The sequence below is a fragment of the Sprattus sprattus genome, assembly GCF_963457725.1.
Source record: "Sprattus sprattus genome assembly, chromosome: 3".
Classification (NCBI taxonomy): Eukaryota; Metazoa; Chordata; class Actinopteri; order Clupeiformes; family Clupeidae; genus Sprattus; species Sprattus sprattus.
In genome coordinates, this window is record NC_137922.1 from 6,605,676 (window position 1) to 6,677,764 (window position 72,089).

Genomic DNA, 72,089 nt, shown 5'->3' on the forward strand with positions numbered 1-72,089 from the left:
GAGTTCCGCTCACCCACACCTCTGCAAAGGTGAAGGCGGGAATCGAAATCAGTTCTTGCCCGCTACGCAGCCGCAAGCGCAGCAGCCAGCTCGCTCCACGCAGGGCGCTACCCACACGGGACGACAGCGCACTGCTGGTCGTGGCAAGGGCCACAACAAACACCCCGCCACCTGAAATTCGGTCGTTGACCACGAAGCGGGGTGAGGTGGATCCATGGCCACCAAGGAAAACTACACGTTGCTCACAGGCAGCGCTCATGTCAAGCACTGTAAAAGTATTCCACCAAGCACCACATTCCCACATGAGTGTCATAACCACTGCCCCTTTGGGCCAGACATAAGGCATGCTTGTGTAACTTCCCTCACGGTGTTCGTACACCCAATTGTATTCGTACACTATGCGGGGGACACCCCAGATCTAGCCACCCCAGAGCTCTCCCTAGGCAGAGCGGTGGCAGGTCCAGAACTTTTGAATAATGAGCGGGCCTAGGTCCCGACCAATTCTACTTGAAGCCCAGCTTGGCAAGCTGCGCGGACAGTTGGCGCACATTAACAGCGTCACTGTGGGTGTTTAATACAATAACAGTGGGTTACGTACAGCCGTTCACCCGCCCCCTCCGAGATTCGGCGGTGTGACCCGGTCAGTTCAGAGGTTTGCATATGCTCCACTCAGTCAGCGGTGGTGCAAGCCTGCCATCTAGTGGTAGCACACTTGCATCGACCCGACCTGTTAAGACAGAGGCAAGGGCGCTGGGTGCCTCTGAGCTATGCACGGACACTTCATCATCCCCAAGACGGATAGAAGTTGTCGTCCAGTACTAGATCGACGTAAAATGAACAGAGCACTTAATAAATTGAAGTTCAGGATACTGACCCCATGCGCGCTCGTTCAGTTCATACAACCAAACGATTGGTTTGTGTCGCTAAGATCTAAAGCAGGCATATTTTCATATACCGACTCGCCACAGACATCAGAGATTCTGAGGGTTGCATTCGGAGGAACTGCATGCCAATTTCGTGTTCCCCCGTTCGGCCTGTCTTGGCTGCGTATTCACGAAATGCGCAGAGGCAGCCATCGCTACGTAGAGAGAGGGAGGAATACGCTTTCTCCCTTGTCTCTATGGCTGGTTAACATGTGCCCACTCAAAGTCAGCGGTGGTGCAAGACTGCCACCTCTAGTGGTAGCACACTGGCATCGACTCGGCTCGTTAGAAAAAAACAGAGGCGAAAGCGCTCCGTACCTCGACATTGCGCTCCATTCCTAGGCATTGTACTAGACTCTACCTCAATGAAGGTCAGTCTGTCCCCAGCGGGAATAAAAGCCATCCAATCATGCACACACCGGTTCAAGCGAACACAGGCGGTAACGTCCCTCTGCCTTCAAAGGCTACTGTGGATGATGAGGGCTATTACGCATGCGGCCATGTCAAATATGGTACCTCTCCCTGAAGCTCAGCTCCACTGAGGACAGGTACGGTAAGCTGGTGGTGAAGCCAGATGCATGATAGAGGGTCATCATGCGCGTATAAGAACACCTCCGCTATGGCATATACGTATATAAACTGCAAAAGAGGGTTCGTTCTCAATTACTGTTTCAATGGGCGAATCGCCTACTCCGTGGACAGCGGCGTATTTCCCCCTGATCAGAGCAGTAACATGCCAGGCCTGCTCAACTACGGAGCAGACCTGTTATCAAGAGGCAACCCCCGGGCGGCAGACGGGTGACTGCACTCTCAGGTGATAGAACTGATATGGCAACGCTTTTACAAAGCAGAGGTGGACCTGTTTGCCAACAGGGAGAACATCTGTTGCCCACTGTGGTTCTGGCTAGGGGCGACAGCCCCCGATTAAGCATAGACGCGCTAAGCAATGGCTGAGCTTACGTCTAAATGCGTTTTTCCCCCAGAGCTGTGGCAGCTCAGAGTTGTCACCTGAAAGGCATAGGCTCCTAGCCCCAGGTTCATCTGACTCAGTGGTGGCAACGATACAGAGCACACGGACCGCTTCGACCCGGTCTCTATATACGTTAAAATGACGCAGTTTCGAGAGGTGGTGTGTTGCGCGTCAACATGATCCTATCAACTGCGCGCTGGGCGTCATTCTAGAATTTCGCCAGCAGTTATTTGAGGAGGGGAAGGCTGCTTCCACTCCCAAGGTTTACCTAGCAGCCATCTCCGCCGGCCACGCAGGTATTTATAATAAACCCCCGGGCTATCATCCACCAGCGCGGCTGGTGTGAGACGCATCAGAGTGCCGGGCAGGCACTGCAGAGTCAGAGTGCCGGGCAGGCCCGGTGCCGCCATGGGATTTACTGATGGTGTTACGTGCTCTGACAGGGCCTCCATTGTGCCCCTATAGACAGCGGACATAAAATGTGTTTCGTTGAATACGGCGCTGTTGCTAGCACTTGTGTCAGCAAAGCGCGTTGGTGACATGCACGCCCTGTCCGTCAGTCCATCGTGCCTTCAGTTCTCGATCGCTGGGGACAAGACAGGGATGATAGCCTACCTAATGCTGCATACACACCTAAGGTGGTAGCAGCACCGTCATGGGATTTACTGATGGTGTTACGTGCTCTGACAGGGCCTCTATTGTGCCCCTATGGACAGCGGACATAAAATGTGTTCGTTGAATACGGCGCTGTTGCTGGCACTTGTGTCAGCAAAGCGCGTTGGTGACAGGCACGCCCTGTCCGTCAGTCCATCGTGCCTTCAGTTCTCGATCGCTGGGGACAAGACAGGGATGATAGCCTACCTAATGCTGCATACACACCTAAGGTGGTAGCAGCACCGTTTCGTAATCAGGTAATTGAGTTGGCAGTGTTCTCGCCTCCTCCGTTTGCTTCGGCAGAGGAGGAGCGTTTGAATACGCTGTGTCCGGTGCGCGCTCTCCGTTGTTTGAGCGCACCAAGACGTTCCGACGATCAGATCAGCTGTTTTTGTGCTTCGGGGCACGGGAAAAAGGCAGACCTCTGTCTAAACCAAGCCTCTATCGTTGGATAGTATACAAGTCTTATAAAGTTTTGTCTCTGGACCCCGGCAAGGCGGCGTGCGCACTTCATGCACACTCGACGCGTCGGGTTGTCTTCTTCCTGAGCCTTGTTAAAAGGCGTCTCAGTGGAAGAGATATATGAGGCAGCAAGCTGGAGTTCTTGCCACACTTTCATTAGATTGTATATGTTAGATGGGGCTGAGACCAATTTTTTTGTTACAATGCGTTCTGCAGCCAAGCGATCTCCGAAACGCCAGAGCCTAGGAATAACTAAATAGTACAGGGGCTCATCAGCTCTTACGTTGTAAAAGGCAGTGAACAGAGCCCTAAACATTGACAGTTTAGTTGATGTTAGAAAGTGCTCTACAGGATGGCGATCTCCGAATCCCCAGACCCGGAGGAGAGTTACGAGTTTTATGTGTTCGTCAGCTTCTACGTGGTAGAATGCAGTGAACAAAGACCTATACGGTGACCGTTTAGTGGTGTATTAAAAATAACTCTAGTCTTACGATCTCCGAATCTCCAGAGCCTGAAGAGAGTTACGAGTTGTATGTGTTTGCCAGATTCTACGAGGTAGAATACAGTGAACAAAGCCCTAAACGTTGACAGTTTAGTGGTCTTTTAAGAAATAACTCTGAAGGCCGACGATCTCCATATCTCCAGAGCCTGCGGAGAGTTACGAGTTTTATGTGTTTGTCAGCTTCTACGTGGTAGAATGCAGTGAACAAAGCCCTAAATGTTGACAGTTTAGTGGTGTAGGCTATTAAAAATAACTCTGTAGGCTGACGATCTCCGAATCTCCAGAACCTGAGGAGAGTGTTTTGTGTTCATCGGCCCTATTGAAGGAGTGCCATGAACAAGATACTAAACGTGAGAAGGTTTAGTAAGATATGTGTTCATCAGCCTCGGCTTGGCTAACGCAATTAACTAATTAATGGGTAATCCTATGATCAGGGAGATCGGTGATCCCCTTGGCATATGTGCACATTGAGAACCTAGCGTTCACAAGCTCGGGTAAGGCCCTATGAACGTTCACCACCAGCTGCTGTATGGACCTCCGTGAGGGCAAAGCATAATAAAGTTGGGGTGATATGGCAATCACTGTATTTACACGCGCTAATGGAAACTGTCCCGTTGTTATATCGCAGATTCCTGCGATAAGCACGGAACAAGATATAACAATAGTTGCGTGATACAGTGATACAGTGTTTTTTCTTCTTTTGGGTGGGTGTTTCGACGCTCAGATTTTGATCCAAGGAAGCACTTCTCCCTGCCTAGCGGCGTGAATGAATAAGTTCTTCGAACAAGTCCATGACACTAGGTCAAGTCCCGTTGTTATATCTTGTTCCGTGCTTAAGGAACCGAGGTTACGTAAGTAACCGAGACGTTTTACTACTACATATTTATAATAGCAGAGTAACCTGTTTCTCTCCCAAATGTCTTTCCCTACAAATGCATATTGATGAGTTACCTGGGAGACCTCAGACACAGACAATGGCCATTGCATAATGGCCCTGGAATGTCTTTGTGGCTCACTTCCCCCAAAGGTTTTCACGCCACACCATGGCCCAATGGAGATCACTGAATCACCATTACTTATCATATGAATGGCTGTCATTTGCTAATGGGTGGGTCCTTAGGAGCAGAAAACTCACTGACAGACTGAAAAGTGCATCAGCTCAGCTATATTCTTCTTACAAAGTACTTATTCATATTTCATTTTACAAACTTTATATATTTGAAAAGAAAAGGGTCCAAGGTCCATATGGGTTTTCTTTATATGTCTGTAGGACAAAAACTTGCAGAGTTTTGACAACATGAAAAAAATATCCCACCGGTGGGTAACTGTCCCAGAATGATCAGTTCTCACCATTCTGATGAACCATGACGCTCTACAAGTGCCCTTCTAGTTAGAATATGCGATTAGTCCAATATATTAAATATTATTAATTTATACAGTGCCATGGGTGATGAAGGAAATGAAAAACTCACTTTTAACCAAAAAGAGCGGACCCATCTGCTTGAGGCCGGCCTTGTAGTGATAGAAAGGTGGGGTAGGAAGGTACCCTTACGGGTCAGTAGGTTGACCCACAGTTTATACATGTATGTGTGCGTGCCTGTCTATGTGTGTGTGTGTGTGTGTGTGTGAGTGAGTGTGTGTGATACATCATAAACAGAGAATGCTGGGAATAGGTGCATTACAGTAAGCATAGGGCTTCTGTTAGCAGATGAAGTGGACAGATTACAGCTGCGTCGCCCTGTGTAGAGTAGGACGGGAAGAGGAAAAGAGCGAGTGAGGAGACAGAACTCAGAATCCCAGTAGGTTTCCTTAGTATATGTAAGTTAAGGTCATGATGGTGAGGTACCATGTTATCAGTCATCGATGCATATATGCACGCTTCGACAGGGACAACCAGGAGGCTGCCATCAAGGCTGTGCTCACTTCTTTGATCACTCTCCTCCACTGACGTGTGTGCTGCACTGAGCAGGATTAATGCACGCAAGGCTGCTGGTCCTGATGGCATCCCTGGACGGGTGCTCAGGGCCAGTGCTGGGCAGCTAGCTGAGGTCTTGACTGACATATTCAACATCCCTCTGGCCCAAGCTACTGTCCACGCATGCTTTAAAACAACCTCCATCGTGGCGGTGCCAAAACACTCTGCTGCAGTGAGCCTTAACGACTTCCGCCCTGTTGCACTCACCCCCACCATCATGAAGTGCTTCGAGAGGATGGTCCTGGCTCACCTCAAAAGCTGCCTACCACCCACACTGGACCCCTTTCAATTCACCTACCGCAAGAACAGGAGTACGGAGGATGCCATCTCCACAGCATTACACTCCGCCCTTTCTCACCTGGACTGTAACAACAGCTATGTGAGGATGCTGTTTATTGACTTCAGTTCAGCCTTCAACACTGTCATTCCCTCCAAACTGATCACTAAACTCATTCACCTGGTATCAACACTTCCCTCTGTAATTGGATACTGGACTTTCTAACCAACAGACCCCAGTCTGTTCGGATAGAGAGCCACACCTCCTCACCCTGAACACAGGCGTGCCACAGGGCTGCGTGCTAAGTCCTCTTCTCTACTCCCTCTTCACCTACGACTGCACACCTGTACATGGTTGCAATACCATTGTTAAGTTTGCAGACGATACAACGGTGATTGGCCTCATCAGCGACAACGATGAGTCGGCCTACAGAGAAGAGGTTCAGCACCTGGCTGTGTGGTGCGCTGACAACAACCTGGCCCTCAACACCATGAAGACCAAAGAGCTAATTGTGGACTTCAGGAAGAAAGTTGGCACACACACCCCCATCCATATCAACGGGATGGAGGTTGAGTGTGTTGCCAACTTCAAGTTCCTGGGTGTCCACATCTCTGAGGACCTCTCTTGGACCCTTAACACCTCATCAATATGTAGCAGCTTGAAGCTACCTGGCTTACTCCTCCCAGCTATTTAGCTTGCTTCGCAGTGAGTGGCTCTGGGCAGTTAACTGCAAGCCAACCGCGATGTCTAAGCCCTTTTATAAACCGGGACTTTTCTTTTGGCGAGTGACGCCATCGGCACCCAACGCTTGTCTTGCGTACCTGTCCATTGATCCGACGTCTGACTTGGTGATCCGTTCCACCATAGCGCCACAGGTATGGCACCCTTTGTCTTTCTACACATTGATATCATAGCGTGGGATTATAGGAAATGTTTCATGTTGTAGAAACTCCCTGGCTACAGCAGCCCCGTCCTCGGCAGAGTGGGCTCTCGTGACTCAACGCCGTTAACCATAGGTATGTTGCATCATTGATCATTAGTTGAGTGGTTAATGTAGGACCGGGTTTTAAATGGATCTTTTGTGTATTTCAGGGAGTGCTATTTAGTTGGGGTGCGGCCGCCAGTCGGCTACATCGGCGCTGAACATCTGCTGCTTTGCTTACATCTTCTTTGTTATGGCCGTCTGATGCGTTTATGACCTAGCTTACGACTTGTGTCTAGCTCCCGTGAGCAGGTGGCTAGTTTGTGGCACAGTAGTTCGCTCAACTGTGTTCTCTTACGTCAGTCCCTGTTTGGGGATGTATGTGTGTGAATTCCGGTGTAATTGAGTTACCCTCACTCATTGTTTTCTCTGTATATTCATTTCTTTGTTTATTTCGTTACACCCTTGTCTGGAGGCCTTTTCCTATGCTGTGGAAAGCCAAGGGATTGGCCAAGTTATTTTGTGATTTTTTTTTTTTTTTTTTTTTTTTTTTTTTTTTTTTTTGTGAACCTTTTTGTTTGAACTCTTTTTGTTTTCCTTGGTTTGTCCACACTGACGGGGAATCTTAGAAGTAGCTGACCCCCAGTGGGACATGTTTGTTTCATTATTGTTTTGCATTAACATTGTTTGGTTGGTTTATTTGTGTTGCTCGTTTTGACTCACTGTGTGATTGTTAAACCCCTTTGCATCAGCCTAGTACTACCTCCGGCTCCAGATTAGGTGGTCTACAAGCCACCTTGCCATTACAATTGGGGTGCGAATAGACTACCTTTGTTTAACCCCCTCCTGTTCCCCCATCCTCAGGTGCTGGGAGCTGCCTGTGGGAGCAGTGGCCGCGTGGTGGTGGGTCCCCTTGAGTGTGCAGTGGGTGAACTCGGCACGTGTGATTGGGGTGATTCCTACGGACGCTCATTGCTCTAGCCACTAGCCTCCCACCGGTAAGCTTCAGCCCTCTCTCTCTGTGTGTGTGTGTGTGTGTGTGTGTGTGTGTGTGTGTGTGTGTGTGTGTGTGTGTGTGTGTGTGTGTGTGTGTGTGTGTGTGTGTGTGTGTGTGTGTGTGTGTGTGTGTGTGTGTGTGTGTGTGTGTGTGTGTGTGTGTCAGAGTTTCCGCTAGAGAAAAATGTAGCCGGTCAAAATGACCGGCAGAGTTTTCATTTGCCGGACATTTTAATGATACGCCGGCCAAATATCTATTTCTGCTTCTAAATTAGCCTATTGAAGAAAACTGGCGGCATGCGTAGCTTATATAATAACAAAATCAGGTAGTTTAGAATGCAACATGTTTATTTGCCTACGTTTACAATGAAAAAAAAAAAACGTTTGATGCGCGTCAATTAGTGGCCTTTAATCGCAACCGGCTGTGGCGTAAAATTGAGCGCTGCAACATGGTCATTGCTCTGACTATGTTTAATGAGAGCAGAGATTCTAAAATGATTCGACCCTCTTGTGAATCCGTTGCGTTGTCCTGCCTTTTCGCAGTGCTAAGAGACATTTTTACTGTGACTCTCAATTACCTTGCACCTGAACTTGTCACTCCATAACGACATAACCGCCCGACATTTCGTCTTTTTCTCTGGTGAAGCTGTTCGAACCTCTAGGGCTTCAGGTATTCAGTGTTTGGAAAGTTCACTTACATGAACTAGTTCAGTTCATAGTTCATAATTCAAAATTTTGAACTAAGTTCACAGCTCCAAAAAAATTACTTGTTCAGTTCGTTATTTCAATATGCCGCAAGCTATAATTTTTCAAAATCTCTAGCCTATCTGTCTGCAATACCGCCCTCGGCTCCTACGCAACTTCGGCGCGCTCACGCACGGACATAGACGATATAATGAAATGAAACGCGTTCAGCACAACACTGCAGGTATTACAGGTTGATCCTCATCAGACGGTTCACCCTCATTAGTTGCGTTTGAAATCTTTTAAGGCTAGTCTGCTAGTCTGCTTCTATCCTTCTCACTCAGCCGCTCCTTGTTTGTAACCGACGGTTTGCGCTCTATTTAAAATGCAGCATATGCATGTTGTTTAATAACTTTCTAACGGCAGATTAGCCTGTTCCTTTAAAACATAATAAGGGCAGTGCACGTTTGCTTTATAAGCCTAAATATTAGGATTGTTGTCAATTTCAGATTGTGTTTGCGAGACAATTTGACCGGTGGGATCTAATATTTTCGGACATTTCAATTTTTTTCCGGACAAAGACCGGCAATTACCGGACAACGGAAACGCTGGTGTGTGTGTGTGTGCGCTGTGACTTCCCGGCACTTTTTGCTGGTTGTGCTTTTGAAGTTTTACAAATAAAATCCTATTTTTTTTTTATACTGGACCACTGTCTCTGGCTAATCCATCCATGAACCTGAGTGCCTTATTAGAATAAAATAACTAATTCTTTGGGTGTAAGTCCCATCGTGGCGTAGTCTGCTCCTTCTCTGGGCCTAAGCCCTATTACCTGAATCTCCACCTGCCACAAATAGTTAAGAAGGCACACCAGCATCTCTTTTTCCTGAGGAGACTGAAGAAGGTCCATCTGTCTCCTCAGATTCTGGAGAATTTCTACCGCTGTACCATTGAGAGCATTCTTACAAACTGCATCAACATGGTACAGCAGCTGCTCTGTCGCCGACCGAAAAAGACTGAAGAGGGGGGTGAAAACTGCCCAACGCATCACCGGTTCCACTCTTCCCACCATTGAGGCTGTCCAGAGCAAGAGATGTCTGCGGAGGGCGCGCAGCATCGCCAAGGACGGCTCACACCCCAGCCACAGACTGTTTGCCCTCCCCCCTCTGGGAGGCGCTACAGGGTCCTCCGTTCCCGTACCAGCAGGTTCAAGAACAGCTTCATCCCTGTGGCTGTCACCCTACTGAACTCTGCTCCACGGGGATAGCCCCCACCCCCACCCCCCCCACACACACACCTCCCCCTTGAGACTGTATTTCCCACTTCCACACGATCATTTGCACTGTACCCCACCCTGGTTTGACTGCCACACACCTTCCAACCATTGAACATTTGCACAAGAATGTCTTTTTTTTTTTATCCCACTTACTGTTTATCCAACTTTTTACTGTTTTAACTGTTTAACTGTTTTGCTGTATTATTGTACTAACTGTAGTACTTACACCACTTACTAATCATTATTTTATTTTACTACTACCTCACTTACTACTTTTACTTACTACCACCACTAATACTTACACCTGCACTTTATATATTTTCATATCTATCTACACTTCCTACCTCAATTGCTGCTAGTCCCAATTCTGTTCATTTTTCATGCTTAACTCTCATATGCACATACTCTGCACTTGTATTGCTATTTTGCACTCCTGGTTAGATGCTAAACTGCATTTCGTTGTCTCAGTACTTGACAATAAAGTTGAATCTAATCTAATTTGCAGGCAATGGTCCTGCTGTTATGCCTATATGTAAGCTTTTATTCATAATCATAATACAAGTGTTCCTTTATTTTATAAAGGCTCAGGCCAAATCTAATTTAAATGCAAACTAATATTTTTTTTTATCAGTGACATTTTGAGACATTTTGAATGACTTTTTGGTAATTTCTAAATATTATTCTACTATTTTCTTAAAGGATACAGAAGCCAAGAAGATGATGGAATACCTGCCTAATGTTTAAGTTATATGTAGAGGCTGACATTTCTTGATTTTAATCAGATACAGTATGTCCTACCATTAGACCATGTAATGTATCTTTTTTTACTTTAATACTGGTGAACTGAGAGAAAGAATTCAAATCATGTCAAAATGACCAGGTGCCAGGACCAAAAAACGTCTTTATCAGTGTGTGAGTGTGATACAGTTGCGAGACCGAGAAATATGAACATGAACCAGCTATTAGTTCATCAAGCCTTGCCCTGTTGCTCAAAAATAATGGAAGCTGACTGTCACAGTGAATGAGGCAATCAGAAATGGCTAAGGTGCACTGTGTTTCTGCGTTTGACTTGCGTTACTATTTAGAAAAAGATGAGTGTTATCTCTTTTACACAAATGGGTGGAAGCGCTCAACCAGTAACTTAAGCTGATGAATGCAATCTTCAGCAGCAGAATAAAACATATAATAAAAACCGTGGTTTATTTCACAGAAATCTGCATTTTAAGGATGTAAGAGAATTTGTGTGCCTTGTGTCACGCTCTATGATTATTTTTCTTATGGAGATATTTGGATACTTTTGCCAATATATTTGCACATTTGTATTTAATAATGTTGATAATTTTCTAACTAATTTAGTCTTTTTTCCACTTTTACTTATTTTATCTTATTTTGCACCACACCTCTGTCACCACGGATGCCATAGTACAATATGATGCACACAGTGACCATGAAAGCTAATCATGCTCTTATCTCCAAAAACAGATTCTTGATGATAATCTGCAAAACTGTTGATGCACCCTAACATTTCGACAGGGTCTTGTAGAAATGGAAATGTTGTGTAATGGTGACTATGGATTTAAAACGTGATGTTGTTCTCTACTGTTCTTTGTTAGCAATGACAAACCGTGTTCTTTCAAAAGCACTGCACTGTGCAGAGCGATCAAGGGCAGGCTCACCAAAACAACAGAATACGCACTGTTAAACACATCATACTTTTATCTTCAAAAGTAAACACATAAAACAGCATAAAACAAACCCTGTTATCACAATATGAAATAAGCATTATGTAGTTTTGTCATTTAGAATTCAATTTGTGTAGGCATTTAATATGTTGTCACTGGCACTGGCAAGTTTCAAGTTGTGACACTGCCAAGCCATTGTCCTGTTTACTGTTTTAACCAGACCAAAGCCAAAGCAACTGTTAGTTTTGGTGTAAAACTAGTGCACTATCTACCTATAAAGCATACAAAAGTCTTGCAAACACCACCAACAGCCCAGTTGGCACTTATACAAGCTTGTCCACAAGCTAACTAGAGTCTTTTGGCAATGTGGTTGGAAATGATGTGACAGATTTTCCTGGATGGATAGTTGTTGGGGAAATGGTCAATTTAATCCAATTAAATGAAATTGTATTTAAATAGTGCCAAAACAATAACGTTGCCCAGGCCTGGACCCCCCCTAGAGCACAATGGTGACAAGTGTGTTTATCTGTCCTCCACATGACCATACACAACCAAATTAATTTGAAGATGATATCAAAACTAGTTGCCTATAAAAACATACCTCAAAAAGTGGCAAAGTACTGCATGGTGTTGCTTTAAGTGGAACTGCATTTCCAGCCAGTTGTGAAATAGGCTGGCCTAGGGGAGGTATAAAGCTCTGTGCTCTGGTCTACAGCTCCACATTGCCACGGAAGTTAGATGAGGCCATGAGTGGAACACAGGTGCTGCTAGTGGTTCTCCTCCTCTCCCCCTTCCTGCTCTACAACGCAAACAGCAGACACGGTGAGATAAATCAGTTCCCAAACACCTGTAGCTCTTTTGGATGACAGTAACTTAATGCAATATAATGCAAAGTGTATTTTGTGTCAGTTGCTCCTAGCGATGATGATGACCCTCCCAAATCCATCCGTGTGCTGCGGAGCCTGGAGAGTGTCATGGATAAATACAGAGAGATGATCGCCAGATTTAAAACTCAGGTAAGCTCGGCACAATACCTAATACCATCTATTACCAGTTTGTAGTTAGAGAATAGGAACCAGGAAACCTTAGAATGATGTTCTCTCTCTTTTTTTGAAGGGAGGAATTGATAATTCCACCGAGGTAGAGGTAAGGATTTTTTTTTCACATGAAATCAACCACCACCAATCAATGTTGTTGAACAAAACAAAAGTAACATTTTCCCTTTGTTTGGTTGCATGTTGATGCAGTCAACATTTATATATTCATGCCTGGGTGAGTGTGAATGCCATCATATATCATTCAATGTTTAGAGAAATTCGGCATATCTACTACTTTATGTTATCATTGGTCATACTCATACGGCATTATAAAATATACCATCATGCTACTCATGTGTATTTCCTGAATTGAATCTTGACATTGGTGTCATGATCAGACGCTGTTTGAAAATGGCTAAACTAACAAAATGCTGCGTTAATTGCTATAACACTGACAATGACATACCAGATACAATAGTCCAGTTTTGTTGCTGTTAGATGCAGCGTTACAATACCTATTGTTCTGACCAATGCCTCACTTGACTATAAGGTTTGGATGATAAGGCAAAGACCATGGGAATTACCATCCAGACGCAGACAACCAAAATCAAAGAATTGGGTATGTGTCATCGATCCACCATTATACCATCATGAGTTTCTGCACAGATTTACCATGTAACTACAATATTGTCTTTTCCTCAGAAAAAAACGTTTTTGACACGAAGAGGGAACTCAGGAATGAGATTGTGAATAATAGGCGAGTTGAAGGGCTGCTTGCCCTTCGAATTGTTGGTGAGTCAGACACGAGGAGACAAAATGTAAACAAACACAAAACCAAAGCACATATGACAACACATGGATAACGAACTAGGAGACAGGACAGGGCTTAAAATGTATGTACTTTTAAAGTTATGACATGTTGTTTGTACATGAATGACAGGGTGAGCTTTAAGCCCATTTCTTAACTTTAGAGTTAGGGTTAATAAAATGTAGACTTATATGTAGTACATTGACTATTGTTCATCAAGTTACCGACAGAAGTAGGCTACACTGTAAAAGAACATTTAATATTTAAGTTGGACTTTAGTTGGACTGGTGTAATTGTGTAGAAAATGTTTTTTATGAATCTGTGAAGCCAGTTGAACGATGCTGGAGGTTAAAGTTTAGGATAAACGAAAGCCGTTGTGACCTCTCATGTAATCTCATGTGTTGCCTGGCAGTACAGTCCAACACTACTGGAAGTCACCACCCCCATATGGGAGGCGGTCATTTTTTAGATTAGATTGGATTCAACTTTATTGTCATTGCACAGAGTACAAGTACTGAGACAACGAAATGCAGTGGCGCAAAAAGTGGGTATGCGCTGTATGCGGCGCATAGGGGCGCCGCACCATGGGGGCGCAAAAGCGATGGTAAAAATAAATAAAAATAAAAATGTTTGGGGTATTTTCTATATGTAGCTGCTGTTGTGCGTTTCTTAATCATTTCTGCATTTCCTTAATGTTATATAACATTTCAGAGGACTTAAGCCAAACCGGCTAGAGTAGGCACCTTATCTCTTAAGATTCCATAATAGAATTTTGATATAGAAGAGGGAGCGTGAGCGCCGTGACCGCTGAACACACAAGCAGTTACAACTAGGCTACGAGTAGTGAGTTGGTTGGATGGGGGGGGGGGCGCCAAAATTGTTGCTGCATACCCCCCTGGCACTGGGCAGTTGCACCCCTGACGAAATGCAGTTTAGCATCCAACCAGAAGTGCAAAATAGCAATAAAGGTGCAGAGTTTGTGCATATGTAAAGTGGAATAAGTGAAAAAATAAGGTATACAGAGATAGGTATAAAATATGAACAGAATCGGGACCAGCAGCAATTGAGGTAGGAAGTGTAGATATGATATATTTAAAGTGCAGGTGTAAGTATTAGTGGTGGTAATAAGTGAAGAGAAGTGAATGAGGTAGTAGTAATATAATGATTAGTAAGTATTGTAAGGTGTAAGTACAGTTAATACAGTAATACAGTAAACAGTGGGATTGTAAGTACAGTTAATAAAGTAAAAAAGTGGTATACAGTAAAAAGTGGGATAAAAAAGACATACTTGTGCAAATGTTCAGTGGTTGGAGGAGAGTGTGTGGCAATCAAGGCAAGATGGGGGGGGGGGGGGGGGAGTATAGTGCAAATGTTCAGTGGCTGGAGAAGGGTGTGTGGCAGTCAAGCCAGGGTGGAGGGGGGAAGTACAGTCTCAGGGGGAGGTGTGTGTGGGGGTGGGGGGGGCTATCCCCGTGGAGCAGGGTTCAGTAGGGTGACAGCCGCAGGGATAAAGCTTATCTTGAACCTGTTCTTGAACCTGCTGTAACGGGAATGGAGGACCCTGTAGCGCCTCTCAGAGGGGAGGAGGGCAAACAGTCTGTGGCTGGGGTGTGAGCTGTCCTTGAGGATGCTGTGTGCCCTCCGCAGACATCTCTTGGTCTGGACAGCCTCAATGGTTGGGAGAGTCGAACCGGTGATGCGTTGGGCAGTTTTCACCACCCTCTGCAGTCTTTTTCGGTCAACAACAGAGCAGCTGCTGGACCATACTGAGATGCAGTTTGTAAGAATGCTCTCAATGGTACAGCGGTAGAAATTCTCCAGAATCTGAGGAGACAGATGGACCTTCTTCAGTCTCCTCAGGAAAAAGAGACACCGCCTTCTTGACTATGAGGTGTTAAGAGTCCAAGAGAGGTCCTCAGGGTGTGGATACCCAGGAACTTGAAGTTGGCAACACGCTCAACCTCCATCCTGTTGATATGGATGGGGGTGTGTGTGCCATCTTTCTTCCTGAAGTCCACAATTAGCTCTTTGGTCTTCATGATGTTGAGAGCCAAGTTGTTGTCGGCGCACCACAACCGCCAGGTGCTGGACCTCTTCTCTGTAGGCCGATCCATCGTTGTCGCTGAAGAAGCCAATCACTGTTGTATCGTCTGCAAACTTGACAATGGTATTAGAGCCATGTACAGGTGTGCAGTCGTAGGTGAGGACTTAGCACGCAGCCCTGTGGCACGCCTTCGTTCAGGATGTGGGTTGAGGAGGTGTGGTTCTCTATCCTAACAGACTGGGGTCTGTTGATTAGAAAGTCCAGTATCCAGTTGCAGAGGGAAGTGTTGATACCCAGGTGACTGAGTTTGGTGATCAGTTTGGAGGGGATGACAGTGTTGAAAGCTGAACTGAAGTCAATGAACAGTATCCTCACATAGCTGTTGTTATTGTCCAGGTGGGAAAGTGCAGAGTGTAGTGCCGTGGAGATGGCATCCTCCGTACTCCTATTCTTGCGGTAGGCAAATTGGAAGGGGTCCAGTGTGCTAGTAAGGAGGAGTGGGGTTTACCAAAAAGTTACTGAAAAGTTATTTATTCAGTTATTTACAGATAACAGGTTGTATGAGAGGTCATTCAACCTCCCCCGTTCCCCCTAGAATGCAAGGAAGTTTCTCCTCTTCACCTTGTGCCCCTCATGCACTGGAACTCTAGGCAATTGCGTATGTCGCCTGTGCCACAAACCGCCACCAACCACATAACACAACAATTAAGACTTTTTAAATGTTTTTACCCATTGTTTGTATCTTACAGAAATGCAGGTCAAGATTAGTGGCTGGATAAATCAAATGGACGCCAAAACGCTCTCCACTGCTAAGTTAAGTAAGTTCAGTAGATTTACAACAAATTAAGAGAAATGATAAACTACCCAGAGGGTTTGACACTGGTGTATTGTAGCTTCCATCCTCCTGCTTTGTTAAATGAGATGACTCTTACTTTGTATGCCAGTTGTGTGACCATGCCCCCATCAGTAGCCTACACCACCTCATTTCTCATTATTGCTACTGAATGCCTTACGCCTCTTCTCCTTAACCCCTCCCAGCTCTCCGAGCCCTGTTAAAGTACACCGAGTACAAGGACCTGGAGACAAAGATTTCCAAAGAGAAGGATACAACTGTGCTTACTGGTATTTCTGTTTTTCCCCTCTTTTTTTTTAAAGAGATTTCAGGTATAGTAGTTGCCCAATGACAAATACCACACAGCCAGATGTCAATCAGATGTAATAAGAGTTAAAGTGGAGACGACTCAATGGCCCTGTTAACACTTGTTTTTAAAATGCGTACCACCATCAACTGATTACATTTCTTTGTCTCGTAGAATTAAGAAATAAACTCAGGGAAACGAAGGAGAAACTTAGACTGGCTGAACAGGAGCTCATAGCCGCAGGTGGAGCCTCTAAGCTAAGTAAGTACACCATCAATTTAACACATTGAACTACACCACCAGTCATAAAGAATTGCTCATTGTCTCTATGCAGCGACCACCGGCATGTGAAACTAATGATAATAGGCGCAAACTATCTATTTATCTGCGTCGTCAGACTTTAAGACAGCTATTGGCTGGAGACCCAGAACCCCACTGTTCAGCAGTGCAGAGAGCATAGCTTTATTAAGCCCACATGAGCAAACACACTCAATTAAAATATCTGTGCCCCTACATAGTCCTCTCCCAATGTAACCCGTTATCAAGGTTTTATATAATTGAATGGCTTTAAGGTCAACCCCACCTGGGTCAGCACACCTGGGCCAGCACACCTGGAATAACAGGTCACACATTTCTGATTGCTGATTAGGCCCAAGTGAGTGCTAGTGAGGGGTGACTCCACGCCCCTCTTCTATATGCTGTTCAATAATGAAGACGGGCATCTACATGTAGGGAAGTGGATGAAGTGAAAAAGTGATATTAAAGCAAACAAAATCAAAGGGTTGCTTTAACATGGTACAAATTAGCAAAAACTGGTCCTCAGAATACTGAATGCATTGTTTCTGGAAGTTTATTTCATTAATTCTCTTATTGATTTAATGCGCTATCTGGATTACACCTGCTTTTAAAAAAGGGGGAGGTTTTCACCGCAAAATAGACTTGCAATGTCCTCCCCACATTTTCTATACAACAACGGACTACGTAATCAGTCACTTCTTGCACTTCTCGTCCCATAATTATGCCCAAAACTCCCACCTTTCCTGCGACCCACATACGAATGCATACGCATTCAGAAGAGTGCAAACTGTTATTCTGTGCTCCAGCAGCAGACAACATGCAGTTTTAGCCATTGTGGTCTATTGGTACATACCATGCCATGTTTTTTGGCGCACGCTGTAACGAAATAACGCCTAACATGTGTTCTAACATGTTAGTACATCGGCCCCTCAATCTGGTTCAGTAAAGGACCTACACCCAACATAGTCCTAGTACATACAACAACAAGTAGTTCCCTCCATACACCTGAAGAAGGCAGGTTTCCTTCCCATTTCTTCATTTTAGTGAGTTGGATAGAAACACAGCTATAGTTGCTAAATGTCAGGGTGTCACATGTCATTTAAGCAGCTTTTACGTCTGTTGTGTCTGTCATTGTCTGTAATGGCACAGAATAATGGCCTTGATTAGTAATTTTTGTCCTTCTCCGCAGTTATACAAATAGTGACGCTGCAGGAGAAGATTCGTGAGCTGGAGAGCAGAGAGACTGATGAGGAGGACCTATCAGATAAAATAGCTGGTATGTGATGCTGCACAGAAAATACTGTCTTGTGTACAACTACAGATGTCTAAAGAGGTATCACTGTAAAAGTATAATTTAATTTACAAATCTCAAAAAGTTCAACTTGAAGTTGTTTCTTAGAAGCATAGTTATCAACTGGAAGAATCATATGAAATGAGTTTGTGGAGTAGCCTATGCTGAAGTACTGATCAAGGTTATCATTATCATCTTACTTTGATGTTCATGAGAACCAGAATGTCTTGTGCTCCTCAACACATAATACGGAAGAGTAACGGTATTTGCTGGTTGGCTTTTGGAACAATGTGAGTCTCTCTGTGCCAGCCACAGAACCTGTGGTGAGAGAACACAGAGCGCAGATTACCAGGCAGAAGTATGTGACAAAGGCTTGCCTCATATAATCAAAAATGAACTAGTTTTATGAAGGTTTTTACTCATCCATGTTGATCCTTTTGTTTTTCAACAGCATTGAGAGCAGAACTGGAGGAGAAGCTGAGACAACTGGAGGGCGGCAGTAATGAGGGCTCTATAATGGGTGACTGTCACCATAAATACTCTCATAGTGTAGTTCCAGCTACTGAGTAATGAGGGCTCTATAATGGGTGACTGTGACCATAAATACTCTCATAGTGTAGTTCCAGCTACTGAGTAATGAGGGCTCTATAATGGGTGACTGTGACCATAAATACTCTCATAGTGTAGTTCCAGCTACTGAGTAATGAGGGCTCTATAATGGGTGACTGTCACCATAAATACTCTCATAGTGTAGTTCCAGCTACTGAGGCTATAGTATTCATGTGGCCGCCAGAAGTGACCATCTAATTGCTATTAAACTGCATGTAGAAATCCTGGACGCTCCTATTGCATGTCTTTTGGTCCATCTCAGCATTAGACATACTGATGCCACATTAAGTGGGCCAACAGGCCTACCTCAACATGTGTTGTCTGACAGTACAGTCCCACACCAGACTCAAACTCACCATCTCCATATGGGAGGCGATCATGCTAGTAAGGAGGAATGGGGTTTTCCCACTGAACAGTTCTGTGCTGGCTGGCTATTGTTAAACTCAAATTGTTACACTCAGAATCTTTCTTTTCAACAAAGTCAACGTTTGTCTTTTGGCTTCAGTTACACAGATCATCACAGTGCAAGATGATATTCTGCAAACGTACATCAGGATACAAACATTAAAACAACAGTCTAAGGATAAAGTTGCTGGTGAGTACCGCCTTTCTGTTCTCCTGAGAAGATCTTTATTGTGTTCACTGTCGCAAGTGATGGCCAAAACTGATCTTTTAAATAGTCTACAATTTTGTGAGATCTGTTCGTAATTCTCAATTGGTAAGTCACTATTACTATTGTGGTTCAAGAGGGATAAAACTATGTAATTGTATGGTGCTGTCAAGCTAAAAAGGCACCGGATGCCTAAACGAGCCCGGGTGATGTAATGTTGACTTTCGAACGACTCTTGAGTGACAGTTGCTATGCCAACGCCAATACGTCACCCGAGCTCTTTATCGCTCATAACGCGATTTACTTCAGAGCATATTGCATTGAACTTCGCTACCTGAGACCGGCTTGCTTGTATTTGACCTACAATAAACCAACCAAAACAACCATGTACTTGATGTTTGACTTTGGTAGGAAAGTTGTTGATTCGCTAGTTTATATAAATTAGGTATGTTGACATAGAATGTTCGCCGCGAGCGGTTGTTGTCTCAAAAACATGATCCACTCTGCGTTAATACTGTCAATATGTGTCATACAAAATTCACTCCTCGCCGCCTGGTGAGAGTATGTTTGTCCTGAATACGTCAGTATTTACATCGAGTACAACCACTGTAATCGTTAGACATTTCGAGCTTTCAGCCCTGAGGTGATTTCAGTTCACCGCAACTCTCTGAAAATTTGAGTGGCTTTCAACCGGTCAGCGGACTTCATCTAAAGCCTTGGACACTGATGAAAGATAGGTGGACTTGAATATATACTTCTTATCTTGGTACATACGAAATTTCATCGAAATCCATGGTCGAGAAAGTATTAAACTAAATCGCGGAAAATTGTTAGTCATTGTTAGTCAATTGTGATGAGTAGATTAGCGAACGTCCTGTCAGATGCACTGCAGCAGGCGTCGTTCGTGAATATGAATGGCCGCTTATTAATTATAGTTGTTTTCAGTGAGGTACCATGGGTCTGATGCCCATTCCAACTAAATGTTCATGGTTTCACTTGAAAGAACTAACAAAAGTCTACCTTCTGTTCAAATTTCATGCAAATATCTGATAAAATGAGGAAGTTACAAGCAAAAACATGTGAATAATAAGCGTTTTCGGTCACATGACTTCCATTGTAAGTAATGTATAATATTTTGATATAATCGGTGATATTACAAATACCATAACTCTCTCAATCCTCAACTGATTTTCACAATCCAGGTGTCATTGTAAAGGGGATGTCTGGCTCTGTCTAGTCATCTATTTTGAGTTTAGGGGTGTTTGAAAATTTTGTCATCATACCTATATAAATCAAATGTATGTATCAAAGTAAGCATATTCCATCAGCTAGCTAGCTCGTGCTAGTGTAACGAGCTATCTTGTTAGCTTGAAGCTATTCATCTGTTGTTGTGCTTAAATTAAGAAACTCCTTAATGTGTTGTGATTTTAAGACATATCTGACGGCACCCACAATTACATTTGAACAAAACAGGGCATTGTTTGCACAACATTTTACTAAAGAACAACGGGGGATTGCTAGCTTTGATATGCTAGCGGACATTGCTAACTTACAGAATACCATCAGGCAGGTGTAGCTAAAACTTTTTAGTCGCTTAATATTGTGCCTAAACGGACACTATGTACCCCGACACTTTTTGGCTATCAGTCAGAGAGTCTCAAGAGTTGTTCGAAAGCTATCAGCTACTTTTTAGTCGCTTAATATTGTCGCACAAAAGGAGGAATTGCTATTAGCAATATAGATGCTAGCGGCAAAACCTGTTGATGAGTGCTTACTTACAAAAGACCGGCAGCCAATATTAAGCGGCTAAAAAGTACCTGATGGCTTTCGAACAACTCTTGAGACTCTCTGACTGATAGCTAAAAAGTGTCCAGATGCGTAGTGTCCGTTTAGGCACAATATTAAGCGACTAAAAAGTAGCTGATGGCTTTCGAACGACTCTTGAGACTTAAAGCTAATAAGCAGCAGGGGTACGCGTGACCGGGTTACGTAATGCTAACGTTGGCATAGAAACTGTCACTCAAGAGTCAACATTACGTCACCCGGGCTCTATTAGGCATCCGGTGCCTTCTTAGCTTGACAGCGCCAGTGTGAAAAGTGTGTCTTACCAGGCAATTTACCTTCTCTGGTATATTGAAATTGTGGTGCTTGTAGTTTGGGCTTTTACTACCCAGAAGGTGGCTTTTGACTGTGTGAGAAGTTGCTATTTCAGAGGTGAAGAAATTTGAGAGAATCATGAATAAGGCAGCTAGGAAATGTCTTGGGTGCCACGTTGTCTAAGTACTTTAGCACTGTACGGGAAAGGAACTTTGGAGTTACCAATGACCATCTTGATGTTGGAGGTCAAAAGTTTAGCCTGGAGAATGGAGATGACTTTATCTCAGTGAAGGGATTCAGCCCCAATGGTGAACATGAAAGAGGTGGAATCCACGAGAAACAGTTCAACATGCACAAGGTGTAATACAGCATAGGGATATTATTGGGCAGGTACAGAGTGGAAGAGCAGGGTTTGGGTTAGGTGACATTTGGAAAGCATGGGGTAAGGCTACATTGTCAGAGGAGGCTGATAGTTACCAGCTTTGTTCATGAGCAAGAAGAGGAAACTAGATGAACAGCTATGAATGAATGAACTAGCATAATTCATAAAAGGGAGCAAGGTGGAGGGAATTTTGGGCTATGGATGCTAATTGCATGAAACGACAGAGCCACTAAGGGCTCAGATACACATACGCGTTTTTGTAAAAACGCGACGCTAGGAAATACATTGATTCCTATGGTACGGCGCGCTTTCACGCAAAGCGCCCCGTACCATAGGAATCAATGCATTTCCTAGCGTCGCGTTTTTACAAAAACGCGTATGTGTATCTGAGCCCTTAGGATGTCCTCCCCACTCAACAGAACCTCAGTGGGTGTGTGAAGACAGAAGCCGCAAATTGTGTGTGGATGTTGGCTCATTGAAACATATTCTGTCTGGTTGTAAAACTCTGAAACTCTTGACCCAGGGTCGCTGCCGTGGAGACATGATCAGGTTTCTAAATCATTAGTGTGTTTGTTTGAGAATAAACGAGTTGAGGTGAACTTAGGAGAATTTGTTTTGTGCTAGAGGGGCAGGAAAGTGGACATCAAGCACGTACAAACAGCACTGGCAAAGGGCAGGAATGGAGATGGCTGGCTGAGTTCGAAAGGCAACTTCAAGTTCCACACTGTGTTGTACTCCGAGTGTGAGCACACTGTTTACTTTATTGAATTAATGATTCCCTCTGAAGATGTGATTGAGGAAGCTTTTGAGAGGAGGAGGCTAAAGTATCCTGAACTAGTAGCAGAAATGAGGGAACAAGTACACACAAGACCAGTGAAGAAAGGTGTTAGAGGTTGTGTAGCTAAATCAATGTTTCTGTTGGATTTTGGTTTTCGAGGACAATCGTTTAAAGAAGTTGTCTAAGGTTCCTGAAAAAGTGAGCCAGTGGGTTATGGCTGAGGTACTCTCAAACTACTTGGAGAAAGTGAATGTGAATGAACCAGTATTAAGTGAAGAGGCCTGAAGAGATGTGTAGGTGCCTAAAAGTTTGTATTCCATTTCATTCCCGTAACCTAATCTGGATTTGTAATCCTGGGGCGCCCTGGTGTACTAGTTCTTAGGTTACTTCGGCTTGAGTACTTACTAGGCCCGTATACATGTGTCAATTTAACCCACCCAATTTAACCCAAATCACGGAATCGTTTTCGCGAGTAGGTGTGAAACTTTTTAAGGGAAACAGCTCTTGTCGGTACGTGTATACATGGACCTAAATTTAAGCCTCTTACCTTGCCTTGGGCATGTGCAAAGACGACGGAGATGTGCTCACACCTTGTTTGTTTACTAACAACATCAACGTGGATCCGCATGGTGCACAGGCAGTGTAGTGGCTAAAAGTCCCCTTTTTCTAGATAGTTCTTAACATTTTCTTTGAATAATCACTCTCAGACGGAAAGAAAACGAGTCGTATGTGTTTCAACAACGGTAGAAAAACTGTGTTTTCTCCGTCTTTTACTGAATTCTGACCAGTGCAGCAAATGTGACAGTTGATGCATTAGCTTCCAAGCAATGCAATGCAGGGCCCTGTTCGGCGTACAACTGAAGCTAGGATAATTAATTTAGCTTGCGACATGAGATAATATAGCTCGCTTAATGAGAACAGGCCAAGCCGGTCTGGCGACGTGCGCTAAATTATTTATAAGTGAAGTTATTTTATCCCAGGCTAAACTCGTCAACTAAATTGCGCGTGCGCGTCCTACTTCAAAAGGCAGGAAAAGTCGATCACCAAAACCATGATTTTTTTCAACGTTACAATAGTCTAAACTCAAAGAAAAAGACTAATTTTCTTCTCCGCTAAGGCAGGATATGACCATGAACGCGTTAAGAAGAATTCAAGACCATAATCATGTCAAAATTCAACACTGCTGCGGCCGCGACAGCAATATAAGAAACTGTCTATAGGCTGTGTAAGACGTGATATCTTTTCCGGTGTCAAATATGTGACTTTGGTGCAGCGGTTAGAGCTCATGGATTGCATGCAACAGATCGCTGGTTCGACCCCCTTTGCCTCCGTAGTAATTGTAGTTTTACATCTCCTTGTAAATCGCTTTGAATAAAACCGTCTGCGAAATGACTAAATGTAAATGTATTAATAAGAAATTCAATAAATTGAAGCAATGAAAATATATTGTGTGTATTTCTCTCTTATCATGCATCCACCTTTTCTACAAAAATGATATGCTGTGAAGTAGACTGAGGTAGACTTTATTCACTACTGCACAAAAACTAGACACGTTTGCAAAACTATACGTTTGCAATGATGTAAGTTGCATTTGTTGATGACGTATGGTTAATAACATCGTGACTGTAGAAGGGACATAAAATCAAGATCTTAAGCAACTTTCGCCAATATCTCCGTAAGGGAGATGGGTTCCTGTCAATATAACACTGTCATATAATTATGAGTGCTTTGTTCTCCGCATCGCCGACATTACAAAAACGTAGACTACCACCCACAAAAAAGGGAAAATGGATCTTGGCGGATCGCAAAGAACTCTCTCCCTACGCTAATCAAACTATCTAATAAGACTCCTTTTAGTCCTTGGTCAATGGGATCCCTCCTTTTGCCAGGGTTGTGGCAAGTTTTGCCAGCTAAACTTAGTATAGCCTGCTCTGGAGCAGGTTAGTGCTAAGTGATATGTTACTATGGTAATTTATCAGAAGTTGCTTCGCCGAACCCGATAAAAGGGCGTTCTCTTTTTTTAGCCTGGAATCTAGCTTGCTAAACCGCTTAGAGAGCGTCGCCGAACAGTACCCAGGAGCACTCAAACAACATAGAAAATAACCCAATCAAACAATTGAATTGTATACCAAAAGATTTAGATCGGCGGAATTAATGGTTAGCTATAAATGGTTGGCTGCAAATTATAAGAGACAACTACTAGCTAAAAGCTAACTCCCGATTGTGCAGTCAACACTGCACCACTATCCATGGAGATGTTGATTTTGTGTTCAGAGTAAGGTGACCAGACGTCCCCGGTTTCCGGGGACAGTCCCCGTTTTTGGTGGCCTGTCCCCGGCAGGAGCTGTCCCCGGAAATGTCCCCGATTTTCACAGACAGACCCGGGAAAAAAATTAAAAAGAAAGAAAGAAAACAATGACCAAACGTTTAGTTGCGTAGCCTACACGCCACGGGCTCAAGCATGCCAGCCAGCAGCCAGGGCAGCAAGCTCTAGCTCGTAGCTCAAAGATCTAGAATGCCCGTCTTTTTAGTGTTTTAATCGGTGGAATATGCAGCACTGTAGAATCTTTAGAAACAACCTCGTTGAACACGAATGTTTTCGTTTTATATTATATACGTTTTCAAATAGTCCTGTGCCAGGCTGTCAGATGTCTATTTTATCACTATAACATTACACAAAAAAATCGGAAGACAATTTTTTTTTCTTTGTCAAGTTTAGTAAAACTGCTGATGTTATAGCAGTGGGTTGCGTTCAAGATGAGGAAGCAAAAACAGTCTCACCAGTTCAATTTTAAGCAGGGGGTTTAATGTGCTATAATATGAGTCATGTGCTTAGGATACATAGATTTTCATGTAGCCTAGAATAAGGGTAGGCCTACATTACCTAAAAACTAAAACTAAAATTCATTAACTTCACATATTCTGTATTAACAAAGATGTCAACTGCTAGCCACAGAACTTGTTATTATTTAGATTATTCAGATCTTCCTCCCTCACCTTCACATTGCATGGATTTTTTTTTTTTTTTTCTACTGAAATTGTATTTTGAATATTTTTTGTTTGTTTGTTTCTTAAATCACTTTTGCTATAGTAATACCTAAAAAAAAACTATTCCAAAGATCCTGGAGTCTATGGGCCTGATCTGTATGTTCATCGTTCCAGCTGTTTTTTACACAGAATATAGGAATACACTGCCTTTAGTTGCATTTCCATGCTGGAAAAACATACACCTGACACCCATCTGTGCAGACCAGTCACTTATCAGCCAATCACAGAAGTTAGGCCTACTGCAAGGAAGCTTGACGTCAACTAAGTTCTTATCACTGAAATTGGTTCTAATTATCTGGCTAAAGGTTGTTACCTTTACTACTCTTAATTTCAGCCACTTTGTGATTAGTTTAAATACTTTTTGTTTGACACCTCCCTTGCGATTTACAAGAACAAGGGTAAGATAAACTGCTTTATGAATAAGGGCCCAGACAGTGTCCCCGTTTTTCGCTTACAAAGACAAAAACATTACATGTTTTGGAGGTGTTAACGTATTTGAACTGAAATTGTCCCCGGATTTTGTCTCAGAAATCTGGTCACCTTAGTTCAGAGCCTGGGAATGACTGACATGTTAAGTGAAATGCAGCACGTTGATACAATCGTGAACAATTGCTGTGCCTTATCAGAGCTAAACTCTCCTGACTAAGCTGTGCTAATAGTAAGCCCGCTACTAACAAACTTTACTAAAGGCTTTAGCTAGACCTAGCTAGCCCCCATTGGCACTCTTAACCACCACTAAAATAAATCGGTTGATAACCGCTGTTTGAGTAACTTACTTGTCCTGTGATGACATACATGTGTTTGGCCTCCAGCAGGGATTAAAATTAACTTTTTTCACCACCGTCCCGGAACCGTCCCGAAAATCATTTTCAACCGTCCCGAAACGTCCCGGAACCGTCCCGAATTTTATGGGAAAAAAAAAAACTAAATTCGCTGCAAATTAATTCAAACAATGAATTCCATTAAGATTATACAAGAATAAAAACTGCTGCTGGCAATAGATTTAAAATCCAAAACTGTTTATTAAAACTCTCTCAATTGGTTTGGGTCATTTCTTAAAACTGAGATGACATTCCTATTCCTGCATCCCATTTAATACAAGAATATGTCTTTTTCCACTCAGGAAGGAACTTCCTTTTTAATTTAATTTAATTTAATTTAATTTAATTTAATTTAATTTAATTTAATTTAATTTAATTTTAATATTTTCTTTTCATAAATATGTATTAAATTATTCCCCATAGTCCATTCTCTTGATTTCATAGCTTTCAGCGTTGTTTATTTATGTTAGAGCTTTCATCCAATCATATTTCAGCTATCATGTGTTACCAGGCTAATAGAAATCTTCCCTGAGGCCTTCAGAATTGAACGTGGCACGTAAACCTTTGATTGGATACTGAGGCAGACCGGTGCAGTGCTTCAGTGCTCAGTTTAGTTGGCTAATGTGAAAACGACGTACATCGGTTGCAATGCTTATTATGCTAGTTGTTTCAATTGGTAAGACTAAATATAATTACATTAACCAACTCAAATAAACTAGTTTACACCAACTTGATAATTCCAGTTTTTGATACAATTACAACGCCATTTTCAAGAAAAACTGGATATCGTGAGGCTAGGAAGTTTAATGAAACTGCTTTGCAGGTGGGACAATGCGAAAATTAGTGGACATACTTGTTAAAGCTCACATAGGCTACTTTCGGTGGACTAAATAAAACTTTGTAGACTAATCCCTGAAAATCGCCTTTTATTTTTAAGTTGTGACAGTAATATCCAAGCGATCATATAACTGAGAGTTTACTACTCTTAATGTGTTGTTAATACGGGTGTATTGATTTGAAATGCAGGTGATGCAATGCTCACTTATACTGCCTTTCTGTATAAATATATAGTTCGAGAGCCATGGCGTCATAATGATGGTATTAAGAGGTGGATTCACTCAGTTTAACATCGTGTAGGACATCGCTGAATGCCTAGTCGTGAAATGCACGGACCGCCACTGTTGTCACTAATAGAACACAAACGTGAGGCGCGAGTCCATTTCAAGTCAAGTCAGATTTATTGTCAGTGTCTAATGTCTTCATTCAAGGACATTGAAATTGCGTTTCTTTTCCGTTTAAATGAGTTGCAAGTGCAATAAAAAATGGGCTGAAATTCTTGCCGTCCCGACGTCGTCCCAAATTAAATTGTTGATCGTCCCAATGACAATTTAATACGGCCCCGGGACGACGGGACGACGTTAATTTGAATCCCTGGCCTCCAGATGCCATTAATTGCCACAATTGCTGTGCCTTATCAGAGCTAAACTCTCCTGACTAAGCTAGAGTGCTAATAGTAAGCGAACTGCTAGCGAATCTTACTAAAGGCTGTAGCTACACCTAGCTAGCCCACATTGGCACTCTTAACAATCACTAAAATAATAGCTTGAATAACTTAGATGTCCATACATTTGTTTTGCCTCCAGATGCCATTTATTGGTGTCGTTCACCCATCCTGCAACTGCATATGCATCTGTACTCTTGAAAGCCTTCAGGCTATCTCCGGTGTATGGGGATGGAAGTTGGGGCATCTCCACACAGTCACGCATGCGCATAACACTCCCTTTGAGTGGCTTCCCTGTCACCACTAGCCCCTTGTTACACCGGCCTAGTTTGACCCGCCTTGTTTGAGCTCACCGATCGGCGTAGGCCACCTCTCTCGAAAGGCTCAGACTAAGCCGGAAAAAATGAAACAGTTAAATTTAGGCATGAGCTACATGAGGCAATTATAAGCGAGTTACGAGCTTTTACCGGCTTAAACGCGATTTGGGTTAAATTGAGTGGGTTAAATTGACACATGTATCCGGGGCTACTGTGACAGGTTTGGCTGCTGTGGGAAGTCCCCAACCGACAGTATGAGGAATTCAACATATTTTCCTATGTATAACTAATATTGTGTGTTTGTGTGTGTGTGTGTGTGTGTGTGTGTGTGTGTGTGCGCGCACATGTGTATGTATGTGTGTGTGTGTGTGTGTGTGTGTGTGTGTGTGTGTGTGTGTGTGTGTGTGTGTGTGTGCTTGTGTGTGTGTAAAAACAGAACTTCAAAAACTGCTGAGAGAGAAAAACAGTGAGCTGAAACACCTGCGTGAATCCTCTCAATCCTCTGCATGTAAGTAAAGGAGCAGCCTATCAGTCAGCAGATGACTACCACCAGATCTGGGCCAAAGCCAAGATAAAGGCAGTTCAAGTCAGCTGCATTGAATTGTCATTTTCATTGAAAGATTTTGTTCTTTTTCTTTTGTCAGCTGCACAAACTATTATAATCGAGAAAGAGGTGCGTGTGATAGAGAGCAACATAGAAGCCCAACAGAAGAAAATAGCTGCCCAGATCAAAGGTACAATTAGACCAGCCTGTGTTTTTAATAACTCACCTTCAGTTTAACACATGTCAATTGTAATTTAGGCGAAACACCTTGTGAACTATCTAAACTTAACATTTTGATTTTATTTTGTGTATTGTGTCTATCAGAGATGGAGAGGGCCATACAGAACAAGAAGGACTTGTTAAAGGAAAAAGTCACGGAGCTCCAGGAGGTCCAAAGGACTGACTATGATATCAGTGAGTTTTTGTGTTACATTTTTTTCCAATCATTTTAACTCTTGTATCAATACCATGTACACATTCCCAAAACAATTAACACATCTATCATACCAGTAGACCCTGTGAACCAAACTGTGGATACATCATTATGCTAAGATACAAATGCAGTCAATGACACCTTCTTAAAGTATTCATGGATAGCTGTACCTGTCAATGATCACTACCAGAAGAACGCTGTGCAACGACAGCATTTTTTTGACGATGTTTAGATACTCTGTTCAAAACATTTACATTTCAGTTCAAAACCTAACTTACAGTAATTTAGATCACTGTAGATGAAAAGATGCTGTATTTGTACAGACATATAAAGTTATATGCTTGAATAAGAAAAATGATTCTTATTTTAGCAGAAAGTTTATTTAGATAATTTAGTTTTTTTGGCTTGCAGACTTCTTACTATCTCTAATAGAAATAGAGTCTACAGAAGGCAAACATAGATGTAACTGTTCCTGAATAGTTGCTTCCACTATAACAGACCTGCTCTATATGTAAGTCATAGGCTACTAGTGAAAGACAGTGATTGAAAAAAAATGCAATTACAGTAATTTTGCCACACTCAATTGTGACATCTATTGTGAGAGGCAAACCGACATATGAACACTGTCTTTAGATACTTGGCTTGGATTGACGTATTTCCAAGATGCAATGCAAAGGAGAATGTTACCGTAAATGCGAAGTTCAAACATGTACAAGTTTGACACCAAATGCAGAGAACAGATCGGATCAGCATTACTGTAGGGCTACAGCAGACTTCTAGTGGTATTACAGTACTTTGGTAGACTCTAACTTGTGTTGATGTATGTAATTTACCGCATTGGAAATGCATAGCATATTCATACCTTTTTATTGTAATGTAGTAAGCCTATTTAGTGCAGTAACACGTGCAATTTTAGCATATGGCTGTAATGAAACATATTGCAGCATTTTAGAATTATTTGTTTACTGTAAAATTACAAACTTTATTACTGTAGTCCAAAGAAGTGTTTGTCTGGGTGTGTTTTTTCTCTTTTGTCAATGCAACACTACACTAATCTATGCCGAACTGGAGGACACGGCAACATGTTATATATGCAACTGGCAATGCTTTAAGTTGTTAGTGTTTTTTAGGTCATTGTACTCTGAGAGGGAACATGTGCTAATGTTGCGGCAGCATGAGTTGTGTTAACTGATATGCGGAAGTGTGTGTCTCTAAAGCCTTCTGTGGTAAGTGTTTGGGAAAAGTGTTTGTGGTATTTATACAAGAGGTAAAATTATTTGAAAAAACTGTAATTATACATGAGAAGAGTCTGAATCTAAGTCTGGCAAATATTTCATTACAACATTTTTTCATCCTTTCAGTTGTGAAGGTTATCACACACCAGTTCCAGATCAGCGAGGTGCAAACAGCTGAATGCTATGGAACAGAAACCATTTTTGATGGTATGTAGACTTTCTCTAACTTATTTTCTGTGCCAGTCTTCAGGTTTCCTTAGCACCACAATAAAGGTTTTTTGATTGAGTTTTCTGTCCATATACATTACTGTTAAACATTTGTATTCATTCATGGTTTGGTTCTTATCCTCAAAAGAGGCTACTGCTACCTGAATCCATTTTGTAGAATCAGCCATACAAGTATATTGCATTTGTGTGTGTTTGTGTGTGTCTGTTTGGATTATTATAGATAATAAGATTTTTTTTTTTGTTGTTGTGTGAAATAGATCTCCAGAAGCAACTGACAGCCAAAGAGAAGGATATCCTAAATCTTGAAGCCAAGAATAAAAGTAAGCACAGTTTGGTTTTATTTGTCCTTACTTACTTGATTGAATTTGAGACAATGCATTAAACCTTACAACCTAGCCTACTGATGCACTGCATGTGGTGATTATAGCTTTGAGCCAGAATCCGACTTCTATCCCCACAGCACCTGAGCCATGAAAAACTGAGAGTATACCTGACACACCTTTTGTACTCCTCTTCAGGGCTTCAGCAGCAACTCCAAGACATGACTTATGAATGCTCAGGCCTGCTGGATAAAATCAAAGGTGGGGTATCTCAGTCACCTAAAGCCTAAGCCTAAGAGCATATGAGCATGGGAATGTGTGTGAGTGTGTGTGTGTGTGTGTGTGTGTGTGTGTGTGTGAGTGTGTGAGTGTGTGTGTGTGTGTGTGTGTGTGTGTGTGTGAGTGTGTGTGTGTGAGTGTGTGTGTGTGTGTGTGTGTGTGTGTGTGTGTGGAGGGTGGGTGTGCGAGGGAAACTGAAATGCTTTTGTCAAGTCGTGGAATTTGTGTGTGTGTGTGTGTGTTGTGTTTCTCTAGCTGCTTCAAATTGGAGCTTAAATTGACGATATGAAGGTACTTTAAGTAGATGTACAAGTAGCTCGGACCTTACTCCAGACACACAAGACTGAAAATGAATGAACATAAGATGAATCGGATGCAGAAAGTGATAACTTGTGTGTGGTTCAGTATACAAGGGTCTGGTTGCCTGGTAAAGAAGATGAACGGATACCTTAATGGATATATATTGTGTCACCATCTGTAAGTTCATGTGATGCCTTTACTTGTCTGTAGTGCTGCAGCAGTCACTGGCAGAGGCAATACGGAAAGTGACGGGTGACCTGAAGCCACGTGAGTGAAGCATGATGCTCAGAACGCACATACATTTTAAATGCTTACTAACAATGTGCGAACACAAACAAACACCTGTATCATATTTAAACACAAAGGTTAGACAGCTCATTAAGACTACCCGTCTTTTTTCAGTCCTGGAGCTGATTTCACTCAATTTCAACATGCAACAGATCAAGATGAGCATTGTCGCTGAAAAATCTGCCTTGAAGATCGCCGGTGGGTTTTTTATTTTCAGTGACCAGGTTGATAATGTTTCATGACAAAGTCACGTTATTACTAGGGCCGGGACTCGAGTAAAAAAATTAATCGAATTAATCAGAGGCTTTGTAATTAATTAATCGAAATTAATCGCATTTTAATCGCAAATAAATATTTCACCTGAGAACAGTGAAAAGTAATTTTTTTCACATGGATTTTTAGTATACCATTGAATAATGACTGAATACATAAGCTTAAGCAACACAAATATTGTTTATTTTTGTTCAAGTCCAACAGACCAGTGCAATTTTTGCCATTAAGTGTAGCAATACCATATTTAGAAATGTAGTACATTTCAGAAATCCAGGTAGCCTATAGATAGGTAGACCTTCTGTAAACTATAATACTTTGGGTTTTTTAAGTAAAACACAATACTTTAAAGTACATTCAGAACATTGGAAACCCTGACTGTTAGAAAACATCTCTGGTTGTACCCGGAGTCAGGCTTAACATCCACGCTAGCTGCTATATGTTTTGCATTGAGGTGATACTCGATGTGCTGCGGTGATATGCAAATTCCTTGTTGCATAGCTTGCACTGAACCATGTTCTTATCGACGCCTCCATCCGTTAATTTTTTGTAACAAAATGTTCCATTCACTGGGCCAACCAACGCGGTCTCATCAGCTTCTTTGTTCATGTTCACTGTGCCACTGTGGTTTGTTGTTCAACTCATAAGACATATATGTATGTCTAAGGTTCAACTTGTTTGAACCGAATTTATGCGCGTTAGTTGGTGCGCCAGTATAATCGGTCCGTCTGAAACTCCTCCAGTGAGAAACGTTCCGCGGTGCAAAAATAGATACGATTAAAATGCGTCAATTTTTTTAACGCGTTAATTTTTGTGAAATGAATTAATCTTAATTAACGCGTTAAAGTCCCGGCCCTAGTTATTACATCTCAAAAACCACTGCTGCTGAAAGAAAGCACTCAGATAAGGCTGCATGTTGACAGTGATCTTCCTCCCCACAGAACTCACCTGGCAACTGAAAGAGAACGAGAAAGAATTCAAACACAAGGTTAAAGAGATAACTGAGGGAGACTTGGAAGGTTCCCAAGAAGGTCTGTGATAGTTTTGTTTCAATCTTGGATATATGGCTATTGTGTCTATATGATTTCTCAATTAAAATGAACTGAATAACATAGAACTGAATTTAATTTTGCAGCAGTGAAAATAGTCTCACTTCTGATGGAGATCTGGGAGCTACAAACCGGCGTTGAGAGCGAGACTACCCTGAGCCACATTTACGGTAATGACCTCCGAATCTATTCCTGACTGACACAGTCTGTGTTGTTAAGTTTGATCTGGAGCTTTGGTGACATTGTTTGCCTTTCCGCAGACCTCCAGAATGAACTGAATCACCTGATTGTTAGCCTTAAGGACAACACCAGCAGCAAGCTATGTAAGTTTATCATGAATATAATTGGACATGTACAGTTTCCCCAAAGTGTGAAGATCCACAGAACAACAGCAACTGTTTTAATCTAAATGTAGAATATTGACAATAGAGTTGTGTAAACTGTTTTAGCACCTCACATTATCCTCCAACTTCCTTTCAGTGCTGACTATCTTGGCAGCTCAGACAGACCAGACCAAGATCAAAAGAATGCAAGTCATTATCAGTGAGAAATATAAAGAGGAACTCACAGGTGTGTTTTAATGCACTCTTATGTGGCGTGTTTTTTTTATGGCACACAGATCAGATCATAGACAAATCAATACTTTTGTAATCGCGACTTGATGCAAAAATATTTGTTTGGCAGCTGCCATTAATTGATTTTGGAACCTTAGACCTGGACTTTCTTAGTATAATGTAGACAATGTCTTTCAATGGAACGATTTTGATAACTCTTTACCTGTTGGCTTGAGGACAAGATACTGTTCCATAACAACATGAATCTGTCACAGGCTTATTCAACAGACTGGAAACACTGGAGCAAGAGCTCAGCTCTAAGACGTCAGAAGTGGCAGAAAAGGACATAGACATTTCCAAACTTGGTGAGTCTGATCATAATTAATATCAATAAACCAAATCAATATTAACTATGTCCAGCTCTTCTTTTTACAGACCTGGTGAGGTTGGATTTGCTAAGACACACAGACACAGATATTTTATTATCACTATTGTTTTCAGTGTTGGTGTCATGTTGCACTCCTCCTCTCATTCAATTCACAGGGAAAGAGATTACAGTTCTGCAGAGTCAAATTGAGACACTGAACAAAAAAATTGAGAATCTAAAAACTACAACAAGTGGACACATTGAAGGTAACTGAATTTCAAATGACAAGTGTTGTTTTTACGGACTTCAGCTTTAATGGGTAGACTGTATGAAACGACTGAAAAAGCAAGGGGTTCATAACACTGAGGTTATGGGTTCCAGAAAACACATATTATCATGAAATCTGCACAAAGCACATTGTGTCTATGTATACAATATGAAATGTGCTATATAAATAAACTTGAACTTGAACTTGAAATGGGTACAATATCTGAACAGCAGGTCGCTCCAGATAAAAAAACCTTTTAAATGCATAAATGTAAATGCAAGGCTAATTCTGAACGCTGAGGATACAGTAGTTGCTGCAGCCTGTAATTAAACAGCTGCATTTTCGTTTTTGTCTCACTCCATAAGACCTAAGGAAGCAGCTGGAGGTGAAGGAGAGAGAGCAGAAGGACAAAGCCGAAGAGATGAAGATCACTGATAAGACGAATGGAGAACTTTGTGAGTATAGATTGTCAACCAACTAGCTACATTACCTGAAACATTTAAACAGCCCGTCTTTTTTACCATGATGAAACTCATCAGGGCATATTTTCATTGCTTTCAGTGATCCGCATAACTGAGTTACTGGCAAAACTCAAGGAGACAGAGATTAATACCTATGAGAAAGACCAGGTGTTAGCTTCCAAAATAACCAGTAAGTTCCTTAAATCAAAAAGGTTCACTGCTTATTGTGTAGACCTAATAAGCATAACCACTTAGGTCATGATCACTGTAACATATCAAATAACTAGCTTGTTTTTTGGGATTGTTAATACAAGTTCGATCATATCAAATGTACACAAACATTGTACTTTATAGCTGTGAAAAGTAAGGTGGTGTTTCCAAACTTCCAGAATCATCCGGTAAAATGAGTTGTAAGTCTTTTAATGTTTAATTAATTTAAGTTTAATTCCACTCAGAGTTGGAAAGACAGCTGGAAATCCTGAGGAAAGAAAGCTCTGATATCGAAGAAAAGAACAAAGGTAAGATTTCACAGATCTCAAACGAACTGCTTTTCAAAGGGGAAAAAACAACAGAACAAATTCAGATAATTAATTTTAAACGTAGTATTTTAATCTGGCTATTAATTATTTCATTCAATTAATCAGATTATTAAAATGTATTTTTCAATTTGATTAACCAGATTATTACCATTTTTTTTTTTTTTTAACTCCTTTAAGCTCTGGAGAGAGAAAATAAAGATTGCTCTGGACTACAAGACAAATATGATGGTGAGGGAGTCTGGATTTCTCGTCTTTGCAAGCAAATGTATTTGCATGGTGTATTGGAAAGATTTGCATGGGTCAACACCTACCTGTGTAATCTTGTCTCATAGTAAGGGTATTTTAATCTTTTAGAAATTGAGAAAAAAACAGATGAACTGATGAAGAAGGTCAACGACAGCTATTCATTCAGTAAGTCATGAAGAAATGGTGAAAGGCAAGACAAGTCATTTTAGTGTTATGATTTTTTAATGTATTTTCTAAAATGATAGAAAAGTGTGTTATAGCTTTGATGTTTGTAGTATTTCAGACCAATAAGTTGACGATTGACATTCAAAACCTTCGGACAAGGATTGCTCGCAAGCCTGACAACGTTGCAGGTAAGTGTATGAATAGGTTCTGACTTTAACTTCATAAAGTCATCAGTGATCCAACCTTGGCTTAACTGGAATGCTACCTTTCAGAGTTAGAGAAGCTGCTGAAAGAAAAGCTCCAAGAGCTGGAAGATTTGAAGAGAAAAACGACCAATGTCCCTGGATGTAAAGAGAGTGAGTTATTTTGGACGAATTTTACACAAAATTATACAAAAGCCTGTATATATTAAATTAAATTGTATTTATACAGCGCCAAAATGTTAAAATTGTCTCAGTATATATTCACACATGTCCTGTAACGGAGAGTTGTAATGTGCCACTCCTGCTGTATTTTCAGTCACAATGATTGTAGAAGTCATACAAAAAATAAACAAGGAGACTGATGAAACCACACACAAGCATTTACAGCGCATGAATGGTGAGTGCCTGTGCTCTTATGGTTCCTGTCAGGAAGCAGGAAATATGAAAGAATTGTTTCCAACTTCAGTAGATGGGGTTGTAAAACGGATAGTCAGATAGATAGATAGATAGATAGATAGATAGATAGATAGATAGATAGATAGATAGATAGATAGATAGAAAGATAGATAGATCAAAAGATCGATAGACAGAGTGAGTCAGTCACTCACCCATTGATCTTTGAGGGGAATTGTGAGGAAATCAGCATTGATGCTCCACATAAACCCTAAGCTAGAAAAGAGGGTCTCTTAGTGTTATTTTAAGCATCCTGTTCAGACACTGGCCTTTGACATAGGTGAAACTCTTAAAAGGAAAAGTTAATATGTTAATATTTGTCTGATTTTATGTCAGTTTGAAAGCTAGGTTGGAATTGATTTTGACGTTTATTTTAAATGTTATTTTTCCTGCACACAGAGTTTCAGGCACTGGTAGACAAGCTTATGGGTCAGCTGAAGACCAAGACTGATGAGAATAACCAACTCGGTGAGTGAAAATACTCCTCAGTATTTTAGTTTTTATAATCTGTTATGCATTAAATACATTCTGTATTAGATAAGTTTGGGATCATAAATCTATTCTCTTTGCATCTTCTATGCATTTTTTTGTTTGTTTTTTTGGCCTGACTAGGAAGTAAACTAGGAATGAAAAATAACCCTACTAGCAACTAATTATTTTTTTATTAGAATATATCTCAATCTAATTTTTATTTTTTTCTCTCAGTCGTACAAATCTATGTCCAGAAGGGAACTGAGGCTATGTTAACCAAACAGATAGCATTTCTGAAACACGAGTATACAACGAAGATCGAAGGTAAGCATGCATCACAAATGCATTCATTTTAATCACCCTGAAATCCATTAGACTTCACATGATGCTCACCTGTTACCACTCACACAGATGCCATTGCCAACAATCTCAGCCTAATTTGCCTCAGGTTTGCCTCAGTCAGTTTAGGTTCCATCTGATCTACTGAAATAATCATCCAGAACTCATAATAACAGATTATAATCAGCTGTGTGCGTAGTATACTGTACCTAGCCATTTCTGTACTGAATTTGTAAGTCACAATATGTGTGTCACACAAGTCACATTTCTAGTCATGTTTTCTATTACCAAAGTAAGGGTCTAATATGAAAATCTCTGTTTGTTTCAGTCCTTCAGAAGACAGTGGAAGACAAAGAGAAACAGCTTGAGGTAGAGAGATCCAAGTGTGATAAACTGGGTATGTCACTTATGGCTTTAACCAAGCCTAACTTTAATTCAACAATATCCACAAAATTCTGTCTTAATTCACCAATTTGCTGTCAGGGGACACACACATCTTGTTGAATTAAATTATTTTCCAATCTGAAAGTGTTGGGGAACAGTATCAACTATTTGAGGGTTCTTCTTAGCTCTTAGTTCATAGCAAATCAGTATAATCCTAGACACACAGAGCATTTTCTGCCTCTTAACAAGTCAAAACTGTATATCACAGGTCACATGTGTGTAATGTACAAGAGCTTATTAATTTCAGTGAATTTAAAAATTTCACATTTCTACAATTCATTTAGCTGGGAAAGCCCAGTGTCCACAGTTTTGATTGATTTCCAATATTATTCCATTTAAATACCGGGTGTGGTCTGGAGCGAAGTAAATCATTTTGATGTTGCCTCTTACCCTGTAGCTGCACGGATAGAAACATTAACGCTAGAGATCTCAAAATCACAGACCGACCTGTCAACTTACAAGAAGACTGATGGTGCTAAAATAACAGGTAATTACAGATATAAATTGAGAGTGCATTATGTCTACACTTACTAAGAAACATTAAGAAAAAACAAAGCAAATTGAAAGAGGATGTCTGAAACTGATTGATTCCTCTTATCTGCTTCTGCATCACACTGGGATTATTTCAGCGTTGGAGGAGAAACTTAAGAAGATAACTCACCAGCTACAGGACGCCATTGCAAAACTGAAGACAGTGGAGGGGGAGAATGCTGAGAAGGGTTTGTGGCTTACTGTCATCAGCATAAAACATGTTTTGCTAACGTAATGTTGTCACCAGGCTGCTCTCAGTTACTTGGAAGGGAGTGTGTGGTTAGTGGAGCCATTTTTTACAAAATGCCTTTAAAATTAAAACAATAGTCTTTGAAATGAAATAATGAACAGGCATTCAAATTATGCATCGCACACATACACATCCACACAAATATCCTGTGCAAACTCATCCTTCCAATCTTTTTACAGTCCTTAAAATCATTAACCTGCAAACAGAAATGACGGCTATAGCGAATAAGGCGGTTACTGAAAAGCAAGTTCTGCATGTTGAAATTAGAGGTGAGGAATATACCCCGTCATATACTACAGCACATGCTGGGCATATCAATCAGCTTTTACTGGTACCACAAATGAGCTCACACTCCACTACCAACTCCTCCAGGTCTAAAGACGGAGCTCATCGTCTGCAAAGAAGAGAAGAGCAAACTAATCCACATCATAACAGGTGAGGTCATACACTGCTAAAGGATGATACCCTGCACTGTGTCATATCATACATAGTGTGTTTGCTACCAACACGTCATCCTCTGGCTCCTTGATCTAGACCTGAAGACCAATGAGAAGACAATAATGAATCAGTGCAGTCACCTTAATGACACATTCTGGGGTGAGAAGCATTTTTTGTATTGGCTCTTGATTGTCACTGGTGTTTGCACTGTCTAGTAGAAGTAGAATAGCATGTTGTCTGCATGCATTATCGGCCAGTTGCTCATCTTCACTTTAAAGTGGAGCAGTTTAACTTACATTTCCATAATGATTGTGCAATTTATGATAAAAGCACTTATCTGGCATGAAAACTGATAAAGGGGTTTTAATCATAATTAGAAATGGAAGTGCTTCAAATAAGGCTTCTGGGGGAACTTTTTTCAAATTGGGCACCAGATGAGATTTTATCCCAGAATACATTATTATATGACAATACATATACGCAATTTGAAAAATATGTATTCATTACATGCTTTGTGATTAATTTACTCTAAATGTATCCCATATTTTAATTTGTGAAAAATCTGATAGATTTGCCATTGAGGTGAGGTGACAAAGTAAACCAGCCTGGGCAGTGTGATGTTCACCACACAATAATGGCAAACAACAGATACTTCAATGGACTTTATTTAATGAAAAAAACCTTTAATTTATTCCTGATTAACCCATCTCATAGTTTGTCTAAACCTAGCGAGTTAACAAACTTACGTAATGTCAGACTACACAAACAACTAAACCACTGATTAAATCTGGTTAGCTTGTGAACTTAAAAAACCTGTGTCTTCTAACTTTGCTCCGCCTTGGTAAGATGCAGTGTTTTTTTAATATACTGTAGTTAAGTCAAGTAACAGTTTGTTCTTACAAATATGGTTTGAAATATTTTACATATTACCTTTGGGTATTTTGAAGTTCTGGAATTTGCCATTTCGAAAATGCTTGCTCCCCATCAAAAGCAAGGAGGGGGAAAATATACACTTGTTCTGTAACGCAGACTGGCCACTATTCAAATCCATCCAACATGGCAAAGGCTTAGCAGTTTATACAATGAGTGTAAAAGTTTTATAATGAATTGATTGAAAATACCATGTTATTTTGAAAACCCTATTAATATAATTGGAACACTTCAAAAGAAAGCATCTAAAAGTGATGAAAAGTGTAAAATTCCATCTATTTTAATGGGTTTTTGAAAGAAAAGAATGGAAGTCAATGTGGAGACACTGAAAAGGTACAGAAAAAACTGAATGTTAAATTAATTGGAAAGTGATATTAAGTGAACACAGGTTTGTCTTTAGTTTGTCGTTTGGTCCTATTGCTTGTATAATGACTTTGATAGGCCTTTTACCACTTGTCTGATGTGTTTTTTCTCTGTCACAGAGCTGAAGACAGAGTTTGACCAAACATTAACGAAAGTTGATAAGAACTCGGAACTGAGTATGTATCTGCTACTGTCTAAATCAAACAGATACCTTTTTAATATTTCTCTAATATGGTTTAATGGCAACTTTATTTAAATAAGTTTGCATTGTATATGTACACCTATTTGTGTTTATTATAATCTGTAGTAAATCAATATCCAATGAATGAAAATACTTCATATATGCATGATCAGCAGATACATACTATATATGTCTTGAGCCATGTTTTGCACCTTCAGTTTTTAGGATGAGCATGTTGATTCTGGAAATTGAGACACTGCAGAAAAATATAGAAGGGGTGACAGGTGATACGACTGGTGAGTAGGAGTTGTTCAATTCTATAAAAGAATATTACCTTCTAAGTTGTATCGCTCCCTTTAAATAAATATGTTTGTCTGTTCTTAGTGCTGGAGACAGAGCTGCAGAGGAAAACAAAAGAACTGGAAGAACTGGAAAATCAACTGGGATTGAGTAATAGAAAGGACTCCAAAAACAGTATGTTTTATCCATTCTTTAAACGAATACATACCCTTGAACACCATATGCAATAAATGCTGGACAACTTCCCTGTGTTCTCTTCCAGTCAAGAACATCTTGACTATCATGATACAGAGAAGGAAGGAAATTGAACAGGAAAACAATGACATATATCTGCAACGGATTGATGGTAAGACAGCAAATACAGTATCACAAAAGTAATAAATGGTAGTATGTTTAATAAAGGGTTAATCAGCATTTGAACCAAAGACTTTGTCAAACCGACAGTATGTTATTGTCTTTCTCACAGCACTAGAGAATGAGCTGAATGAGAGGATTGCGCTGCTCAAGGGAGAAGAAGCTGAAAGAACAAAACTGTGTAAGTATACTAAAGAAACAGCCTTTGTGCGTCAAAAATACATTCATGCACACCACTATCATGTGCACATATTCCTGTATTCAATCCCACTGTGTAGGCTCCAAGTAGAACACATAACAAATTGACGTTTAAGTGTAATTAAAGTTGAATTCTCTTTCAGTGATCAAGATCATGTCCATGGAAGAGGATGTGACCTCTTTGCAGAACAGAATATCACAAACTAAAGTAGAGTCCTCCAAAAAGATAAAAGGTGGGTGCCACCTGTATAGAACAGAGGAGAACGGAGAGAAAGATGGAAAAGGCAGTGAACAAGTCACATGGTGTCGGTGATTGGCAAATCATTTGGTGCTGATAATATTAAAGGCTAGGTCAGTGATTCTGGGAAAAGGTTGTTGATAGTTAAGCTCGACAGCAAACAGAGTGGACAACTAGAGCAGGGGACCACACCTTTAAAGTGGCTTTTATTCTACTACACTACAGTTCACTACACTTACTTCTCTTAAAATGTAATCTGATTTCCTTACTCATTACTGTCTGGGAAAAGTCATCATGTTACTAATGACTTCTTATTTACTTTTGTAAACACATTTATTAAGCTAGCTAGAAATGAGAAACTAAGAAAGTGGTTGTAAATATTTTTTTTAATACATTTTTGTAATGCATTATACATTTTTGCACGTAATGCATTATACATTTTTGCATGTAATACATTATACATTTTTGCATGTAATGCAAATACATTTTGTCATGCATTACTCACAGCATGGCTACTGTATTGTCTTGTGCCCATTTGGATGGAAGTGTAAATGTATGGTTCACTACATAAAAGTGACAGAGAGAATGCATGTGTTAGTCTTCCACTCTTACAGTTACATGCTACTGACATGTGTATATATATATATATATGATCATTCACAGACAAATCGTACCTGAAATCAGTCAACAAGTTTCACTGTATATTTTAATGTTTTGACCCTGTGACTGATAACCCAGTGGATAAGAGGGATTGTATTAAAAGACAGAAACTGCAATTTAATATTGTAACAATATGTGCTCTGTTTGGAATCAACCTTTGCTCTTCAATGTTTCAGGGCTTCAGAGACAACTGGACCTGAAGTACAAAGAGATCAATGAGCTGAAAGTAAAAGACTGTGGAGTCAATGCTTTGGGTAAGTAAATTGTGGATTGTGGAAAAGCAGATGTTAAAAAATCAAATGTCTTAGATTCTCCCAAATATCTTATGTTTGTGTTGATACTTCAAGGTTACATATATGACTACTACGTACATGCACAATAAGATATATTAAAATATCATATTCTAATATACAGGATATTACATTTAGTAGCTTATTGATGTATTGTATTTTTTGTATTGATTTGAATTTCCAGAGGAGAAGATTGCAGAATTGGTGGCTGAAGCCAATAAACTCGAGTTGGAATTAACTAGGACAAAACAGGCTGAAGAGGACCAAATCAAAGGTGCCTTGCTTTTTTAGTTTGTGTCACTGAGGGGGTTACTGCTGAATTCCGTGCCAATACCAATGCTGGTATGTACTTGTTGTATTTGGTGGTCCACATGCAAACAAAATGTGCATTTGGCAGAGCTGGAGGAACGTCTGACGGAGAAGAAAAAACAACTGCAAATCAGCAAAGAAAGATTGACAAGTCTGGACAACGAAAATGGAGATCTACGTAAGCAACTGTTTGAATTTGTTACGAGAAAAAGGCCTTAAAACAATTCTGCCTAGATAAAAATCCTCTCGCTGACAATGATATGAATTCAATCAACGGTGCAGAACAAGCACACATTTGCAGCACAATTCACTTCTTGTAAACAGACCTGTATTGAGAGAGATTTGTCTCTTGTCTTGATCAGTTCTGAAGCTGGTGGCTATGGAGAGTAAAATGAACACAGTTATATCTGGGTCCAAAGACTTTGAAGAGACCTTAGCTGCCATAATTAAGGGTAAGAACTTTGTTCTTAGGTGCTCCTAAGTTTGAACATATACTGTGAATTTGAGAAGTCTGTAGCAATGATAAAGTGGAACAAGGGTGAGTGAGCTGTCCATAAAAATGTGTTTTATTTGCACAGCCCTAAGAGAAAACCTGAAAGTCAAGGTGGAGGACAATAACCAACTGCAAATCAAAATGAAAGGTATGCTGCAGGCAGGCTACTCGGAAACACACAGCCACCCTTGTATTGGCTCCAATGTATACTAGCTATACGCTACCCACGCAAATGTACCAGAACAATATATATTTCTTAAAAACATCGAGAAGTATTCTTATAATAAAAAATCCCTCTTGAGCAACCCAAGACATTTAGGAGTCATCTCCCTAAGAATGGCTCAGGTGCGGCACCAACACTCTGTTTCTCTGTTTCTGCCCTCCTTTCGACTCAGCCCTGGAGACAACCATCAAGGAAATAGAGGACAGCTGTGCAACACTCAAGCAACAACACACAGGTGATAAGTCCCAGCGGCCCTCTTTTGCCTGATATGTTTGTTATAATGACTGTTTACATGGATTCTCACACTTTATTATTGTAATTCTCACTTCTGCCACACAGATCTGAAGACAAAGTTTGAGAAGAACATGAATGAAATTGGAGACATCCCAAAATTAAGTATGGCAAAGACAGTGCTGTCCAATTTTGCCAGCTCATTTTCATGCAAAATGATGCAAAAAAATAAAAAAAATACAAATGAAATGAAATATAAAGTGTTAATCCTTATATTTATGGACTGCATCATTTTAATACTCCTTTTCTCAGTTTTCAGGATCAACATGTTGATCAGTGAAATTGCAAGACTGAAGAGGCAGATAGAGAGTCAGACTGGAGATAAGACAGGTGAAGGTTTCAGAAAGCTCTCTCCCAAACAATGCAGCTTAGACGCTTGAAAAATATCATTGGACCTTCTAATGGTGTTAAAGAGGACCCATTTCTGTCTTTTCATTTACTGTGTTATATAGCTTTTTGTGCATGTAAAGGTCACAAAGTTCAGAGTTCATGCCAGAGGGAGTAACACTCCAACAGAAAACACTTTTCTCAGCTGCCTGAATCGCCTTGAAAAACGGCGAAAAACATAACGTATTTCCATATCTTATTTTAGATCCATATCACTACACCATTGAGTCATCCTCTTTCTTAGCTAAATATTTGCTTTAAGAAGGGTAACGCTGGTTAGATTTGTATACTAGTGGCAATGGTTGCTAAGGAAAGAAGAGTCATGCTTTAACCCTTAGTGCCACAGAAGTTGGCTCAAATTGTTGAAGACGGTAAAAATATGTGGATTTAATTGAAAATCAAGTCATTTCTATGGACCTGTTCTAAACTTTGACATGCGCCAGACACCGTCAGTGGGCATGGCCTTTACAGAGTGTTTAAGACACAGGGTTAATAGGTGTACAGTATGACAAACAAAAAATTTAAGTTATGAACGTTGAAAATGAGCATAATATTCCCTCTTTAAAATGTCAACATGTGCTTACCTAGAACTGAATAAGGAATTGAAGATGAAAATTGAAGAACTGGAGAAACTCGGAGCAAATACTCCAGCTTCCACGCAAAGTGAGTTCCACGCATTTTGACATCCCCAGACTTTTCATAATAACTGTAGCAAACAAACAAAGGTGGATTTTCTTTGGCTTCAACCCATGAACTTAACAAAGAAGGCACAGCAGAAGGGCACACCATCATTCACACTGATGGTCTCATCTACTCTGGACAGACACACAAGAACTAACACAGACAGTATGCCTGTGTAAGTTCTTGTGTGTCTGTCCACAAAATACTCACTAGACACAAAAGGAATACATAACCTGAACGATAACAAACACAGGCCACAAAACAGTCCCAACACCCGTGGCATTCTGGTAACCTCCACACACTACACATATTTTATAGACTCAGAACTCCCAGGGGTATTCTGCCGCAATACAATTTCAGTGAAGAATGTAAAGAGTATGTGTCAAATGTGTTCCTGTCAAGAAGCTGTCCCTGGCACACCTTAAAACTAAACATTCAAATAAAATGTTTTTACCTTTTTTACTTTACATTTGAATCTTATCTAATGTCTTATGGTAATAATATTATCAGAATAATATTGTTAGGATGTGTATGTATGCTGTAGGTACATAGATATTTCATAGAACTGCTGTATCTCCGCATGCAATACAGCTATCAGGTCATCATCATTCATATGTTTATCCTCACAAGTTTTTAATATTCATTCTCGTTTAGTCAAAGAGCTCATTGCTGTTATACGAGAAAGAGCTGCATCAAAGCAAGAGGACAATGCAGATTATTTGAAACATATTGCTGGTAAGAAAAAATTGTTATAGAGAAAAATATAATATGTTGAGGGGGGACATTCAGACAGATAATTCCTCTTAATGAACTCTGGTCCTCTTAACAGAGCTAGAGGCCGAGCTGTATGAAAGGATTGTTGACCTGCAAGGTGAAGAAGCAGAAAAGATCAAAGCAAGTATGTGAGGCCTGCATGTGTGAAAACTTACATTTTAAAACTGAAAAACAAAAATGCAACTTTAAGAATTCGTTCTTCTCTTACTGTTTACTTATACTCTTTACTGTTAAACAATGGCATTTAAAACAAGAAGCCATCAATGCCGGATCAGTTTGAGTACTACTAAAGTTTACTTTCAGTACTTCTTCAGTTTACTGTATCTATTTGTACTATCCTCTGTGTTCTCAGTGATTCAGGTGATGGAGCAGCAGGAGGCGATCACCATGCTGGAAGACAAGTTATCCAAAGTCAGACTGGAAGCTTCCAAAAAGATTGCTGGTTGGTGCCAAACTTTTGTGGTTTCACTTGTATGATATTATACGTAAGGGCAGCGAAACGAAACCAAAAAGTCTTGCATCATTTAATAGAAATAAAAACTAAAAAGAAAACAGATATTGGATGGTAGAGATAGAGAGATACAGGTCATGTCGAGAGAGACTGGAAAAGGGGGATAATGTTACAGCATGTCAACATGATGTGGTTGTCTTCTGCTCAACAACAATTAACTATTTACAGCATTTGAGGATGACCTGGCGAGGAAGCGCCAAGAGATTGACAGAATAAAAGCTGATGACTGTGGAACTGGCAAACGGAGTGAGTGGGAGAACTTCCTCATGTTTACTTAATGCGTTCTATGAGTAGTATTATTACAAAGCAAATAATGTTTCTTCTATTCTTCATTATTCTTTCATCTTTAAGAGGAAGAAATTGCTGCTTTGGAGAAAGAGGCCAGAAATTTGGAGGCTAAGTTGAAAAAATTCAGACAATCCTCTGAGAAAGAGATGGAAGGTGACCTTTGACCCTGACCTACTTCAACTCTTGGGCTTACTGAAAACAGAGTTGTTTTTCTGTCATAATTTGACATGTTAACATATAGCTTTAATTCATGTATTTATAACACTATTCAGACCAGTCTAGTTTGTTTCTAATTGTAATATATATTTTGTAGAAATGTTAAAACAACTTCAGAAGGCAAAGGAAGGGCTGATCAGCAGTAATAACAGACTGCAGCATTTGGATAAGGAACACGGAGCACTTAGTAAGTAGATCAGCCTTTTATTGTTTCTTTCTGTTTGCCACCAAGGTGTCCCGTTATACGGAAATATTGGACTAGGCAGAGGAAAACTGGATAAGCATATAACGGGACACCTTGAAGGCCATTATCCTGCTTATGTTAATTTCAATCAAATCCAATCGCATTTATACTGTATATCACCAATCACAATTTAAATTGTCTCTAGGTTCTTCACAGAACACCCTAGAGCAAGTGCTAAGGCTGCTAGGGAAAGGAAAATCTTAGTTTGGCCGGGTAGAGAAATAGAGATAGAAGAGGGAAAAGAGGGGACAGAAGGAAAGGAAGGAGAAGAGAGAATCAGGAGCAAGCAGATGGAGCAGATTATCAGGATATTCTCCCTGTTGCCATGTATTTATTTTAGGCATGCATGTATAGCCTACAAAGGAAACATTTGGTTCAGTTTAAAAAGAAGGCCAACAGTGGTAGTACTTGTAGTCCTACTTTCTTTAGTCACAGACAAGGATAATGTTGGATACTTTGCTAGGTAACAGTTGATTATTGTTGCTAAGCCCAAATCCTTTAGCTTGCTAGCTGTTTCCAACTCTGTGCTTGCTATCCAGCTATCCTGCTGGTTCTCCAGTTAACATGTTATTTAACCACAGAATTTGTGGTGTTTACACCACTTGGCAAATGAGAGTATACATCTATGTTGATCATTCATTAGCTTGCATGACTACACACTCACTGTAGTACCCTTGGCAGCTTTTCAATCAACTTTCATTTACTATGGTTGTTATATCTACCATTCAAAGTTTCCAGAGCACTGATATAGAACTTTTTTACTGGGTCCACTTCATAGGAGTTCTGTTATACAGAAAATCCTGACACCTGCCAGCCAATCAGAAATGTCAGTGTTGTATGTTTTTTTTTATTGTGTAATGAGAAATATTAACACACATGAGCATTAATGTAACAAATGCCTTCTCAAACACTGTGTTTTAATGTGTTATACCATATTAGGTACCACAGCACATGAATGTTCTTGGCCATTTTGAGACAAACATTGCACCATATCCATGGATACTAAATCGAAGTTTTTTATAACTCAATAGTCGGCAAGATGATTACAATGCAGGATAAAATGGATCAACTCTTAAGTGAGAAGAAAGACCTGAAACAGAGAATGGCAGAGGAAGTTGATGGTAAAGAATGATTGGTACTTGTATAACTTTCCAGTGATTATAGTTTTTGATGGCCGGATCGGAAAAACATACCAATGTAAAAAATGACTTATTTTCACAGACCTCAAGAAACAGCTCAGTATAAAGGAAGATGAAAATGCCAAAATAAAAGCCGAAAACAATGGTAAGACTCTCTGGAAAATATAAAGACACACTAACATCGCACGAATGCTTCTTCTCTATCTCTTCCAACATGAAAAGAGCTATGCTCAGCATGAAAAACAAATGTTTAGAAGTACAATTTACTGATCTGACATTCAAGTTGTGACCCATATATGCAGGTCTGACATTTACATTACATTAAACCTGTTTTTGAACATCAGTTATGTTTTTTTTTTTTCTCTCTTCCCTCTGCTTTCCAGCCTTGGAGAAATCTAAACAGGAAGTAATCGACAGCTGTTCCACAATTAAGGAACAATACACAGGTGATATAGTTGTACTTGGTGTCAGGGGCAGACTGGCCATCAGGGATATACCGGGGGAATCCCCTGTGGGCCGGCGGGGTTGGGATGGTCCAAAATACCAGTCCACTCCAATCAGCACGCGGTCCTCAGCACTGACTTCGCCGGCACTGACTATATTCTATGCTTCGCAGAACACGTATAATTGACTCTGTTATCTATGGCGAGATACATTCGCGGACTGATTGTTATACTACTCCAAGCGATCTATATTTACAATCATGATTCCTATTTTTCGAACATTTTCTGAAGTGTCTTCTTTACTTATCTAATGTCTTCCGTCAGTATAATTTTGTGTTAGGCGTTATTAAATCACTCTAGCCTTTTCAACACTTGCATCACTAAATCGCAGACAACTTCCACACCCCTCTATTCACACACACACACACACACACACACACACACAATCACACACCCAGCATGCAACACTACTGATACCACTGATCTTCACACCCCCTCGTATGTTCTGTACTGTTCATTTCTAAAATATAGCTCATACCAGGGGTGGCTTGTCCATAGGCATAGTGGAGATTGGGGCGAGGCACTGCCTACGGGGAGCTTTTTTTCTGTCAGATTCTACCACTAATCCGTCTGATCCATAGACATATATACATGTACATATATACATGTACAGTCATGGCCAAAAGTTTTGAGAATGACACAAATTTACATTTTCACAAAGTTTGCTGCTTCCGTGTCTTTAGATATTTTTGTCAGATGTTACTATGGAAGACTGAAGTATAATTACAAGCATCTAATAAGTATCACTGGCTTTTATTGGCAATTACATGAAGTTAATGCAAAAAGTCAATATTTGCAGATTTGACCCTTCTTTTTCAAGACCTCTGCAATCCGCCCTGGCATGCTGTCAATTAACTTCTGGGCCAAATCCTGACTGATGGCAACCCATTCTTGTATAATCAATGCTTGGAGTTTGTCAGAAATATTTTTTGTTTGTTTGTCCGCCCGCCTCTTGAGGATTGACCACAAGTTCTCAATGGAATTAAGGTCTGGGAGTCTCCTGGCCAATGGACCCAAAATATCGATGTTTTCTGTTGTGTGATGCCATCTAGTGGTCAAAAAGGTATTGCTGTATGAGTTCATTAGCTAACAACAAATTGATACAATTGTCTTCCTTAATGTAACTACTGAATGGGTCGCCTTAATCATTATCAAAATATGCCCCCCCTGAGAATTTTCTCAGGAGCCACCACTGGTTCATACTAATTCTACCCTCTGATTCCAGTTTCTTTATTGCGAGGTATTTCTCCGCTGACATTCATTCCTTAAGGCTCTGTAGTTATATATATACATATAACCATCTGATACTATCCCAGAGATGGGGATCTTCCCAAATAGTGAGCCTGCATCGATGAAAACTGTGTTTATAACTAATTTATAAGGGCTTATTAATGACTTACAAAGGGTTTACAACCTAATTAATAACCTATTTATAAACCATTTATAAACCATTTATAATGGAGTCTTATTGTAAAGTGGTACCCTTATTTTCTCTGTTTTGAGATGAGTTTACTTTACAAACCTCTACCTCACAGATCTGAAGACAACAGTGACAGAAAACATGAGACAAATTGAAGACGTTCCCAAATTAAGTATGGCAAAACATCGCTATTCTGTTTTACATATCAGCTTTTTAAAACAAAGTCTAAAATATTTGAAGTGTAACATGTTTCTTGAATATTCTTCCTAGTTCTTAGAATCAGTATGCTGAGCAGTGAAATTGAGAGACTGAAGAGAGCCATAGGGGGCAAAACTGGAGATGAGACAGGTGAAGGCTCAAGCAAGCTCTCTCTCAAAACATGCAATTGAAGAATAAAAAGTATGTCTTTGAACCGCCTTATGTTTATGCAATTATACATGTATGTGACTTACTTAGAACTGAAGAAGGAATTGGAGAAGAAAATTGAAGAACTGAAAAAAGTACAAACAGAACTTGGAGGGAAGAGTCCCGCTGCCACACAAAGTGAGTTCCACTTTTCTACTCTCAGGCTTTTCACAGTGAGAGAAGCGTAATGATGTATTGACAATTGATCCTAATACTGTATCTCTTTTGCACTTGAAATGAAAACATGTCCTCTTAGTCACCAACCAAAATCACCTGCTTCACACCCACTCACTGGCTGCCAGAACAAAAACTGGACTGAAAAAACTGTCTGTAGCTCATTTCCAGGTGATGCTATCAGTAAGATTTTTTTCTGCTGACACAAAGTCAGGCTATGCATATCATTATATGTTTCTGCAACAATCCCAACCTGATCCAAGCAACATTCCAGTCAAATCACTATAGACCATAATAGAATATTATATGTGTGCTCATTGTGGTCAGTCAATAACATTTTCTTTCTCTCTTTTTCTGAAAAGTGTATCCAAATCCTTGCCTGTATCTTGATAGTATGTGCATCTTTATCAAAAAGTAATCACACCGGCTATTATATTTACCTCTCCTCAGTTCAAGCGCTCATTGCTGTATTAAGGGAAAGAGATACATCAATGCATGAGGACAACGAGGAGTACTTAAAACGCATAGCTGGTAGGAAAAATGGTGATATCTAGGATGTTATATGTAAAAACAGCATATTTTTGTAATTTTGTATGTGTGTGAAATATAAGATTCATGACTTTCAGTCAGAAAAACATTCTTAATGAACTCTGGTCTACTTAAAAAGAGCTAGAGGTTGAGCTGGACGAAAAGATTGGTGCCCTACAAGACAAAGAAGCAGAAAAAATCCAATCAGGTGGGTTGCATTAGCCTATATATTCACATATGTACGCACTAAGAATTAGGCAATATTACTTGGACTTTGCAAAGCTTTTGGCCACACAATTGCTGACTTAGTGTAACTTTTAATGAAATAACATATTTCACAATGTACTAATGCATGATTTTAGTAATGATGAATCAAGTTTTGTTAGCTTTTTTGCTTTAACATAGTTTTTCCCCCAAAGGAACAGCTACGGCAAATGTTGTAATGTGTTTGTATCCTCTTCAGGCATTAATCCCATCACTTCTGTGTTGTTCCCATCATACTCTTCCGGTTTAGCTAGTACCACCAGTATTACTTCTTGAAAGTATCTAAGGTCATTGGGGATGTACCACCTTCTTAATCCACCCTCTGTCTCTATTTCAGTGATCAGGGTGATGAAACAACAGGACGAAATGAACCAACTGAAGGACAGGTTATCTAGAGCCAGAAAGGATTCTTCCAAAAAGATAAATGGTTGGTGTCATGTTTTTTTTTTTTTTTTTTTTACTATTTTCATTGTTTGACATGAATTTCTTACTAAACCATTTTTCATTTATAGGTGGAGATGTCATTCTTATTTCTTAAAGTGTCACCAAATAGCTTGTTCACATGATGTGGGTGTGTTTGCCTATTTTCAGCAATAGAAACTGAGCTGGACAAGAAGCGCCAAGAGATTGATAGGATGAAAGCTGAAGACTGTGGAGTTGGCATACGGAGTATGTGTACCAGTACCTCCTGTGTATGTGTATGTGTGTGTGTGTGTACCAGTACCTACTGTTTATGTGTGTGTGTGTGTGTGTGTGTGTGTGTGTGTGTACCAGTACCTACTGTTTATCTGTGTGTGTGTGTGTGTGTGTGTGTGTGTGTGTGTGTGTGTGTGTGTGTGCCAGTACCTCGTGTTTAACTAGATACTTATACATAGCATTCAATGAAAAGTACTTGTGGGATTCCTATGAATATTTGGATAGTTTTATTCTTTTATTTTCAGAGGAAGAAATTGAAGTCATGGAAAGAGCAGCCAGAGATTTGGAGTCCAAACTGAAACAGCTCAGACAGTCCTCAGAAAAAGAGATTGCTGGTGATAACATCATGTCCAGTCACATTTCACATATCAATGTTCCTCCTTCTCCTGCTAACTGTTAAGACCTTCTGAAATCAAACCTATTGAAACTTTGTATCAAACTCTGTAAAGGTCAGTATCAGACTTTGAAGCTTAATGTGGTTAAATCATGTTACCGTCATTTCCACTCTCAGACTTGATGAACCACCTTAAGATGAAAGAGGAGGAGCTCAAAGCCAGTAGTGAGAAGCTGGGAAGTTTAGACAAAGAAAACGGGGCACTGAGTAAGCTCATCAATCCATTCAATCTGGGACTACTGTTCATGTGCAAATGTTTCTTTATGCTCATATAGAGTACACCATGTTTGCATTTCTTCTCCACTGTGTTTGACCCCTCAGTTGTAAAGACCATTCAAATGCAGGATAAAATGAACACACTTCTGAATAATAAGAAAGACCTCACACAGAAGACAGCAGATGAGATAGCTGGTGAGACACAGTGGCTACCTGTGCTTTTTCTTCTATGATTGTGATACATGATTAATGGCTCAAAGGACTACGATTTAACATTAACTATCCTCTCAGATCTCAAGAAACAACTCGGAGAAAAAGAACAAGAGAATGCTAAACTGAAAACTGAAAATGACAGTAAGGTTCAAAATGACAAATGGCTACTTTAACCAGCTTTCAGCTGTCAAGAACATTAAATAAATATAAAGCACACTGTTATTCTTTAGCCAGCTTCAATATTTCCTTCTTTGCTTATGCTTAAGGCAATTAGCTTCATGAAGCTAGTACAAATATGCCAATGGCTATATTTTTTATAGCAGTCTCCTTATATTCAGAACTCTTGCAATGTAATGCTCCAGCCTTTCAACTGTTACCTATTTTTTTATGTAGATCTGAGGGTTAGTGTAGGTGAGGCTAAAGACTGTGCTCGTCTCAGACTGACGAATGAAGGTGAGACTTTTTCCCTCTTTCCTGATGAAGTTCAATTCAACTTTCATGATTCTTCATTGTCAAAGTGAACTGCTCTTTTTTTCCAGACATGAAGAAGCAGCTGCAAAGAAAAAATGAAGACATCACCAAGCTAGAGGGCGAAAAGGAAGAGGCCTTAGGCCAACTTAAGGACAGGGAGGCTGAGCTGAATGCCGAACAGAACAAAGCCAAAGGTGAGATGGAAATGTGTTCGGCATACTGACCAAAGAGTCAGCGCTTTGCTGAGACCGCAAACACAATCCTCACACACCTCTTGCCGGTGCTTTGCTCATGTCTTCAAATGGTTTTAGTACTTTGGGGACAAAACAAAAGAACATCATGCTTGTCAAGTCTAGTTGACTGATAAGCTTGCTGGATGTTTTCTGTCATCCCTGTTTAATAACGTAAAACTTTGACTTACGTATAGCCTGACGATGTCATACTCATGATTCTAGTCAGAATATGAGTCTGATACCGGACCTTTGGGCTGTGATTATGGGGCGTGTTTCAACGAACCAGGAAAGAAAATGCCTATTCGCTGAATTGGATACCTAGAACCAATCAGAGCAACGTAGTAGCCTATTACCATCTGATAGATTAAACTTTTACCTGATCCCTAGGAAGGACGGCAAAAACATCTTTTCAATGACAAATGCCTTAATCGCGTTTCTCTGTTCCTCTTTCAAAATGAATGCGCTGTCAATGTCTGTTGAGATATGCCTGCTCACGTTAATTAATTAGCATTAAGGCTACAAGCTACAGTTTATTTCGATGGGTTTTTTGTGTACACGTTAGCAATGATATAACAATAATGGTCTAGAGAACTTTAGTTAAGACAAACAATACTCTGTAACATTCGTGTTGCACATGCACAACTAACCGAGTCAATGTAGACATTAAAAAGTCGTGTAGATAGCTTAATTCACATAAAATATTTCCCACTAAGCACCCGAGACGCGGCCATCTTGGTCGGAGTTCGAATCTACCGGTTAATTCAACTCAAGCGTTGGTATCTGTCCATCAACGTATAAAGCCCGCCCTGCCAATTTGATTGGTCCGGTTTGATCCTACCGATGAAACTCTCTCCCAATTAACCCAGAGCCAGACCAAATCTCCCTGACAAAATTTTTTGTGGGCGGGGTTTGGGCTGGTATCCAGGCTAACTTACGTATGCTTTCATCTCCCTTGTCTAAACTGCCAATGTGTTGAATGTCTGTCAGAAATGAAACAGCAGCTGTGCAAAAAGGACACAATAATTTCTAAATTGGAAAAGGACAAAGATGATTTGGTGTCTGCAAAGAACACCAATGAAGAGACGCTGAAGAAACTACAGAAGACATCTGATGGTGAGACCCAAATGTGTTTCTCATGGGCTCAGCCACAGTCAAAACACTAACAGTCGGATGTAGCCTGTGTAGGTCAGCGACTCCCACCCAACTCCGTGTCTAAAATAAATATTTGAATGACAGATTTGTTTCCAAATTATCTTGGTAGAAGCTGAATTTGATGATTAGAAGTGACAATCAACTCAAAGCCCAACCTTAATATTAAAGTAGGCGGCCTACTGTAGGCCATAACTTTTTTCATACCAGACTTTTGTTTTGATGGATATGTGATGTGATATGTGATATCTTCAAGCAGCTATAATAATTGTTGCTCACTCAAAAACATGTTTCTCCCTAGAGAAACCAAGGAGTTCAACAGATATTTAAAATGTTTTCAGTTATTCAAACAACATTTGTTTTAAACGTTTTAAATGAAAGTGTCAGAACTACTCATTCACCCCTCCACCCTATGTAGCTTTGAAGGAGGAGAAAAAACAACTTGAGCAATCATTGAAGACAAAAGAAGACGAGAACAAAGAGCTTAAGGAGAAAATTAAAGGTGAGTTATGTTGTTAGTCATGTTGTTGGCTTGAGGCGAAATTATGACACTGTTATCAGTTACTTCGGGGTAAGCAGTGGTCACCAAACACAGCCATGGACAGATTATGAAACCATGAGCCCCTAGGCCTGGAACTTTTTAATAGTTTCTAAAGTTTATGTACAATTAGCATATAAGAGATTGCTACTGGCGATTTTGCCCCAAAAATGATGAAAACCATGACAGAGACAGGTTACTTTTTCCAGAAGGGATCATAAAGCAGTAGTAGACTACGTAACTTTGAAATTAAATTCAAAGAGATGGTGTATGCTGATTGCTGAAGAACATTCGGGAGAAAAAGCAGCAAAGAAATTTGACATTGACCCGAGACGAATGCGATAGGCTACGACTAGCAGCTGGAGGTAGAAAGAAAGTTAGGCTGGATATCAAACCAGCTCGTTGAATATTTTTTTTTCAGTCCGCGATAAGCATAATAGAGTGTCTAGAAAAATGATTAAAATCAAGGCTTTGGAAATCTTTTCCTCCATGACTGACAGTGGAGACCATAACTCCGAAGTTTATTTTTACGTTGACACCGCACATAAAGCGCTATGGATGTGCAGGCAGTGTTGAACGCATATGCAATGAATGATATTAGCCTACTGCAATTATGTCCATTATTTAAATAATAAAATTCTATAACAGAAGATAAGTAAGAAATAAAGGCCTGCCCCAAATAAAGTAAATACAAGCCCCGGCCACAATTTGAGCATTTACGGTACTGTACTAACTGTGCTTGCTGTTTATCTTATCTGCTTCTTGATTCGCGAATCAATGTCAGCTAGCTGGATTACGTCATGGGAATTGAGTCAAAGTAGTTTATTTGATCGCTTGTTCCTGTCGAGGGACTAGTTTTCGCCAGCGGGACGCAGATCTTGTTTATTTTTAGCGCTCATGCCAGCCTATGACTTGGTTTTGCAGCCCATTCTCTAGGCACAATTTTTGCTTATTTCTATAGGCGCACGCGTGTGACCGTAATTTCAAATCAAGTCGCACAGCCAAAATTCCAGTCGCATGTGCGACCAGATCAGGCACAGTGTCAAGCCCTGATGAACCAGGGGGAAAAAATGCCTCTCCGCTCAATTGGATATACCTAGGACCAATGAGAGCGCAAAGTATGTGACCAGGGCCAGCTGATGAATTAAACTTTTACGGAATCCCGTAGGAAGGGCAGCAAAAACATATTTTTGATCGACAAATGCATTGATCACGTTTCTCTGTTCCTCTTTTGGAATTAATGCGCTGTCGATGTCTTCTAAAACAGATTTGATGGCAGAATCTAGCCTACACATCTCAGCTCTCCAGCGGCAGCCATCTTTGTTGAAAACAAATTCAAACCAAGCGGTCTTTGGTGAAGTGGTTGATTACGTTACTGTTTATCATCTGTCAATCATCGTATAAAGCCCGCCCTGACAATTTGATTGGTTAGGTCAGTTTTCTGAGATCTGATCATATCTCCCCAACGGAGCGAATGCCAGACCGAACTTCCAGACCTCAAATGTTGTGGGCGGGGCTAAGTTCGCTCTGGTATCCAGGCTTCTTTGAACAAACGTGCCTAAATAAAACATTCTGAAGATAATGTGAACATGTGTGCATGTATTCCTATCAACATTAATAACCTGCTGGTTTAGTTGGTGAATATGCGCCCGTCTTCTCAGCGTATGTGCATGTTTCAGCCAGCTGGGATGGGAGGGTGGACGCATTTCGTCTTCTCCTAGAGCTATGCAATGGCTTAGACAGATGCTGTGTAGCACACAACAGGCTAGGGTGATCTGGCAAATATAGCCAAGATTTTCGCGGTCATATAGCAGTCTCACTCCCGATGCATCCAAACATCGCCACCTTCCCTTCAGCGTGCCGATAGTGCGCTCCACTACCAACAGCTCATGTGCTGTATTGAAGTGGGCTTCCTATGCTGAGTGTGCGCAATCGGAAGAGAAACAACTGGGAACCCTGTTTTATGCAGGAAATCCTCTTTCACATTTCACTGTTCCTGGACACTGTATGGAAATCTAATAAATTGGGGACAGAGAGGGATAATACCTTGAAGAAGATCGGGCTACATTCTGCTAAATGATGACTGGGATGTACCCGACTGGTCTCCAATTTCTTGTTGGAACGTTCCTGTAGCCAGGAACCCAAGAACAGGTATGGCCTGGTTGCATCTGGTGCGTCTCTGTAGATGATGGCCCAATTGGGCACAAAGCTCTAACAGAGCCATTCTTGGCAAGCGGGTACCTGCTTATCAGCCATACATCATCCTGTGTAATAAAGTCTGCGTGATCACGAATAACTCGTTCTCTCCTTATTGCGCGTTTGGCAATATCCTCTAACAACGCCAATGCAGACATATATCTTACTGAAAACTAAGTCACTATCAGACTTTTATAGGCTCTAGATTGAGCGAAATGTTTTACACACGTTTTTGTCCTAAGGACAGTGCTGTGGACTGATGCAATTACAATTATTCAAATTGTTTATTTGATTTTATTGAGCGAAACATTCATTTGGCCTTTCACCATTAGCCCTAATGGTGACGGTGGTCGTGACGATGATGATGATGAAACTGCGTGTAGGCGCTCTGAGAGTTCGGAATTCCTGCAGTACTCCAGTATTGCTACAAGGAAATGTACTTACGGACCTAGAACCTGACGTAGAGATAAGTCTTTTTACACGTCAAAGATGGTTTTTATTAGTGCTGTCAGACGATTCAAATATTTAATCGTGATTAATCGCATTTATCTCATAGTTAACTCAGAATTAATGGCAATTAATCGCAGATTTGTATCCATTCTAAATGTACCTTGATTTATTTGTATCATTTTCATGCTCTTATCAACATGGAAAAGTGGATTGGCTTGCTTTATATAAATGTTTTATTTTATTGAAAAACAACATTGTCAAACAGGGCGGTACAAAATTAAATTATAAGTTTACATACATTTCAGGTAAACAAGGACTCAGCCTATAGTGCAGTTAAACCATGGCTTAATATTTTCTTTTTTTCAAGTTTGCTGGGAACATAGTCAGTCTTTTTCAGAAACAATTAACCATAACAGTCAGTTTAACAAATTAAAGGTAAGCCCACTACTTCTTTGCTTTCAGGCAGCTACTCAAACAGACAAGCCTGTTAACATTTCAAGACGTCCGTGAAGCTTGCTTCTTTTGCACAACACAACTTTTAAAAGTAAATTTTCCATTCAGAAGCTTTTTATCATCCATTTTGCCTTATCGCACTCACCATTCACCCAAACCGTAACGTTAGCCTACTACTATTGGCCAGCTTCCAAGCCCAAACGGCGTGCCTATTGTTTTGCTTCCTGTCTAGCTATATCCGGCGTGGTGCTGTAGTTTTTGTAAGGTTACTAGTTGTTGCAACAGCATTTGAAAGAAACTACACAGTTTGCCAGGCCAAAAAGAACGTTAATCTAAAATTTGAAAAATGTTAATCTCGTGATAAAAAAATGTACATCCTTTAAATGGGTTTGCGTTAACGGTAATAACGCGTTTAACTGACAGCAATAGTTTTTATAAATCTGTACTTTGACGTGGATTTGATCGCACAAACAAGGTCAAATCTGTGCGTAAGTACGTTTTATAAAGGAGGGCCAGTGTCTAAATTTGCAGGAATCCGCCTGACTGCAGTCATTAGTTGATAGCATGGCCTTTCAAATGATAATATCAGTAAGTCAGCCTCGCTGATCCTGAGGCTAACTCAGGGATATGTCATCAAGTGTTTCTTCAAAACACTACTTTTGGCTTTTGAGGCCTTATTTATGTGCCTTTTTTGGAAGGATTCAAAACATATATATATTTTTTTTACTAGTAAATTGTCCATAAATCTACCACTGGGAAAAGTTGAAATTGAACCTAAATGAGTTGTTTCACAACCTGCCTGAATCTTGTGGCTTTCACAACCTGCCTGAATCTTGTGGCTCACATTTAGCTGAAAGTACAAAAAACATAAAGACAGACTTTAGGTGATTTTAATGATAATTTTGTCCTCTTTTTGTTCTCAGAAAAGGAAGTTAAACAGTATGCTGGTAAGTCTTTTTTTTCTAGAAAGACATTGTCTTGATATTGATTGCCTTTTGGGTAGAAGATGGAGTGTGTGTGATAAATATTTCAGAAAATGTATGCTAGTTAAACAACCATCCCTTCTCTCCTTCAGTGGATGTGACCCTGGACCCTGAAACGGCTCATCCTTCTCTTATCCTGTCTGCCGATGGGAAACAAGTGAAATATAGCAATACTACATCTGATCTCCCTGACAACCCAAAGCGGTTTGATAACCACTACTCTGTATTGGGTAAACAGGGATTCTCCTCTGGTAGATTTTACTATGAGGTTCAGGTCAAGGGGAAACAAGCCTGGTCTTTAGGAATAATCAGAGAGTCCAGTAATAGAAAAGGATCACTTACATATAGAGTTGACAAAGGTTACTGGATATTACAGAAAAGTAACTTCAACGTGTTTTCGGCCTTAGTTGATAGCTCTATTCCTCTTCCACCATTAAACAAGCTTGAAAGGGTTGGGGTGTTTGTGGATTATGAGGCAGGGTTGGTCTCCTTTTATAATGCAGGCCACTGGGATCTACTCTATTCATTCAAACATGCACATTTCAATGGCACAATCTACCCTCTCTTTAACCCTCATGCTGATAACGACGGCCAAAATTCTTCTCCTCTGGTCATCCACACCCCAGTGGCCTGCCAGTATCACGGCAATACATAAGAATGCCCAGTGTCCAATGTGCAGGTTTTTATCCAATGTCCAGTGTGCATGTTTTTCATGTAGGGTCAAATGTGTAGGTTTTTATCCAGTGTCCAGGTTTTCATCCAGTGTCCAGTGTGCAGGTTTTTATCCAGTGTCCAGGTTTTTATCCAGTGTCCAGGTTTTCATCCAGTGTCCAGTGTGCAGGTTGTTATCCAGTGTCCAGGTTTTTATCCAGTGTCCATTGTGCAGGTTTTTACATGTCACTCCCATGAATATATCTGAAAAAAGTTATTCTCTTTTTGCCCTCATAAAAAAATAAATGTAATGGCTTTCATTTTGTCTTCAATTAGTGTCTTGTTCTTATGCATTTTGCTTTAACTTCAATGTCTGCCCTTATACTTCCCTTTATTGACCTTTGCTCATGTTTGTCTGTATAAAACTCTGTATTGAAGTGTATGGAAATTGCTTTAAGATACTGTAATGATGAACGACTTGTCAAGTTAAGCCTCTAATAAAAAATAAGTATTCTGCCACCCCTATACGCCCTTTAAAACTCCTTCTCCAATTACCACGCTGAAGAGGGTGCTTAGTTCAACTCTGTTACATGTTGACTGGAAGTATGGAAAAACTTAAAGAAATGTAACATAATATGTACGTATATGAACTAAGGGTTAGTGTTGTTATGTATATGAACTTCAATACATCAATGGAATGATTATTAAAGATATGAGTATATCGTGTGTTAGTGCTATGCGATTTCTGGCATTCTATCATTGATCAACCAAATGAGTTTTTTAAGCTAAACTGAGTACAATGGATTATCACATCCATTTAAATGCACTTAAAGCTATCATATGCTAATACCAGCACATGTAATATCAACTTGTATTTTGAAAGTTAAATCAGTCATCCCATCAGGCCTCCTGCCTTAAATGATCTCATTCTCTCTGTGTCATGCGCACTATTATAACATAACAGACACAGGACAGTGTATTATTCACTGGGAGATTATTCCAATAACAGACACAAGACAGTATGTTCTTCAATGGATGATTATTCCAATAGCAGACACAAGACAGTATGTTCTTCACTGGCAGATTATTCTAATAACAGACACAAGACGGTATATTATTCAATGGGAGATTATGAACGCATAAATTCACCCTGATGTGACCGTGTCACAAAAAAAACAGACAGAGAAAATTCAGTACAGTACAGTACTTTGGTTCCGTGACCGTGAGTTTTCTTGTCTTCAGTCGCAGTCACACCTACCCACCCCCACCACACTGCCTACACCTACCCACCCCCACCACTATGCCCCCACCATACTGCCTACACCTACCCACCACCACCACACTGCCCACACCTACCCACCACCACCACACTGCCCACACCTACCCACCCCCACCACACTGCCTACACCTACACCTACCCACCCCACCACACTGCCTACACCTACACCTACCCACCCCCACCACACTGCCCCCACCCCCCACCCCCACCACACTGCCTACACCTACCGACCCCCACCACACTGCCCCCACCACACTAACTACACCTACCCACCCCCACCACACTGCCTACACCTACCCACCCCCACCACACTGCCTACACCTACCCACCCCCACCACACTGCCCCCACCACATTGCCTACACCTACCCATCCCCACCACACTTTAGCCCAATTTAGAAGGTACATAGACGAAACCTGTGTGATTTGTGACCAGAGTGTTGTACCTTGCCTGTTTGGGCTTCAGTGTTGGTCAGTTTGTGAATATCTGTTTTGGGGGATCCCCGTGTAAATTAATATCTATTTTTTAAGAAAGCCACCGTCTCCTGTGCCGTGTGTGTTTCCTATATGGCAACCCCATTCCAACCAGCCTACATCCCACATCGTGGGTTGGCGGACTCGGGCCATCTTCACACCTTGTCTCACCCAGTTTCGGCTGTGTTGAGTGAAAAGCTGGTATAAATGATGCTTATTACTCAACATTGCATGCATGAAATTACACTTAAATAATAGAATCACAAAATGAAATAGACTTTTAGCGAATAGACTTTTGTCTAACTTTGACACAATTTTTTTGGTAACCTTTCTCAAGTATGAAATGCATGTCAGTTGTCACTAGTCAGTGCTCATCAGATATAGATCAGTTTCTTCCATTGAAGGGAGACTTACCAAAAACATAGGTATATGGAGGAATGGCGGTGTTCCACCATGAGGGTCTGTTTTGGAGATGTTTTGGATCTTTAAGGTGAGAGTTGAGGAACAAAACGGTTTGTAACGATTCATGCTATATATATAAATATACCTGAAGCTCCTGTATATGGGCCATTCTACCGAATTCGTGTAATATGCAGTCCCTCAACAATAAAAACTATATACAAAACAATTAGGTATCTAGGCATAGATATTTAATTAGAACATGTTATGGTCTATATAAACCCAATGCATTACATGAGATAGTGATAAGCTAAATATATACAAAATCATCATTTATAGGGTACTTTCTATTGGGAAGTAGCTGTCCCCAACCCTGACATCTAAATTTCAATGCCTTTAAATAACACTTTTAAATTTTTTTAGATTTTGTTCAATGATTTAATTTCAAAGATCTTTATGATTGGGTTGAAACAGAACTTGGAATATTTAGATTTATTGTGGGTTTAATTTTTAAATCAATTTACTATACTCAAAAAATCATGTCCCTAGTTTTCATGTCACTACCGAAACACTAGAGTTTTAGTCCATTGGCTGAGCCTGTGTTTTAGCCACGACTCTGCATTTTTGACCATGCAGTGACACTGCATCTCTGTCCCTCATGGTTGAATGGTAAGTAGCTAAATCCCATAGTTTTTATATAAATGTGTTCCAAAGTCTGAAAATCGACGTGTAACCTTAAGAATTGTCACTACCGAAACGCATGTTTTCTTCAATTAAGTAAACCTTTTGGGGTTTCATGGAAAATCTTATTTTTGTATGTTCACCTCTTCAAAGATGTGTTTGAAAGCCGTGTGCTTGCTAGAATTCTTTATTTATGCTTAAAGTTAGCTAAAATTGTCACTACCGAAACAGTCACTACCGAAACATATGGTAGTGACCAGATGATTTGGGTAGTGACAAAATGAAATGGTAAGTAGTTCAATCCCATAATTTTTAAATAAATGTGTTGTGTGGACTAAAGGGCGGCCCAGAGCACCTTTTGGATGATTTTGGGAGAAAAATGAACATCCATCCAACAGTGCAGTCACTACCGAAACAGTGCAGTCACTACCGAAACAGATAAATTGAACTTGAAAATTTGGTAAAAAATTCATTTCTATGGATTTCATTGTGAAAACCTTCAAGAAATATTTGTAAAAATACACTTTAGAAAAGGGAAGGAAACTCAATCTGAACAGGTCAATAATAATACTTTTTTACTATAGTAAATGTGATGTTTCGGTAGTGACAATTTTTGGAAGAGGAAAAACATTCCAACACATTCTGAAAATACAATATAAAACTTGACTGTTCTTTTACTAGATATGTGTACTTTAGATATGGTACAATATATATATGGACAAAGTTTTGGAAATAAACCATACAAAAATTCTAAATATATCCGACATGACTTTGCATCAATTCGGTAGAATGGCCCATATATGATGATGTATATGATAGTATGTGTGCGTGGTTGAAGAGTTTTGTTTATTGTTTTCAATGCGTAGTTGTGGATACATTTCCTTTTGATTCTTGTAAATTGTACGAGAAACTGCTGTTTGGAATGAGTCTAAACTCTTGGGTCCTTGTCTGCCTATAGACCATAATGTTTGTGGGTTCTGATTGGTTGTAAAATATCTGTTTAATTCTGGTTGGGTTAGAAGTGTGGATGACGGGGATTAGGATAAAGCTCGGGAAAGAGAGAGATGGTGACCTGACGGAGAACTAGAGAGGCGACAAGTTCCTTGCAAGGACTTTGTACTCGTTGTATGTGTTTTATCACCAGTAGATAGTGTTTAAAAGGCCAACAAGGCGAAACAATACAAAATGTGACAGTGACAGCTAACTGAAGGTTGACCAAGTCGACGGACTCATATAGGCACACTGCTCAGGGAAGACCTGTTTGATGGGTACCAGGCAGACTCTTGTATTCTTTTATTTGCTCTACAGAGTGAAGCGGTCAATTTCATGGGCCACAGCTTAACAAGCAATGAACCATGCCTGCTACGTGTCGGGTTGGAAGAGGGTTTTCCGGCTAGTGTAACAGTGTAGACATTGTTGTCTGCAGTGACGTTAGCTAGTAGGTTAAACACCAACAGTGTTTATGTTAGCTTTGGATACGTTTTTGTTTGTCAAAGGGTTAACTTGAATTTTAAGAAAAAATACAATCAGCAGGATGCAGGCCATGGAGAAGATGGACCAGGAGAGGGACAGTGGGTTGAAGGAAAGAGTGAGAGACCTGAGGTGGTCAAGTCTAGAGCAAAGACCTCCAAGAGAGACTGGAGAATTTCTCTACTTGTGGCCTCAGGGTGGAAGCCAAGTCAGGAAGATGGTGTGGCGATGAGGAACAAAGTCCAGGAGCAAATGGACACTTTTTCAGGAGGGGTGCAAGAATCAAAAGGTGCAACAACAAGCCCATAGAAAAGATATGAATGTGTCACGACCCTGGCGGGTCTATGCCCCGCCCCAATGTATTTGCATGCCTGTCTGTCTGTCTTTCAAGCAGGTGATTGGGAACAGGTGAAGGAGGTGATTGGGAACAGGTGTACTCCATGAATTGGATGGGCTACAAAAGCCCTGAACAGATGGCAGTCGAGGAGCGTTGGATTGGAGCTGTGGATTATTGTGCTGTTGGATTGTGGTTATTTGGATAGTGATAGGAATTTGGAGTTGTCGTTGGTTTTGGTTTTGGTTTTTGTTTTGGTTTTTGTTTTGGTTTATCGTCGTTGTTTGTTTATATTACCATTTAACTGAAGTTACATCACATCTTTTGTATCTCTTCACTACACTGACATCCACCACACGTTCGCTATAATTATTATATATATATATATCTATAACTGTAACCCTTAATAAATCACTTATATTATTATTATATTATAAATTCTGCGTGGTCTCCCCTTTATGTTACGTGTATTGAGCTGTGCACGTCACAAATGTCACCAAGAAAGTGGAAAAGCAGGAAATGGCTGAGGCCTTGAAGACTGCTGAAATCCTACACGTGCAGGGTGAGGAGTCAATGGAGACTAGCAGCTGTCGTGGAGAGGCAAAGACCAAACCACTGAGTAAGAATGCAAAGAACAGAATGAAGAATACAGTAGTGTAATTCATGAATGTGTTCAAAAGGTTTTAACTCATAATCAATTACTGACTATATTTTCAATTCAGTTTTTCTGTGGGATGTGTACCTTTGACAGACAAGAAGGTCTGTAGCCACAGATGGCAAGACATGATCCTGAAGGACACACCAGTCATCCAGGGCAACATGGGGAAGCGTAAGTGAACCAGAACACATTAGTAAGAAGAGACAACAGTGTATACTTCACTACGGCCATGCAGTGATCATCACATGCTTTCACCCAAAGTCTACGACTGATCATAAATAAGTTTGAGTCATCTTTGACAGGCAAGAAAGCCTGCATCCAGGGATGGTCCGATATGGTCCTGGAAGAGACACCAGTCATCCAGGTCTGCATGGGAAAGCGTAAGTGATCTGGAGGACCATAGAAATAATAGAATCCATAAATGTGCCTGAGACATGCCCCAGACGATACAAAAGAAAAGTATTCATCAGATGTACGAGTGGTTTGTGAAAGAATCAGGAGAGTGTCCAGGAGACTGAATTGAATTTCTTTCACCATGAAAGTGGTCATTTTATACCAGAATCTACAGTGATATTTCTATAGTTAAGACCAATCATGGCCATGCACTGAACTGTAATTTGAATGTCTTTTATATTTGATATGCACCGACTCCACCAGCCCCAAATCTGTGAATTGGGAAACAAATGATCACCTAATCTAGACTCTAATCTAGACTAGAGTAGAATCTCCACCATGGGACACTGCTGCAGTCTCTCCACCTGAGCCCTGTCCAATTGCACCTAGCGCCACCACATCGCACTTACTCTACCCCATACCCTATGCTAGAATCTATATACAATATACATTATTGCTACCACTGAAATGTTTCTCTGTCCCTACATCCCTTACCCCTGTCACAGTAACCCTATGAGCACAGTGTATACCCACTAAACTGGTCTTGCCTGTATCATGTTTCTACAACCGGATGTCTGTATATATAACGTAACATCTACCAAATGCTGGCTGTGTACAACCACTTTTCCCTTCTGCCACACAACCATCCCCCTTCCCCCTGTCCTATCTCCACCCGGCCGACCTCAAGCAGATGGGTCCCCCCTTATGTGCCGTGGTTCTGCTGAAGGTTTCTCCCTGACTAACAGGACGTTTTTCTTGCCCCTGTTGCCATTGTGCTTTCACTAAGGGGGTTCAGGCTCTGTAAAGCGCCTAGAGACAATTGTATTGTTATGGCGCAATATAAATACAATTGAATTGAATCACCAAATGGAGGATGAGGTGCAAACAGCTGCTTTGTGTTCCAATGACCACTGAACTGAGGTCAAAGTGTGGTGAGGCTGAATGTTCTGAAGGTGGCTGTACCTTACTATGAGTTTGTGTAGAGGCAACTGTGGAATTCCATAATGAAGGGACCGTCCTTGTACTCAAGATCCCAAACACGTTGGTGGGATTTCAATCTGCCATGCCTGTTTGAACTTTAAAAGCTGTTTTAACCATAACTCAAGTCATAACTATCGTACATTCAACTTATCAAGAGCAGACAAGCCACTTGAACATTTATTCATCAATTCACAAGTACAAGACATTCCCCAAGGCATTTTGTTCTCATTCATGCTTTTATGTGAAACAATGCAGTATTGACATGCCTTCCTAAGGTTGCATCGAACACTTCACCAGGAAAAAGACAAATTCACACTTTTACATGTCTGTGTTACAGTTTTTAATGATTTATGTGATGATTCCTAATTATCAAACCATGAAAGGACCCCTGGTTGTATTGATCAATTTGGATTTCATGGGCCCAATTTTTCAGAAGTAATCTGATTGGATTTCAGATGTCAGATTGGATAAAATCTTGAAAATGGTTTGTTCAAAAGGGAAACAAAGGATTCTGAAATCAGATTAGATCTCCTAATCCAGTTATGTTTTGGATCTAGAACAAGCCTTTGATATGTGCTGTTCAAAAGGTTCAAGGAGTGCAATTGGGATTAATCAGGATATTCCTGATCACAACAGAATGATTTTAGGAACAAAATGTAATTCACCAAATATTTAAACATTTATATCATACATTTATTCACATTTTGCACTTAATGTATTTCACGATTAGGCCTACAGTAACTTAATTAGACACTAGGCTACCTATTAAGCCTTTCACTCAATTTCTATACTGCAGATTAACAATCACATGACCGGAGGTGGTGTTGAGAATACTGCCTAGAGGAAAGCCTAGTGAAAATGTTCATTATTGGGTAGTTGTTTTCACCTGACCCTAATTAATCAATTAAGTCTTTAATTGGCTGATGTCTACATAATTCCCTCTATATATTCTCCACTGCAACTAGGAGCAGTTATACTGGTAGTACTTTGATGTTTTGGGACTGAGGTTATTGGAATCATGGACGTTGACTTGAGATTGAGGTAGTTTTAACCTTTTTTAACAAGAACTTTTAATAGTTTTACGTGGTCTTTATTGGATCTACTGGCATAGTTGTGGAGGTTCTTGTGGTTGCTAATGCTGATTTTAAGCAGTTCTTAGGTGCAAAGCTAATTATTCAGTTCTCCTGCTTGTTAATGTCTTTTGAATCTAAACTTGTTTATACATTTCAGGGCTTTTCTTCTGTCTGCCATGCTGTATTGTGTCTATAGCTTTCCAACTAAAGGTAACCCTTTTAATACATTTATTATTTTTTGTTTTCTGAAGCAGGTATCCCATTAATTTCCTTCTGTCTTATGTTTACCTGTTGCAATCTGAATGGCTTTGTAGGTTTTTTTTAAAACTTCATTTTAACATTCCTTCATTTAAGGATATAATGCCCAGCAACCTCTAACGCAGTCTGGTCAAGATGGAATGAATCCTCAGTTTGATCCATATTTCAACAACTGGTGGCAGACGCAGCTTGGTCAAATGGAGACTGGTTGGCCATCTAAAAGCTCCACTGATGTTCAGCAGTCAGGTCCACCTCCACCTCAGACCCCTGGGCTGTATACAGAGTCCAGTCAAGATGTGTCTCAGATGACCTTTTCTCCTGAAGCCAAGGGCTCCATGCCTCAAACTAGTTCTGGATATGAAGAGTTTGAGGCTGCCCCCATAGCTATTGATTCTTATGAACCACTTGAAGGCCAGTTTTATTCCCCTGCACCTGTTAAAGGAGTTCCCCAAGCAAGTCCAATGGAGCCTTTGCCTGGTCCTGCTGACGAGTTGCCGTATACCTCGTGGGTGTCTGAGCCTGAATCTCAAATGCCGTTTGACCCTGTACAGCCAAATCCTGAGATTGTTCTAGCAGGTCCTCCACCTCCACCTGAGCCCTTCTACAAAGCTGGGCAACTCATTCAGAGGGTTGCTACTTATGAACATGGCAATGAAGAATCTGAGTTCCATGATTCTGGATATCTGCAGCCTCCCCCTCCTCTCCCAGTTGTCTCTGAGAACAGTGTCCCAGAGCCCAGTAGTCATGTCAGTCCACCCCAGGAGGAATATGATGACCAGTTCTTTGAAATGTTCATCACTGGCCAACTTCCACCTGGTACAGTAACTCACTTCAGTTCCACAGACGAGCATGGCAGCAATGCATGGACCGACATTAGCTTTGAGAGGATTCCTCAACGCCCTGTCAGGAAGGCTCCAAGTGGCTTGCGCAAAGTGCAGAATATTTCAAAGACCAACACTAAGGTTCCTCAAGCTTTTTCACAGCCCAGTCAGACAGAACGGATTTTTACTGCTATGGCACCCTTAAAGCGAGCCTGGTGATGACCCATCCTCTTTAACAGGGCCGATGACCAGAAGTACCAGGTAAGGCGCATGATCTTCATGCAGTGTCTCTTCTGTACATTTTAGAAGGTTCTAATGTTTCCCTTTTCTCAATAGGGGCCACCTCATGGATCTCCAGACTTTGCAAATCGAATTCAATAAAAAAATATTAAATAGCCTATTCAACTTGCGTCTTTCTTTGAGGGAGGCATGTTGTTTTGGTTGCTAAATCTGAAAAAAACTGGTTGTTCTTTTGACTGAAGAAACCCAAACCCTTGTGTTTTGCTTTTGGGCATTTTTCAAAAGAAACCGTTTTAATGCCCACTGGCCTTGCCTGTCATCTTTGGGGTGGGGGGTAGTTTAGCATGTGTCATTTGTATAAAAATGAGTCATGGTCTTCCATGGATCTGATGGAGGAGAATGTATGCTGTTCTTGGCCAGAAGTCGTGACTTGGTTTATCCTAAACTAAGAGCTTGTGCTGTAATCGCAAACAGTTGAACATTTAAAAGTGATCTGGCCTGACATTGTAATGGGTTCCTTATTGGTCTATTGAGGACATTTCAATTTCTCAGTCAAAAACGGTGTACTGACTGAAATCTGATGTAAGGTAATACCATTTTGAAACCTTTGACATATCAGTGGTTGGGCAAAGTAGGACGGAAGGTGTTGGGAGATGGTAGAAACGCAAGAAAAGGCATCTTTATGGAACAGCAAGGAACAGACGACAGGAGAATGTAATTATGATGCTAAAGGAACATTTATTTGTCACACTATGTCGGTTTTGTATATCTGGTTTCTGTGGACTAGTTCAAATGTCCTGCATTCTTTAAGTCTGTAAAACAAACAAATGCAATAATATTAAAGCGAAAGAATGTAACATATGTAACCATCATGAAAGTTTAAAACAAAGAAAACTATTTTAAGACTGACCTCGGGCTTGGTGGAATGTATTTCCTGTCATGTCCACAGGAGACAGCAGGGCCAACATGGTTGGTGGGGGGACACACAGCCCAGGCTTATATCCACCTGGATTCATTACATCAATGTATCTGTTCTGGGTTCCTAGTGAACAAGACCACTGATGTAAGTATCTTGCTGTAGATTAGACTACATGCCAATAAACTAAAGAGGTTTTCAGCAGGGCTGGTTAAATTGCTACTAATAACATTAAAAAGAATACCTATGCTCTAAGGGTTGAATATGTTAAAAATGGAACTCTGAAATGGAATATTTTGCCAACTAAGTGCTCTGATTTGATAAATACAACGACCTTAAGTACAAGCCAGCTCTCAGTCTGTGAGATCACTCAATTGAAAAATCAAACTGACTCAACAGTCAGGTCTAGTTGGTAGGACACTATAGACAAACTTGCCTGTTCTTTTCCGGAACATGTTAGCCGGTGGTCTGTTGGTTGGGGGTCCACTAGCTGGGCCTCCACTTCCTGTTTGACTGCCCATGTTACTGAGGGGCAGCAGTGGAAAGCCCATGGGTGGTGGTGGCAGAATAGCTTTAGTCTTTGGAATAAAACAAAAACAACAATATTGCTTTGTGTATTTCATCCTGTAATCCATGGGTACGATTTCATTTTCATTTAAAGAGGTAGTGCACACTTAAATGTGTAAACTAAATAGTATGACATGATATGAAACACATCAATAATGGTGTTAATATTGACAAAATGAACCAATGCTGACGTAGAGTCAACTGGCTGGTACACATCCACTGCATTAAATGTATATGTTAACGCCCTCTAATCATTTTATTTGCTGATAGAGACACCCTCCCCCTCTCAGCCCCTTGCCCACTTATTAGCGTTTTTCAAAATGATACAGTGGAAGGAGCTGGGCTGGGGGTGAACTTACACTTTAAAACTGTAATAAAAGATCAGTGGCACAGAAATGATTGTCTATTTATTCCTATTTCTCATTTAAGACGTTACCTCTTCCTCTGGTTCATTGTGATCCACCCATCGCTGTTTAGACTCGTCCCAAACAATCTGTAAGAACACATTTTATGCGAAAGATGTGTTAAACATCCACCTAGTATAATTATTTTACCTGGTTTTATTATACTCAAATAAGATTCCTTACGGATTTGTTGGTGTCGTCTGGAAGATGAACCCCTTTCTTCTGAGGAAACATCCACCGTAACCAGCTTCTACAAGAGCTCTGTGGCAAAATACATAAAATCACTTTCATTCATAAGAGCAATCTATAGTAAATCAATTACCTAAAAACACTTATATATCTTTTAACAATTAATAACTGATGGAACTCTATTATTGTGTACCTTATATACAAATTATTTTTCAGTTTCTGTATCCAAACCTTAAAGGATGGTGTGTGATCCTTGGTGGAAACAGCTGTCACTGTATGAGCCACTGCCTTTATGTTGCCAGGGGCTTGCTTCATAGTTTCAGCATCACTGAGTGATGCCGTGACGCTATGATGCTGGTGACCAAGTGATGCTGGTTCCACCACCTCCTTCTCTATCAGAGGTCGTATTTGGGGAGCCTCCATACCAAAGACAGCAGGGCCATTGATGGTAGCAATATCAGTTGGCCTGGTGCCACTCATCACCTCCTGCTGAGAGGAGGTGTCACAATATTTCTCGCAATTTAACATTATCCACAAGTGGTTGTGATCACTTTGAACCCAAGTCTTGCCTGTTTTTGGTGAGCTGAGTTTGAGAACTTATATTTTGCTTCAGGCTATGCAGCAAACAGTGTTGTTTAGCTGCTACGCTAGCTATCTAGCTAGTTAGCTAAGGAAACGTTTAGGTAACCTAAAACGACTTAAATGGGACAGTATCATTTGCATGTAATGATACCTTAAATGGGACAGTATCATTTGCATTATATGATACCTATGTATCTACCTGATGTTACAGTCTCCTTTATTTAATTAATACAATTATTGGAAAAGGTAGAAACCCTCAGGGTGCCTGTGCAGCTTCATATTAACACGGGTCGATATTCACACATATTAATATGAGTTCAAGTTTATACACGTTAGCTGCTGCCAACTGTTCAGATGGTTCCCTAAGAGAAAGCCGGGAAAGTTTTAAAACCCTCCATGCTTGTGCAGCTTCATATTAACAAGAGTTCATATTGCATACGATAGAAAATACCAACTGTTAACATGGTTCCTGAACTAAGAGATAGCTGGTATAGTTTATAGCTCGCAGAGGTTAGCACTCCGTAGCATCCCGTTAAATAGAGTTGGGTGGGAATATACAACACTCGTTACTTTATTGTTATGGAAGACTGG

At 40.5% G+C, this 72,089-nt stretch overlaps 1 protein-coding gene across 1 annotated transcript; it reads left to right on the top strand.

Annotated features, from left to right (window-relative positions):
• Window positions 1–3,361: 3,361 nt before the first annotated feature.
• On the top strand, window positions 3,362–59,785 carry LOC308362602 (uncharacterized protein; the record flags this gene model as incomplete). The annotated part of the gene is made up of 87 exons (XM_080835334.1): window positions 3,362–3,459; window positions 5,481–5,946; window positions 6,056–6,222; window positions 7,550–7,626; window positions 11,978–12,142; window positions 12,230–12,336; window positions 12,437–12,466; window positions 12,568–12,592; window positions 12,908–12,976; window positions 13,060–13,149; window positions 15,959–16,027; window positions 16,248–16,331; window positions 16,523–16,609; window positions 17,835–17,921; window positions 18,388–18,456; window positions 19,051–19,140; window positions 28,536–28,607; window positions 28,744–28,833; window positions 28,968–29,057; window positions 30,438–30,518; window positions 30,797–30,859; window positions 31,058–31,120; window positions 31,649–31,705; window positions 31,841–31,924; window positions 32,938–33,027; window positions 33,132–33,215; window positions 33,306–33,368; window positions 33,526–33,615; window positions 33,875–33,964; window positions 34,143–34,232; window positions 34,600–34,689; window positions 34,796–34,885; window positions 35,151–35,213; window positions 35,412–35,462; window positions 35,589–35,645; window positions 35,756–35,833; window positions 35,918–36,001; window positions 36,165–36,245; window positions 36,701–36,769; window positions 37,007–37,096; window positions 37,440–37,508; window positions 37,953–38,042; window positions 38,185–38,274; window positions 38,516–38,605; window positions 38,709–38,771; window positions 38,871–38,933; window positions 40,187–40,243; window positions 40,467–40,544; window positions 40,633–40,722; window positions 40,811–40,894; window positions 41,015–41,083; window positions 41,244–41,333; window positions 42,175–42,252; window positions 42,473–42,562; window positions 42,686–42,775; window positions 42,960–43,049; window positions 43,176–43,238; window positions 43,486–43,548; window positions 43,653–43,709; window positions 43,857–43,934; window positions 44,580–44,654; window positions 45,327–45,407; window positions 45,502–45,570; window positions 45,799–45,888; window positions 46,126–46,203; window positions 46,309–46,398; window positions 46,559–46,648; window positions 47,737–47,826; window positions 47,927–47,989; window positions 48,228–48,290; window positions 49,883–49,939; window positions 50,038–50,115; window positions 50,224–50,310; window positions 50,797–50,877; window positions 51,014–51,082; window positions 51,476–51,565; window positions 51,730–51,807; window positions 52,080–52,169; window positions 52,346–52,435; window positions 52,550–52,639; window positions 52,736–52,798; window positions 53,051–53,110; window positions 53,197–53,322; window positions 54,349–54,474; window positions 54,929–55,012; window positions 59,071–59,094; window positions 59,223–59,785. The coding sequence occupies 87 exons, from the start codon at window positions 3,362–3,364 to the stop codon at window positions 59,783–59,785; spliced, it is 7,827 nt and encodes a 2,608-aa protein (XP_080691460.1).
• Window positions 59,786–72,089: the final 12,304 nt, after the last annotated feature.